Genomic DNA, 67,560 nt, shown 5'->3' on the forward strand with positions numbered 1-67,560 from the left:
AAAAACAGGAATGCTGACCAAGGAACAAGTAAGAACTAATCTCAGTGATAACAGACAAAAAACCCCACTACCCCAAGGAGTACAAAATCTCTATTACCAAGAGGAAATAAAAGATGGTGCTGGCTAGTGACATTCTACTCAAGGTGATGTGGAGACTTCTGCACCACCTAGCACTTACATTATGGCTGGTGTGTTTCTTCACAAGAGTCCAAATTTGCCAAGCTGCAAAGGATTCTACCGATCACCAGCATTTGATGAAGAATACTAATGATACTGCCAAGAATGATTCTAAGCAAATCAAAAGTGCTTATAAGGCTCTGTGGCAATGGATAAAGAGGTTGAAGATTCAGGAGATATTATTGTCTCTCCTCTCGTGTCCAAGTCAAGTATCAGTCAGATACACCCTGAATATAACTACATGGCTTCTATTCTGAGAGAAGAGAACTTTAAATTAAGAACCATGTGGCAAGGACAAAAATCTTCATCCTAAATAATGCAAATTGGACATAGGTCTAACCCCTGAGAAAAATAGGATTATTTAAAACAGGATTAAAGAAGTGACTAGACAAAGAGTCATGGGTCAGTTTGGCAGGTGTCTTAGCTGTTTGTATACAAACAGTAAAAGAAAGAGGAACAGGGAAGAATTAACAGAAGATTTAATGAGGAATAGACAAGAATTAATTGAAGATTATGACAAAATTGGCATTGTAGAGAATTTATCATATATATTACACCAGTAGTCCAGTCATGTAGAGGATATAACTTCTTCAGTAAGAAGGGAAGAAGAGAGGAAATGTTGGCTTGTATTTGAAAAATATGATGGTTGCTTTGAGATCTCGAAAATAGGATTAGTTAGAGCTGTTAAATATCTGTTGGTATCCAGGAAAGCAGGAAAGAACATGGTTGTTCTTGGTACGTATCCAAAGCCATTGGACTTGATAGTAATGGGAGATTTTAGTTAAGACAGCACTTGTTGTGAAAGAAATTACATTGACAGACTGTCCAGGAAGAAAATGTCTCAAGAAAGTAGATGTCAATACATTTAGAGAATTTATTTTAAAAAATCTCTAGGGTGCAAGTTAAAGAGAAATGTATGGGTTCTTCAACAGAACACTACTTAAGACCATAGTACAAGTGTCACCAATGTGAAGAAAAGAAAGTGTAAAAGACCAGCTTGGCTAAATTGTCATCTTTTCTTTCACCTTAGACATAATGAGAGAATTTTTTCTATTTACTAAGCGTGATAGAATAACACTCGCATGTAGAGACAAGTCAGAACTGCCAAAGCACTCAGTGAGATGCAACTAGCAAGAGAAATGAAGATTTAATATAACATAATTATATTAGTACATTAATAGGAAGAACAAGAACAAAGAAATCTTTGGCACCTAGGAGAGGTACTGCAGGAAAGGAAAAGCTGCTCATAGTAGGTACAGAGAAGGCAAAAACGTACAATGACTTTTTATCACACGTTTACTGAAAAGCTCATCGGTGAGCATATGACATGCACGGCTAATCCTAGGGCTAGCACCTCAATTGTAGATAAAGAAAGAACAGGTTGTATAGGCTAGGTATCTTAAAATTTATTTAATAAACTTCATTTTGTGTTACATAACTGTCTGAAAAATTTAGACCTGTTAGTGGGTTTCTGTGAGAATTCTTGGAGGATGGATGAGGCACCAACAGACTAAAAGAGAATGATGTAGAACTCATCTTTAAAAGGGGAAAGGAAGGAGAATGTGGGGAATTATTTTCAATTCATAGAAAAGTCACTGAACAGATAAACTACTTAAAGTAGCTAGAAAATAGCACAGAAATAAGTAAGAGACAATATGGATTTGCCGAGAGCTAACCTCTTAAAGCAATCTAATTCCCTGCTAGGAGTGGATATCAGATTTTATAGGTAAGGAAAGAGCAGTAGCTGCCCAGTATTTGGACTTCAGTTAAGGTTTTGACATTGTCTCATGTGTTTTTCTTGTAAGAAAATTAAGGAAATGTGCACTTGATTAAAATAATGGTAGGTCAGACACATGAATCTTATTCTTAATAACTAAATTCAGACTTCTGTAGTGTAGACTGCATTGAGTACGTCCAAGCCACTAATACTGAGTTAGATAAGCAGGCACTTCTTCAGTATCGTTCATCATATCTAAATGTCTGAAGCGAATGGCGAATGGCACTACAAGTATCTATAAAGGGAGCTAGAGGACCTCCTCAGATGCAACTGTCTAAAACTAGCTGAAATGAATCTGCCCCTCTTTTCCCCAGGACAAAATTATAAAGGTGATAAAGTGAAGCATCCAAACAGATTATCAGGGAGATTATAACCTCTGTTACATGCAGCAGCATCTTAAAGACTTCTTGCCAGAATTAAAAAGATAATGGTTGGGGTATAACTGACCTTGGCTTGAGCCAGTTGAATGGATTAGGCCACTGTTTTAAGTCACTTTGAGTCTATTTTATAATGATTCTGGACTACTGTGATAACGTGATTTAGATGGAACCTGTCTACAAGGTAGGGTTTAATAAATAGAACAGCTGGGTTTTTTTGGCATAGTAGATACTTACACTGATTAGTAACATACATTTCGCAAAGGATTTAGAGAAGATAATATGTTTAAATATCAGCCATCTGCACTTCTCTGGTAAAAAGAAGAAACACTTCAATTTCATATTTTCTTTGCCTAATTATAAACAATTTTTTCTACAATAAAAAAAGTCTTTCAAGGCACGCATAGCAGTATTCCTGTGTTAGTTGGAGCCCAGTAGCTGTTCAGAGGTGTGTGATTCAGAGTTTACTTACACTTGCGTGTCACTTGAAAGGGAATAATCAAGAAATAATCTACTTCAGAGATAATTTTTTTTAACATGGATAATGGGTATCATATCATCATCATGATTAAAATAAGAATTGTTTCAAGTCAGAGCAATTAAAATAATGTCGAGGAAAATAATTGTTGAAGGTCATTCCGCATCGAAATAATCTACAATCAGTTTAGGACTGAGCTGGGCTTTTGAGAGAACCACTTCTGTCAAATATGTTCTAGCACATGGAGAGTGATTTACCATTTTATAATTCTGCTAATCATGAATTCTTTTTTGGATGCTATCCATAAATGTACTATCCAGTTGCTGTGTGCATACAAGTACACTGCAGTCAGAATTTCTTGGGTCAGCTGAGCATGTACCTATCTTCGAGTGCCCTCATTTTTCCACCTAGAAGCATACAGGGTACAGTTTCCTGAATTATCCTTCAGTTTCTTGATCTACAATTTTGGCTTGGAACATAATATACTGACAAGCCTTTTTCATACAGCTGAAATAAGCAAATTTCTTACTACATTCAGCAAGTTTGGATTTTACAAAGTTTGTTGCCTTTTTGTGAGAACAGTGCCTTTCCCTATGCTTGGAGATAATCCTAGCATCACATTCAGCATCTATGTCTAAATATCAATACCAAGGCTCCAAACTTTGCTCACTGAGGCTACCTGAGTGAGTGCCTTTCAAAGACTAATGCTGCTTGTTACTGGAAGAGGCGTATGCAACAGAATTACACCATATAAAAAAATCACTTTCAAGGGAGCTAGCAAATCTTCTGAAATATTTACTTTAGCAGTATGGGTTATTACGTCTAGAGCTTCAGAGAGACCCATGAGTTGGCTCCTCTAGAGCTACTTGGAAAATCCAGAAGGACTCTGGAATGCTGACAGCTATGCCTGGGTGGACTCCACATGAGCCATATCTCATTTGAAAGTAGCAGAGCTGCAGTGGGTTTTGCTGTATTCAGAGTAGACCCTACAACTCCAGTTTACATCATTTTTTTCCACAAGCAAGACTTTATTGCTTCTGGATGTGCCCGCTACATATGCATGTTTCTATGTCATGTAGTACGTACGTAATGCCAAGGATTGACAGTAAATCATGGAGCACTGTATTAGCATACATTTTGTAGTGTACTTTCTCTGATCTTTCATATCGGGATGAAAGTTGTAGGCAGTCGTCATACAAAAGTTATTTGTTTATTTTGCCTTCTCTACTGACATGACCAAGGCTATTGTTATCAGTGACTCCTTTGCAGTGTGGGGAAAATTGCAAGGAATTTTGCTCTTCAGATTTGTGAGGGACATGAGTTTGAGCACAAAGTTTGGGAAAGTAAAGCAGACATGACTTTAGTAGACTAGGAAAAGATGGAATCAGGTGGGGCCACAGCCAGAAAAGCTGAATGGGGGGAGTAAGAGTTCACATTACGCCCTGTAGAGCTGTAACATGTCAGGGAAATTGTGCAGACCTTTGACTGCCAGAAGCTACATGTTCAGTTTCCTCTCTTTCTTCCATCTGTTCCACTGCCACTACTCAGACGTGAAGCCTTCATCTTCCCTAGTATGGGTCTGCCTATAGAAGCTAAAATTTCACTCAGAAGAAGTCAAACTTTCTTTTAACAAATGAAGCCTTTTTAGGCTGGCCCTTTTCTGTTTGCTGCCATATGGTTGCAGTTTTGGCAAAGTGGTCTTCCTCCAAAGCTGTTAATATCCTCCCTTCTCCAAGGGCAGAAAACAGATAAAATATAAGCACTTAATTAAGGAAGAATTTTAATTAGATATGTGTAGGCATGTTGGCATACGGCAGTTTTCACAGTGGTAAGTTATATACTTGAAAGTATATACTTGAATTATAATTTAGTGTCTGTTTTGCAGCAGTTACTTCCTCTTTTTAAATCTCCGTGTGGTTAAACTAAGCACTTTGATAAAGTGGATTTAATTCATAGATTTTAATAAAATGAGCCATGCACCCTCTCACAAAGTGGGAGACCTCTTAAGCTTACAGTTTTGAACCCATAACTCTAATTTTGCAATAGCCGACCGCAACAACCAGACTGTAAAATGAAGATAACATCACTTCCCTCCCAACTGCCACCTTCCCATTGAAGCTGATATGCTGTGCAAAAAGACCGAAATATCTGTAGCATCATAAAGAGGAAAAAAAAGGCAGAGGGAACCTGACTCTGCAGCTGATAGAAGAGGGACTCAATGAGAGGAGACAGCTCCAGCAGCTGGGTCTCTGCTCCCAGTGCTGTTTGATGCCTCCTCAATAGGAAATGCATACGCAGTTTGAAATTTTTAAACTGCAAGTTTGTGAACTTTTTACCATCAATTATAGGACTGCACTGTAGGGAACAGAGCCACACATTTGGGGTTGATTCTGCACTTCCCTGTATCTTGCTAATAACTGCAAAGTGAACGTGGAATTTTAAGTCGCAATGGCAGAACTGCTGGGGGGAATTCATGCAGCTAAAGTCAATATGAAATGTGATGGAAGGCGAAGGTGATTCTTATTTCAGGCAAAACTGTTTATAGTCACTCACGTTCTCTTACGAATGTCACTCACTCTGGCACTCAATACCCAAAAGCACCAAGGAGTGCATGCATGTGTGTCCAGATTGCCTGTCCATGGTCACTTGTGTGTGACATGGAAGGCTGACTATTGCATTCTTATTGCATCTGTTGGGTTCCTTTTGATTAGCAATAGCAAACTGGTTTTTGGATAGACCTTTAGGAGTCAACAGTTGCTATGGTATGGTCCTTTCGGTCCAAAATTTTGTTTACTTCAGTGGTGCTCATTGGTTTTGCTTCCTTATCTTGGATATTTTAGGGCTAGAGTCTGTCTTCCTTTTGGAATAACAGGAAGATGAATATCACATGCAATGTGCTGTAATGTGTCGGGTCTTCTGCTGATAAATCATCTCTGCTCTTGTTTTATCAGAGCACACTCCTCCTTTTCTTGACAGAAAAACATTCCTTAGTGTTTTACCACTGTCAGCTGTGTCCTTGGTTATCAATACAGACCATACCTTTAACCCTTCGTAGCACTGTTTCTTCTGGTGCTTTCACACACGCATTTCTATTCATGCATTATTATTACCAATCTTCATATTTCTTTTACAAATCTCTGCATTTCGAATTATTTGAATGGTAATTTAAGTGTATGTAATAGACTAGATTTAAAATAGTGGAGAACAGAAGCCATATAGCTGTAAAATATGTAGAAGAAATATTTTGGGCATTTATTTACTGAGAACATGATAGTCATAATGCATTGCATGCCACTGAACTTACCCAAAGATCATATAAATTCTACAGAAGAAATCACAAATAATTGGATTAATGTTTTGTTGACTTCTACACTGTAAAAGCCTAAACGAGATAAAGATGCATCTGTTTTAATGATCCATTGAATCCCAAAACAAACCTTACAGAAGACTGGGCAAACTGCAGGATAATTGTAGAGCTTTTAGCTATATTTTATAGTAAACGCAATGGGAGTTGGATGCAAAAAGCTGCAAGCATTTCTTTTATTTTCTGTTATTCATGTATTCCTATTATATTGGCAATTTTACCCTGTAGTGTCATAAATGTAATATTCAGCTATTTGCTCTTCATACACCAATTAATCAGAGCCTTTTTTGAAACAGCCTACTACAAATGAAGACACAGGCAAAACTGAAAATACAGTAAAAATGTAAGTCATCAGACCATATTTACCCATGTAGTCTCTAACTCTGATGCATTTTCTTTTTACATTTTCACTTTCTCTATAAGTGCCTATCAACATATACCTTTTATCTCTGTCCATGCTTTTCGTGTTCAGTGTTAGGCTTCTTTTTCCAAAACTGTTTGCAAAGCAATTCAATCATTATATTCACAGACTTGAATAAATGATTTCTGGCATATGTCTTCTAGAAGGAATAGAGAAGATCGACAGCAAACAGAGAAACTTAAGAAAATGGAACTATAATATCATAAATATTGACATTCATCAGTGAGTAAATGTATAGCCTAATTCTTGTCAATTTTGCTTGTAGTCTACTTGTGACCATCAGATCTTGTAATGCTAAATTTAGATACTCTGCAATAGGACTGCTTGAGCAAAGGAATCTTCTACAAACTCTCTTTTAATTGGAGGATTAACATGTAATTTTGACTGACTTAATATACTGAGACTTTTCAGAGGTATTTCCCCACATCAGATGTAATGTTTTAGTGAAATAGCACAGGAGATTCAGACCCCATTCCGGTACTGATATTTTCTCCTTTGGAAAAAGTTTAAACCTTGGCAGTCTGCTCAGTTCTACTGTTATTTCTGAGTAACCAAACTGTTTTTTTTTCTCACAGAATTAATACAAAAGATGTATTCTTCCTTGGAGATCATATAGTAAAATGTTTGTCAGACCTAAAGATACTTTTTTTTTTTAATTTTGTAAAAAGACTTAATCTCAGAAAGAGGAGTAATGCATACTGAATCCCTACCATCTCTTCCTTCATTTTGTTATTAGCCTAATATCTGATCCTTACATTCTACTGATAAATATGATTAGAATAGAAGTCTATATGACCACAGACATGAACAACTTATGTGCAGTTTAAATATACTACTCAAATCTATGAAAATTCAAATAGTGTACTTACCACTGTTCTTAGAGCCTTGTTTCAGTATTTTTAAAATATTCTCACATTAAATAATTTCCCTTTGGAAGGAGTGAGAGATATTGAGTTATAAAGATGACATGCATGTTAATAAGTACATATGGCATGAGGTAGATCTATACCATATTCATATACACCCATAATAATTGTTTTGAGACAAAGTGCAGAATGGTATGAATACACAGAATGCAAAACTCAGAAAATCAGATTTTCACTGACTTCCAAGGGCGTGAAGCTCAGAAGGATTGGCAACTAATAGTAAAATGGAGAGTGAAGTAGTATGATGTTTAAGCGTGTTTGGGGACAATGCTAAGAAGAACTGTATACATTACTGTACAGAAAAACAAATTAAATGAATAAAAGTTATTCTCACTTTAAAAGTTTGGATATACCTGCCTATAGCCTAGCCTTACAGAATTGCACTGATACAAACAAAACCAGTCAGAACTCAAATAAATTGGTTGTGAAAGTTGCTTAAAAATAATATTACTCACATTACCTCCTGGATTTTATTGGTAGTAAATGGGCCCCTAACTCTTAAGTGGATTTGAAAATATTTCTGAGGATGATAATGTTAATTCATCAATCTACTCTTCCTGATCAATTCTCTTCTCTATCAGACCTATCCCTGAAGTCACTGAGCTGTACATACTGTGTCTTTTTGCACCAGGGGGTTGAATATTGCTGAGCTATGCCCATCTAGATAGGAGATAAAAGGATCAACAAAGGTAGATTGCAGACTTCAGAATTTGAAAAAAAAAGGATTAAAACATTTTTCAAAGTTATTTCCCCTAGGGCTGAGGTCTTGCCTGTTTCTCCACTGAACCACGACAGTCCAGGCGGAGTACTAATAATCTATGTCATCTCCACAAGGACAGTTTGGCTGTATTTCACAAAGTTAATGCCAGAGTCTTTGTGGTGTGCCTAAAAAGTGACAAGCTAATGGCACCCTCATTCTATAATGCTCTCATAATCATCCTACTGTAATTCCAGAGGTTAAGACATTTTTCTTTCAAGCCATGATAAATGACATGAAAAGAATGATCAGATTACCTGAGAGTTTTAGAATTCACTTGCTTAGGTTCATCTTTTTCCTTGCAGTTTAATCTAAACCTTGCAACTATGTAATCATTTACACCCATGTATATTAATATTTAATTTAATTCATGTCACTAAATTGAACAGCATTTATTCCTTAAAGCAGAATCAAGTTCAATAACAGGTTAAAGATGTATGCAGAATAGGAATTAGCACCTCAGTGGAGTTAAAAGTATCTGATGAAAAATGAGGCTTCCACAATGTGTGGCCAGGAAATGCTTTAAAGAGAACAGAATATTCCTAACTTCTAAAATAGACTGTATGAAAACCGTGAAGTGATTACTAAGGGCAAATCTCTAAAACTTCGTTCAATATCTTTGGTGGTCTTTTGTATGAGATGGTATGGGTATTATTCTTACAAATATGTTAGAGTTATGAGATGTTGTGGCAAGTGAGACTGATGAAGTTTATCTTTCATAAATTATATAGAGGTTTAAGTCTACTAAAACTGAATTAATAACGGTTTCTTGAAAGTTCAGTTGATTCACTCATGTTTCCTTCTTAATCTAGTAGTGTTTAGATTTAAATAGATATGAAACCTTGGAAGCTCACTTTTCTAGTAATCACAAGAACATCACATGCTAGTTAAAAATCTTTGGCTTATTATAGAATTTACAGCATACATAATTGTTTCTAGTTTTAGTTCCACCTACAGAAAATGAAGTAATTTAGAATATTGAACTAACTAAAGTGTATTCATTTGCTTTCTAACCCAGACTGTTAACCTGAGTTCATGATCGTAACACTAGAATCAGTATTTTCTTGTTTCATTGCCCTATATTCAGGAAGATATTGTATTTGAATGCCTTCAAATCCTTCAAAAATTATTTGCTATTTACTACTTACCACCCCTGCTTCATAACCCATGATACCAGGAACTTCCCAAAACTGTTTTCTACTTTTATCCACTGCTGCCTTTAGCTCTTTATTTTGGGTTATTGTGTTACTACAAAACTGAGATGGCTGATGTTAAATTATTGATTGCTAATATGAATTTGCATTAAATGCTAATAATAGCATTTAGTGTAAAGTTGTGAATTGTTCTGGTATATATTTCTAAAGTATATTTATTATTCATGACTTCATGCATGAGTTCAGACAAATATTTTTTATGAACTCTGCAATTTGACTGTTGTTCTATTTATGGGATGTGATGGACCATCTCAGTTACTTAGTGCTACTTCTGTTTTCTGGTAGGCTATTTGAAATGTTTTATAGAGCATAATTCTAAAGAATAAATTATCTTGTCGGTACACAAATCCCCCTATTTGCATATGAATATGGCATTCATATAGAGACCAGTCATTCTTCTCAAATTTATGCAAGCAAAAATCCATGTTCATGACAGTTTTCAAACAGCAAATAGCAAGGAATGTAGCTAAACAGCTCTAGACCAGAATTTAAGAGAATAACTGTAGGTGTTGGTTTTGTTTATTAAACCAGTTCTAGTTTTGATCTTGTTTGTAGTATAGGAAATAATGATTAACATGTTACAAAACATCAGTGAAACCAGTCTGACGAGTATATTTTCAGCTAACCTGTACCTACAGGACCACTGGAGCTCTTGCTGAGATCCATTAGCCTTGACAAAGGAACGACGGAAGAAATGATGCCTGGAATACAGTTTATTAAACTTGTCTGGAAAGTTGCATTTCTGTCATTCCAATTTCTAAAACAAAAAGCCATGCAGGACTAAGTACAATGCCATGAGAGGTGTTTGCACTGTCTGTAGGCATCAACACAGATTCCTGAAACAAGATCCTAGGCTCCGTCTGTGGGTAGGGGAGGCCGGTCCAGAGTTCCTACTCCAGCGCTGGGAGAGTGAGAGTCGAGCAGTCGGCATGGGGGAGCTCACAGACAGGATGAACAGGGTTTACATAACCTCATCCATATGCAAACAGTCCAGTGAGTTGCCAGAGCTGTGCCAGCATGCCACCCACTCAAGTAACGTCTTTATTATTCATTGAAAGATGCCGCAGTTTTCTTCTGGAGTTGCAGAGCCTGTGTTAGCAGGGGATAACTATTACAGAAAGTGGTTATAGAGTTTTTATGTAATAAAGCAAGTTCCTATTGAGAACCTGACTTTTCGTCAGGGAGCGGAGAGGGCTGGTTGTTCCCTAATCGCGGTGAGCTGTGCCCTCACCTGTGGGGTGCAGTCCCGTGGGGTCTGCACCCCGTGGGCAGAGCCAGGAACTGGTGACATGCTCCATTGACCACCCCAGACAGGTCTCTGAGAGATGACTCAGGTCCAGGGCCCATTGCGGGAGCCCAGCCAGGAGGAAAAGGAGATTGGGTCGGAGATACGAATGGAGACAAGGCTGTAACATGGGTTCATGGTCTATGCAGGAGGCAGGGCTGAAGACAGGACTGGAAAAAAGCCACTATGTATGCCTGAGGGGTCCATCCAGGAGACAAACTACCTACAGTGTAAGTCCAGCATCCACCAGTAGTTAGGACCAGAGGCAGGGCCAGAGACTGGCACTGCTGCGGCATTGCTGGGGCCGGGACTGACGGCCCCAGGCTGAGCTGAAGTGGGGTCCTGGGCCATGGGCAGGGTGGGGGAGGCTGGCGGAGATGCTGAGCGTGGACAGCAAGGGCCATTGGTGCCCTCAGAGCCCTGACACCTCTGTTTTTTATTCATTATTATAATTTTGTCTTATCATATCAGTGAAATGTGGTAAGTTGTGTCTGATTTATATATTATTATTTTCTGAGATTTTGAATGTTCTAGGAAAGAAATAGGTGAGGGGTAGTTCAGTGTTATTTTTAGTAAAGAGCTTCAAGTTACCTTTGCTCCCATTTAAACATACTTTTTCCAGTACAGTCTTAGAGTATCATCTTTACAATTAGCTCCTGGTTAATGTTGAAGAGCTAATGCCTGTAGCAGATACTGTCCTGTATCTAATGTATAAAAATATTGAAGTTAAGTTAGGATTACCTCAAATACCTAAATCCAACCTAGTCTCAACTCTAGACAAACCTCAGGGGTAATTTAATCTCAGATAAGTAATTTAATTTTAAAATGAACACTTTTTACCTGTTTTAAAAGCCTTGAAAGGGGAAGTGGGATAAAAAAATAAGTAAAAGGAAAAAGGCAGATGTGAAACAAAACAACAGATTGTTGTAGCTGCAGATGAAGGATAACAAAAGAGCAAATGATCATAACTTACAAGGAGAATAAGTAGAAGTGTGATAAATAGGGAGTGTAGGAAAGGAATTATAAAATGAAGCTAGAAAGAACAGGAAGGAGAGAAGGGAATTCACCTGATCAGCTGTTCAGAGGAGATCACTCTAAAATCTGGTGCATCGGGGACAAGGGAGCCTCTGAGCCCAACTAGGCAAAAGAAAACAGAAGACAAAGTGCCACACTGTCTCAGGTTGCATCTGATTTGTAAAATAAACCCAGGAGAAATTCTTAACCTTCCCTCATGTATACTTTCAAGATTCATAATTTCAAAAATATGATTGTTTACTGCTGTGTCAGTACAGGTGTCTCATTTCCACAGCTCTCCACAGGACCTTGCAGCAGTTACCAAATCTATGAAATTACGGTTACCATTTATTTAACAGCTGTATTTAACTTCTTGAGATATCTCTGTGCAGTGAGTGTTCTGTCAAACTGTTTTTGAGCAGTTTCTTCAAACTGTTACCCAGTTCTGCTTGTTTTCTAGTCCAGTGTTGCTTAGCACAGAGCTGTACAAAGATTTGCTCAAATGTGAAATTACGTAAATTTGTTTTTATGGTGCCAGGAATTATAGCATAAAGGGTTGGGCTTGCATAGTATTTTTAGCAAGACTATGTAGTATACATTTTAATATATATACAATTAGTATACTAGTTTTTAACAGTAGTCTAAAATCTTTACTGAATTAAATAAAATATTTTGATTGGTCATGATGTCATGTAAATTTTCAAGTTTTTTTTTTCTTGCTAGACAAAAACAGTGAAAATGATTATTCATAGGTGGTGAGTGTAGTGCTACTATTATCCTGTAAAAGTTCCTGAGGCAAGCACTCCTTTTTTCAGAAAATGTTAGTAACTTCCATTGAAGCCAGAATAAGGATGTGCATTTATCCCTTGGATATGAATATGATTCCTGAAAAAATGACAGGCAACTGAAAGTTCTTTGTCCTACCAAAGGAATTTGTATTAGATGATTGATAGAATAATTTCATAGAATAGTGGGGCTCCACTAAGTTTGGATTCATATCACCTGCTCACCACTGCCTCCAGCAGTAGGAGCTCCTTCAGCGCTCATGAAGAGGGGAAACAAAGCAGCTGAATTCTAATTGCATCTTAACTGTATCTTTCCTAAGTGCAATACAAGGTTACAGGAACCTATTACTCTTGTGGTGGCATCCAGAGCGCCACATTCCCTCCATTTCCTCCATTTCCCATGGAACAGAGTTACCGAGGAAGGGTGGAAAATTAATCCATCTCTCCCTGCAAGCCTCTTTCTCCCAGCATATTTCATCAACCACCAAACCGTCTAGTTTTTCTCTAAAATTAGACAAAATTATGGCAGAAAAATCCATGAAGAACTATTAAGCATAAAGAGACTATTTCTCTTTCAGGAGGGCATTGAGCTGCAAATTGCTGGAAACTGGGAAAATGCTAGGAAAGGATCACTGCATGTCCGTCTTATTCGTATGCTCTATCCAATGCAGTTGATCCTGTGGTCTCACAGTGAAACATCCACCTGTTCTTAACTAATTCTTGCAATTCAATAGGTTGCATCTTGTATTTCTGTTCTGTAGGCCAAGGATATAAATCTGACTGAAGTCGTGGCTATTACAATGCTATATAATATAGTTTGATTTTCCTGTTGTCTTTAGAAAGACATTATCCCCCCAAATTTATTCATTTAAAATACAAAATCAGAATCTAGAAAGACTAACTGTATCTCAAGCAATCTTGCTCTATGGTGATATATGTTACCGTATACCATATATATATATTGCTCAGCATCATAGCAATGACAGTCTTGAAGAGAACAAGGTGCCCTGAGTCCTAATCCAGTGGCTGTGCTCTAGAAAACAGATCTTTTAATTTTCCAGTAAGATCTGTCCCTCATTCACTGAGCAGGATGGGTTCTGAAGGAGACTAAATCGAAGCTGCCAAAGCAATCAACAGAACATGAAAAATATCCTAACTTTGAAGTGCTTGTAATAAATATATGTTTCATGATGGAGTGGAGTACTTCAACTGAGCTGTTCCTGGGTAAAGAATACATCAGCAGTCAGGAACACAAACTCGTAGAAAGGCCAATGGAGTTCACAAAGTACAGTTCACTGTTGACAAATCATCTGTCAAGTAAAATGAATTGTCTTTGCTGACTTTGTAGTTATAGTTATTATAGATACAGTTATTGTACGTACATAGTGGTAATGTAGAGTTATAATAAATATTGGTATAAAAATAAGAAAAGAACTGTGAGGATGATTTTCCTAGTCAATGAGGGTTGTTCCATTAACTTGCATTAGCTGTGGTCTGAGAATTATTTTTGTGCATTCTGAGCCACACATAAGTAATGGAATGTAACCTTTAGATTATAGATACTAGATAGTGTTATTTAAATTCAAGCTGTTTCTATTGATTTTGTTTTGTTTCTGTATATGCCATGAAAAATGTCTCTAAAAGTACTTTCAGGAAAATATTCAGCATCACCAAACATGATCATCCAAAGTGGCACCTTCATCCAAAGAGCTAGGCTGCTGACAGAAGTTACAGATTTTATGTAAGGCATCTAGGTTTTTCAGTTTTATGAAAAAGATCATTTAAAATCTAAGCATTTTGAGTAGGCTAGTAATATAACTGAAATGCAGAAGATAAAGCAGAACCTTGCATACACTTCTTGGAACCTACTATACTTCTCCCATGATAAACTTTCTTTAATTATATTGGTCTGCTGAATGTTAGGCATAGTTTTTCTCATACAACATCCTGTTCCTAACTATTCTTAGCTCCTCTCCAGGAATACATGTCGTTAGATTAGTTTATTCACTAGAACACCCCAGTCACGCTAACCCTGCTGTAGCACAAGTTCTGTCACAATGTCGAGAGATAACTTTTTTATCCAGCTGAAATCATAAATACAAAGAGGAGAATGATACCCTATTTAGTGTTGGACAAGGCTGAAAGCTTTAATTAAAAGAAAAAGTTTACAGTACTTACTCTAGCATCTATTTCTTCTCCAGCTTTGCTAAACTAGCTGCCAACTTACTTAAAAGATTCATCCTTTCATATTGTGGTATAGTCTCCACTCAGAAATTTCTTGGTCGGTAGCTACTAAAATTCTCCAGATTTTGATTCCTTAACACCAGAACTATTTAGCAATGTTCGACAGGTATTGACCTAGCTAAGAAAATGGTTTATAATAATCTATTCATGATGACTGGGGGAGCATCTCCTCAACAAATAATCACTGCATTTCTTTCTTTTCCTCACTCAAAAAATAAAGAAAGAAAAATCCAGAAAGAAAAATCCACATTGTTAGCAGAAGAGACAATAAAATAGAGGAGACCTTAAATTCTTTCGCATTTAGAGCAAATCTGCCTTACAACATGTTTGAAATCATGTGCTCTCTGATATCACAGATTCAGTCAATTCCAAACCCCACAATAAAGATATTCTGAGTCTCATTGGGAACGAGACGTCTTGTAGAAATTATCGTATAGCATACCAGATGGCATCTTTCTTGCAGACATCACTTCAATGTGCTGCTTCTATTGCCTTGCAGAAGAAAGAACCAAGTACTGCTATCCCTGTAAGAGACTTATCTGTCAGTTTTCCCATGCAGGAATAGGTACATATTTTTTGATTGTGGTATCACAGACAGATCGTCATGGGATTTATGTTCTTTGAAATCATGGGAAAGCACAGTAGTATGTAAATGTGTTGCAGGTGAGACCATCTCATACAGTCTGTATGACATTTTTCAATATCAGGACCAGCTTTAGGCAAAGGCAAAGTAGGCACTGCCTGCAGCAGCACACTGGTGGGGCTGGCACTGAATCATAGACTAGCAAAATGAAGAGGTAGCTTTCTAGTCCCAAAGCAATAGCACCTGCTCCAGGTTCCACTTGCACTGGCTCGGAAAAACTGTCCAAGCAGCCCCTCTAAGATAAGTCTCCTGGACTGACAAAGACCAAGGAGATCTAAAGAGCTGCAAGTTCCCGTAACAAAAGACTTGACCCTAATCCCCGCATTCCTGGCTCTGCCCTGTGCCTTCCTTTGCCTTTGCCTTACTGCTACCTTTGGCAGAAGAAGGAGGGAAGAAAAGTCTTGCAAGTAACAGGATACTCTAGCAATGAGACCATAGTCAGGGATGAGGACAAGGCGGCAAGCTGACTGTGTTTCTCCTTACTTTCTTTCCCCTTGCTGAGCAACCTTATGTTGTGTTGATGGGTTCAGACATGTAGTTACAGTGGTGGGGGACAGAGCTGGAGGAGAGCACACAGTGGGACCAGCAGTGCTATATTCATCCAGTGCTGGGGCCATGGAGATAGTTAGACACAGTACCAACAGCTACATGAGGAAATGTGTCTGGGGAGTGACTCAGAAGCTGAATTTTGCCTACACTGTTGCTAGGCATTGAGCCAAGCACTTCTCATCACTGGCAGCATAACTTCCATGCTGTTTATAGTACGGTAAGGAAGAAGCAGTTTGACCATGAAACTGGTATATTGATTTTTGGCTGTGCCTTATTGTGGGCAGAACCTTTTTGTTGGTGGGGGACACAAGATGCAGAGACATTTCTGTCTATGCATGTATGGGAAATACAGGAGTCAATCATGCATGATCCTTTCAATGAGTGGGATTATGCTTCTCTAGGTCTCTTTCCAATATCAATTTTTCTGGTTATGGGGGAAAGGGAAAGACAAAGTCAGGAATCCTTTTCAAAGGAATTCATGATTTCTCAGTCAACTAAGACAAATTCAGCAAGGATTTAATTCTCATCTTAAGATAATTTTGTTCTCAATTTGTTCTGTATTGCTTACCCAAGGGAAGTCCACTATATTTTAACTCAATATAGCCTACCTTCCTCCCTACAGCCTTGCTACTGACTGGGCACAACCCTGAAGGGATTATGCTCCGTCTGCGTACAAAGATATTGAATCACAGTAGAAAAAACTCTGCAAAATAAGGAAGATTTACAGACAGGTGTGAACAAATGCATTTGTATCTCTGTGAGACCTAGGTTCCTATCAATTTGGTATATCTACTTTCTCTGAGAAAAAATGAATTATCCATTAATCTGTTTGAAGTACATTTAGCTATTTGTGTACACTGTACTCTTACCAAAAATACATGCTTTATATTGCATCTATTCACTTGCTATTGTTATTAAATATTTGAGAAAACTCCTGAAAGTTTCTTCAGCAATTACAGATTTACCAGCACCTGATAAGCCTTCAGTACTTTTCTGAGAGACGTAATGAACCTTTCATACTTCATGTAGAAATGTATCAAATTGGTAAGGAGACCTGGAGTAATGTAAGATCTCATAACAGACCTGTCTTAGGCAACTTTCCAACCTCATGAAAGATCTTCTGTGGCTCAACTAAAATTATTCTACAAAATCATTATGGAATTCAGTTTGCATGAGATGTTCCGCAAATCCAAGCAGCAATATCAGAGTGAAAGGTCATCCAGTTTTAGTCCAAGAATGAGTCAGGTTGGAGTTGAAACTCTTATAATATTGTTAATTTTAAGTATCCAGCTAAGTTTAGAGTCTGTTGTGCGACTGCTCGGGGATCCTCTGCATGTCACTTGCAGAGACTTTGTATTATAACGTGTCGGTCAGACTGTAGGTTTGGATTTCTATGAAACAGTTTTCTTTCATAGTATCATCAATCCCAATTGATGCCTTTGACAGATATCTGTAATTTCCTTATGCCTGGAATTAAATTCCTCCTTAGAGATGGTCATTGCTTGAGATTCACAATGGACAAGAAAAACAATGAAAAGTAATTAATATGTTAAATAAAGGAAGTTCTACCGGACAGGATTCTTCTCAGAATTGTACCCTGAATATACCCGTTTTCTGCCTTTTTTGCTAAGTCCTTTGATCCTGTTATGAAAAGCAAAAGTTTAGTAAACATTCCTCTCAGAACAAAGGTGTAAAATATCTCTATCTTGAGAGAAACTGTCTCAAAAATGGAACATTGATGGAAAATACATCGTGAGGTATTTGGTTTCTTGTGCAGAAAATGAACTTTGCTTTCATTTTAAATTCATCTTTTATTAATTTTTTTCCAGTTATAGTTGATAAAATATACATCCTCTCTAGAAATCATGCAAATCTTACATGTCTGCCTGCTATCATTCATGTTTTTGTAAGAAAAGGATATAAACTTAAAATTTTATTTAGTAAAAATTTTCTTCTAATTATTCATTTGAAATGGTGACCTTTTCAAGTTGAATTATTATATGTTGGCATGAAGGTTTTCTTGTGTCTTATAATGTTTTACGGTTGAAGAAATCATGCAGATAATCTAATTACTTTGACTAAAATTGTTGTGCCATTTATGTCTTTTGCTGTACTACAGGAGAGAAACTGTGAAATGTATTCATTATCGATTCATTAAAGGGTTTTGCTATTATGTAAGCAGAGACGCAGACTCTTGTATTAAAATCTTGTATTAAAAGGGGAAAGGGGAAGGCATAGTAAACCATGCCATAGGCTATGGTTTATGTATTGCATTTCTTAATGTCTTCTGAAACGTAAAAATCTACAACAAACAGGTATGTAAAGCGTAACTGGTATGAAGATTCTATTCAGATTTAAGTGCTCTAGGTTGCTTTTGAATCTTGCTATTTTCTGCATTTGTTTTGACTGCTCTCATCATTCAAGATTGACGCTTGGATGGGTGTGTAGGAGGAAGCAGCAGCAGCAGGCTTACAGCTTGCAGACAAAAAAAAATCTGCCTTATCTGATGGCTATTATTGAAAATGCGAGGTGTAGCCTAGGCTGGGTAATGAAGGGGAGAGAGCGAGGGGGAGCAAGAAGCATGGAGCTGCATACTGATGAGTGTAGGAGTACTTGATAAAAAGAATTCTTGCTGCTGGCAGTGCATTGCTCATTGTGGAGTATTCCAACAATCACGTATAACGGAGAACAGCTTAGCTGACAGCTTGATATGCTTTTTTTTTTTTCTTCCTACTGTATGACGTACTGGTCTGTAGTAAAGATTAATAACTAAGAAATGTAGAGCTTGGATCAGATCTTACGCTATATACTGCCCTGTAAACTATGTTTTACTTCTGACTTTTCTGCTTGCTGAAAACATTAATTTGTCAAGCTGGCGGGCTCCTTTGATACCAACTTTCCCAGGAACACGATGTGGCAATGCCACCTCTCAGCCCAGGACTACCGCTATTATCCAGTGGATGGTTATTCGTTGCTTAAACGCCTCCCTCTTCACCCTCCTACAGGACCCCGATGCCCTGTCCAGACAGTGGGACAATGGTTGGAAAATATTGGGCTACCTCAGTATGAAAACCACTTGCTGGCTAATGGATTTGACAATGTGCAATTTATGGTAAGAAATCTTCTGTGCATAGCTGTGTATATACACTGTAGCTGCCTTTTTTGTCTGTCTCTTATGTGCTCATAAAAACCTTAGAGCTATTCTGCATTGCACTAAGAAGATCTGTTTAGTGTTTCACTTTTCTATGTCTAGTTAAATCAATATATAAACTGTCCTTGTATAAACTTCCAAATTGTACACGTTACAAAATATTCTAGCCAGAAAAATGGTAAAAGAAAAACTGACTATTAAGGTTCTCTCTCCCCCTTATCAATCTTCAGATTAAAAAAGAAAAATGCACAGTTCTTTCAATCCATTGCAGGATTTTCACAGTATCTAAAAGCTGTAAACACCCCTATCTGCAATATATCACGTTATCACTTTTATTTAAACATTAACATCATTGCAATAATAATTAAATAACATACAATGCTGTTCTTGTATTGAGAAGTATTTTAATACCAGAAAATTATTTTATGAAGTGTGCTCTCTCTGCAAGTGATTCTGGATGCCTCAGTTAAATGTTTTTGCATCTTAGATAATCAGGCTATGGGATTCACTTGTTGAAACTTATGCCCTGTGTGGAAAAGTAATGCATTCCTTTTAGTAGTTCCATTTTCATGTTTTAACTCTAGGCATTTATCAGGAACATATGAATGAAATAAGATTTTCTGTACTTCAGAATTTACAGTATTACCATGTGATGTAAAGTAAAATAGACCTGTCATGCACAAACTTTCAGTTGAACTAAATATTGACAGTAAAGAGAGAAGCTTACTTGTAAGGTTGTTATATAATCACTTTTGTACCTGCTTCAGTATTCCCGTTACTTGAACCTCTTGCAAAAATCCTGACCACATTTCTTATAAAGTGTCAGAGCTTAAAATGTTATTAATCAACCCTTTTTAAAGATATTTTTAGTAACCATGTATATCTTGGAACAGTTCTAACTTTTCGTAACTTACACCTGGCATATAAGAAACAGAAGTGAAACAGCATGAATATCATGACTCTAAAATCATGACATGAGTTGTGTTTTTCCTATTTAATTTCTTTTGCCAATATCATTACATGCCTATGGCTTACTGATCAGAAAATTAAGGCACAGATCTCTGCCATTTCCACATTATAATAGTGTAGAGGTTTCTTACTGTTTTTATATGGCTGCCGTGTGATCTTTTGCTTATATCAATAAAAATCATTAGAAACTTTATCTTTAAATATTCTTGAAAACGAAGCTGCAAGGGTGTGCTGTCAGCCCAGAAACGTAAAAAAAAATTCCAAAATGCGTTTCAAGCTACAGTTTCCCAAAATGTAACCACATATTCTTATATATGTTGTTATTCTTATATATTCATATATATGTTGTAGCGTCAGTTACATAAGTCTGCAAGAGATTACAGAGGCAAATTGTTCACAAGAGGCTGTAGGTGGCATAACAAACGCAGAGGGGTACACCTACCACAGGTAAATGATGAGCACCGGAGAAGCCAAAGAAACTGCTCTGGAGGGCTTTCCAGGCATCCCCTGGCTCTGGAGGGGCCTGAACCACATTCTAGGGGAATTTATAAAACTTCTATTTCCTACGTCTGTTATTAGGATATTTAGGGAGACATACAAATTATATATACAAAATTCTATTATTCAATACGCAAATCAAACTTTTCAGGTATCAGGCAGATTAAGTTATGCCTGCAGACTTGTGTGTTAGCTAATGTTTTCCAGTCATTTTAATTTAAGCCTTTTCTGAGGTGGTTTGTTTTTAAATATATATCACAGGTAAAATACATAATTACTCTTAATATTAGTTGGGGTAGCATGCATATGTGAATGGAAGATTAGACTCTTAAATCCAATGATAAGCAAAAAGCTGGAAAATTGCCTAGTAATAAAAAATGTATAATTTCAGTAATTTAATAATTCCTAATTTATTGATTTCACACTGTTCATCATGCTGTTACATATTTCAGTTTTTGTTTGTACCAGAAATTGAATAGTTTCCATATTTTATTGAAAATAAAAATGATCAGAAAAGACCAATTTCTTTATATATTACTCTTTTGAATATATCAGCATTATGTAAGAAAAGCCTCTCCTGAAAATTTAAATGAGTGTTTTTCAAAATATTTTCCACTCTAGTCAAAATGTTAAAGAGAAAATTAAACTTGGAAAGTATATAGGAAAATGAGAGAAGAAAGACGTGCTATGCTATAAGAAAAATTCAGATTACTCCAAAATTAAAGGTGTTGTAGTCTTCCTTAATATGAGAGAACTGCTTTGCCTTTCTTAAAGTGGTTTACATATTAAACTGTATTTTACAAGCTTATTAATTTAAGTGTTTCAGAGAGGTTAGTTACTTTACATTGAACAACTCTAATACTTCAATGCAGTAAAAATCAGTTAGACATATTTGTTCTTTATTCGGTACCATATTCCTGCTTTTGTTTTTCTGGAAGCACATTCTGACCTGCATTTATTCATTCTGTTGCCTAAGCAACAACCATCACACTCCTATTAAGTATGATTTAGTAGTACAGGTCTTACTAGATGTTCAGAACAGGAGAGGGAATATCACAATGATATAATTAATGTCCATGGAATAACATACATCTGAGAACAAATATATCCTATTTATACTACTCTCAACAGCAAAATTATATTAATTAAATTAGCATTCTAATAAAAAGGTGTTTTTCAGATAAAAAAATTTCACAGTTAATCATTCATTAGATCATAGAAATTGACTCCTTGTGTTTAGTCCACCTTGGGCATTAGGAAAGTTATTCACTACACTATGCTTAGAATTAAGAAGATTTGTTTGTGTTACCTGAAGTCTGTGGACCTTATAGTAAGAAACAACCTGTTTCCTATTAACTTTACAGTATGAATTTTTTTTCCATAGTTCATCAATATATATATTTTTAAAATAGGTTTAAACATAGTATTAAAAAATTAGTTGTATTTTCATGAATTACTTTATTTCTACTTACAGCGTATTTGCACACATAGTAAGTGCAATTTGTACCTACTATTAGCGTCATGCAGGATGACAGTAGCATATTATTTAGTAGGCCCAAGGCAGATTCAGTCCTAAGACTTGGTTCATGTGTGCTTGTAGGTGTAGAATCATACTTAAATATGTGTGTGTGTATATATATATATATATGCAGTCATTATTAACTTTGATAATTTGTTGTGTAATAGGCTGCAGTGTCCTTCAGATGTAAAAATTTGTAGTGACTTTCTGCAGAGATACCCTATACATTAAGATGCAGATGATACTGCAGTTTCATAGTGTAAAAGCTATTTTGCAGTTAAACTAATTCTAAAGTGCAAGAAAACAATTAGATCAAACGTAAATTGCAATATATAAACTAGATATAAACAATAAAGAAACCTAATGAATCCATTAACACCTTTTGATGCATAGGTCCCATGGATATCCCTGGGACAAGCTATAATCTTTATGCACACTTGCAGGCCTACATAACTCAGTATGCTGAGAAAAAAAGTTAAATTGCAGAGAAACAGATGAAAATATACAAATGCGTGAGGTTACTAGATCCTTCCATGCAGCTTTCTACAATTCTGGAGCTTCATCAAAGACTCCATTCTAGATTCACAGAGATAAAAGCAGTTCAATCAAATCACTGCCCAGTAGGGACTAGTTCTGATTAAGGACTGCATATGACTATCTATTTATAGGTTGTTCTAATCATTTAAGATATTTTGAAATTTTATCACTTGCTTAATATTGCTATTTGATGAAGATAATATCTCTTAAAAAGATTTATAAAACACTGTATGAGAGAAACAAGGACCAGGCAAACAAAATGAGTAAACAAAAAACTATGAAGAATTTTATTATATTTTTGGACATTCCAAAATATTGTTCACTAGTAACAATTAATAACCTGAATTGACATTAGACACTAGACTTTCATTGCTACTGTGAACTTACAGACATGCACCTCCACCCCTTCAAGTACTTAAATGGCTCGCATTGCCTGAGGATCTAAGTATTGCCAAAGTATTTTTTAAAATTCTCTCTTTTTCACTGTTGGGAAACTGAGGCATAGAGTGACTGCAGGGTGGAATTTAAAACTGCTTATACATTTGAGATAAGAGGCACTAGTTCTTAAAATAGCTACTAATACAATGTTTAACAGATCAATTCAGTTGCTTAAACATAGGTATCTAGTACCAATTGAGATACTGTAGGGAATCCAGGAGATCCAGACAGGTCTGACAGATATTACTAAGAACCAGAGACAGACAGACCCTTCATGATTAGCAGCTGGCATCCAGGTGGGATACCACTGAGCATCTCAGATGGCTCTAGAGTCCTGATGCTTACACAGCTGAAATGAGTCTTAAATGTTGTAGGTCACACAGAGCTTGTGACGTGTCTAGGAACTGAATATAGATGTCTTGAGTTTCCATCTAGTATCTTAGTTGCATATGCATTTATTTTCCTTCTAATAATTTTCTGTATTTGTATTCATCCTGTGAACTTAGCTGCACAAGTATTTACATGATTTCACAGTGCTAGGCATAGACTACCTTCTCAATTCCCCTTAGCTGCCTGTTTTGGATTTAGTTTGGAGTTAAGTTTTGACTTTTCTTTCCACCTTCCTCTCTCTCTTTCTTTCTTTGTTTCTTTTCTTTCATTTTTTTACTAGGTCTGGAGGTTTATTAGTCAGATGAAGTTTATCTGGAGACTATTCTCTCTCAGGTGTCATTCCTGGGATTTGCTGTCCTGGAATACCCAGTAATTCTTCTTACCTTTAGTATCTCTGGAGGATCTTAAACTCTGTATCAAGTGTAAAGGACAGAAGCAATTTTATTTCTTTAGAATGAAATGCACCTGGAAGAAATTCTCTATGTGCTTTGGCTCCAAGTCCTGCACTTGTAGAGACCACCACAGCTTTTATCCAAAAATACATGGTGCACAGATTGATGATTTGGGCATTAGATGAAAGCTCAAAACAGTGAGTCAGTCTGCCAACACCTTTCTTAAATTAGCCATGCTGCAGATGATGAAAAAGAGGCCAATGTTTGACAAGGGTTCTAGTCTGTAGTGACTTTAGTGACTTTCGGAAGCCAACTCCTAACGTGCTTAGGAGAGCAGATCAACCTCTGCAACATCCAGGCTCTGAGCTCCCCAGGCCCATAATGGCTACTGCAGAGACTCATCAGGGCACTTACGCATCATCTGAAACGTAGGAAGATTTAGAGAGCATTGTCTGTTTGTAGTTTACCCAGAAATGAAGAACTGTTAAAGGCAACCTTAAAACTGGCAGTCAGTGGTATGCAGCAAGCCACATTTTTAGCAGAGTAGAAGGAATATGGGTCCCACTGATGCTGGAATAAGCTGTGGTTTAAGATTTTCTGTACATCTAGTAAAATCTTAGAATATATGCCTGTAACCAGGAGTTTCAATCCCTTTGTCTGGACCTCACTTGTAAATCCCAGGACTTGCTTTTAGTTTCATGGCAGATCTACAGAACTTGACACTAAAACTGTAGAGCTCCTCTCCGTGCCAGTGTGGCCCTGGCCTCTTCCCTGAGCAAAGTGGCTCTTTGTCACTCTGCTCTCTTCTGAGTCTTCCTCTCCTTCACCTCAGTAACCCTTTGCAACTGTGGCTCCTGAGACAGACCAACTCTTCCCTTAGTCCAACCTGTTAGCCAAACATAGAGTGGGGCAGAGTTAAAGTTCAAATATAGACATCTACATGTGTACCGATCAGTAGATGTTTAGGACTCAGTTCAGTTGCCCACGTATTAGAATCACTTGAGACGTCTGAGACATCTGTGTAGGCCTGGAGTATATGATACAGGATCTATGGAAAACCCATACTCGTCTGGAGCTTCGGTTGGATTCCAGGCAATGTGCATTTGCAGCACCTCAAATGACTCTAAATTCGTATCTGTGGGCAACTAGGTGAAGCACCTAATCAGCCATTAAAGCCAATGGAGCATAGAATGCAATTTAGCTGACTGGCTGACTAACTATTAGAGTACTTATTTCAGGATAAATTAAAGTAGATTCATCTGGTCAGCTGAATCACTGTCTAGGCTGTATTGATTTTTTTTACTAGGTCTCCTTAAGCTACCATGTAGACACAAAAATGTCGATGGCTCAATTTGGGCTAGAATCCGTCCAGGGTTCACTGAGAAGGAAACACAAAGTATTTTTATTAAAGCTTTTTCTCCTCCCTCAGAACATCCAGCCCTGAGGCTTCAAGATCTTCTTTTTCATCCTAGTAGGGATTCTTACTATAAAACCTGCAAAGCGGAGCTCAGGTGGGTGCCAGAGATGAAGATTGTGCCTGTCATCCTGCAAAAGTAGCAGGTCTAACAAATAATCCCATTCCACATGCTCCAGTTAATGCTTCTGTCATGGTATTCCTCAAGCTGGTCGAGAGACGGCAGGGCTTATTAATGTACTCCTCAATATCGCATGTGTAAATAATAGCTTGCACTGGCTTTCTGTCTTGAGGTCTCAGACTATTCTTCATCATCTTGTGCGAGTGCATGCAGATCTGGAGAGGCAGTGCTCATTCGCCAGTGGAAACGGATTTTAGAGGAATCTGCTTCATGTTTATATATCTATATGTCGTGTGTGTGTGTGTGTGTGAAAAACAAGCAGGCTCTTGACTGATCCTGTACTTGACAAAGACTTCATGAAAATTTTGGCAGTAATGATTGCTCAACAGAGGAAGGAAAAACAAGACAGAATTTTTGTGTATTTCACTTGGAACAATTGATTCATAAGGAATCCATTTCGAGACAGACTGTTGACTTCATTAAGGTATCCTGGGTATGGTGGATTTGCTGAGAGTCAGAGGAAGTATGTTTTCATCTAAACATGTCTCGACAGTTGCATCTTGAAGGTATAATCAGCGATGGGTCCATCTGCCTGTCTGCTAGGTTCTGCTAAGTTAACCTTTAGGTAAGGGTTTCTCTGGTTGTTCTGGAATATTTGGCCATCTCTATGTACATTTTGCTCCACAAGGCACACAGGCAGGATTTCAGGCTGTACACTTGGTAGACATTCCAGGTGCCAGTATATGCGGTGGAATGCCCTTCCACTCACCTCTGCCATTCAGGTTAGTGACATCCAGTATATATGTGCCTCTTTGGAAAGCTCACTCTACAGCAGTCTGAGAGAAAAGAGCTTGCCCAATGTATGTATCAATGTATTGGGCTGTCTTACCCTCACTAAGAACAGAGGGCCAAATCCAGATGTTGAAAGCCATTGCATGTATAGTCACCACTAAAAGTGAAACTGTTTCATAGTACATATCTGTGAGTACGGTACTTGAGGACTGGAATTAGTCCCATCTGTTCTAACAATATGTTAAATGTTAATGTGAAATGTTGTGCTTGAGCTAAAAGCCCACCTAGTGCAGAGACTGGCCTTCATCTCGGTGTACAAATACTGATGAACTGTATTCTGAGACTACGTATGTGAGGAGTTGTCTATTGGCCCTAAATACAAGTTTATGAGAAAGTAGTAGCAAATATTTCAGTCTAGAAGTTAGGCTGATAAAGCCAGTGAAAATTCTAATAATGATATAATAAAGCATGACATTTTAGTAACTGATAAAATAAGAGATGTAATGCTGATACAGTGTTTGTGCTAGGTATTTATTTAAGGCCAAAACCTTCCATCTGATTTTGTTACCAAAAAGGACAATGCTAATCTTGAAGAATTAGAAATGTTTGTGTATAGAATGATGTGTATAATGCTATTCTTCATAACTTATGAAAGATACGGAAAACATGACAATATGTAAAGGTCATTAAAAGTAACAAAGTTTAAAGGTTAAGACAAGCAAAAAGTCTAAGAGTTTTTACTCTTCAGAGTGAAAAACTGAAGATTCAAAGGACAATCAGTTTATAATTGTATTAACATTGTAGGTAAATAACGGAAAGCTTTGCAATGGAAGGCAATGGTAGACTTAAAACCAGTGGCCTGTATGTAATAGAATGTTACAGCTTATTCTTAGTTATTCCATATGGGAATACTTCTCAATAAAATAAAAAAAAAACCCCAACCAAAAAACAATAAAAGGAATTTTAAAAGGAACACAATATACAGTTGTGTATATTACTGTTTTAGAACAATATTGTCCAACAAGAAACAATTAAATGGAATCTGGACCAATAGGTAAATTAATCTCAAGCAATGACAGACTTCCCTGACTAAGTTAAAGAGGTTTGAAGGACACAGCAGTACAGAGGAGCTTGATTACAGAAAATTACATTGTGGGATCCTGAAGGAGTTATCGGGTAAAGATTAATGGGTACTAACAGATAACTGGTAATAAGCATAAGATTCTGGGACATGTTATCCTTTATGAAGGAAGACTGAGTGATGTAACAAAAGCTCAGATAGTTATATGAACCAGTGTTAATGCAGATGAATAAAATTGAAACAATCTAAAATAAAGGAAAGAGAGAATACTTCATGAAAGAATAGGCAAATAACCAAAATACAATAAGGAAAACATTAGGAGAGAAAATGACATTTCATTTACTATGTCAGTAGAATGCATTCAAAAAAGGTTTTATCAATATGCTATAGCTAAAAGGAATATTAAGAAAGTTATGACCGCTGCTAGAAGTCAGAGAAGAGTCATTTTAGTTTTAGCATAAAGAACAAAGTACGAGAATTAATGAAATATAGTGTTAATGAAGACCACTGAGGTATTAGAGAAAGAGGGAGAGAAAGAGAGAGAAAGCAATCATACTGCAAGCAGATAAAAGAGTACTTCGTTAATTAAAATATCCAAATCATCTAGGTTAGGTGATGTTTGATGAAGAGTCTTAAGAAACTGAAGAGGAAATACTAGATCCTTTAGCAATCATCTTTGAGAACTCCTGGAGAATAAATGAATTATTAGAGGACAAATAAAATACAAATATAGTACCAATATGTATTTCAGATCACAGGATTTATCCTCAGTATAGCTTTCCAGACTCCTGACCTCCTAGTTGTCAACCTTTCACCATACAACTAATGCCTTATTCAAGAAGGAAATGGATGGTGATGTTATTAGCAACAGTTAGTTACTGTCATCAGTACCGAGTCTCGGGGGGAGAAAATGGGGCAGTGAACAGAATGTCGCTATGGGATGTAATGGAAAGAGAATAAAGCCAAATGAAGTAACTGTGCAGTTGGGAGATGAACAAAATATTTAAGGGAAACCAGTAAAGAAACAGATGCATTGTACAACACATTGTGCCTCTCATCACGTAGACAAGAAGCTTTCCTTCCATCAAAAATAATTAAAATTTCAACAAGGGAGACAAGCTTAATTTTGCTAGTAAAGCTACAGCTATCTTTTAAAAGCTGTTCTAGAATATGATGTACCAGAATTGCCATGCAAGCAAGCCACTCCTGGTATAGAGTTTGCCTGACTGCTTCTAAATTTCCTGGGCACCTAAACGTTCTCTCCTTCAGTTTAGAGATCTTCCATTTTCCCACACATTGGTGAAAATGTTTCCTTCTCTCATACCCCATGCCCGTATATTTTTTATGGTACCAACACCCCAGCGTCAGTTTTAACCTTTTTAATGACAAAAGCAATGAAACCTGTGAAGCCTTTATCAACATGCTGTCCATTCTGCCTGCCCTTCACAATGTGCTGTCTGTTCTGCCTATTCACACACGCACTGTGCACACACATACACACATTACACAAAAAGGTAATTCACTAAGGTGAAAAATTCCATGTGCTCAGAAATAAAGAACGGGAGAGTTACAGTACCTCTGCAACCTCAGTTCATCCTTCACATTCATATGCCTCAGTCTTCAATCACAGATTTCTCTACTAATTTTTTCCCTCAAAATTCCTTCCTCATTAAGTGTATTGAGATTTGAGTATGCACAAGCACACATTTCAAAGAACTAGCAGTTTAAAAACAAAACTTGTTTTTATTTTTCTAACGTTGCATTGCTTAATGATTTTACAACCTTAGCCCAATGGTTGTTTAAAACAATACGAGACCCCCAAACTGCCTTCTCTTCTCATCCAGCAGTGATTTACACTTGTCTAGTATTGTTCATCTGGAACATTAGAATTGTGTTACCACTTTAAAGTATTTATACATCCAAACGTGCTTCTTGTTTGCATTTGCATTTTAGAAACTGGGTTGTAAAGAGTTAGAAAAGATAAAAGCGTAATACTTCAGATGATAACTTTAGACAATTAAAAATGAATGTATTCAGTTAGAAACACTTTTGTCATAATTTTTCAGAAGCTGAGTACTATGCATCAGAGGCCATCTCCAAAAACTTTGTCCGAGTGTTTTACATGGGTCTAAGCACAGGTTCAATTCTAAGAAAGTTTGATGTTCTTGACTTTCAATGGGAAAAAAGATATATTCTTCAACTGCTGAAAGTAAGTTAAAGGCCCAGTGCAGACAAAGCAAACTGCCTTGTCTTAACTATGATTTTATTCCACATAAGCATAATTGATTGAATTAACAACAAACTTTTATTCATTATAAACACAAGGTCACACAATGAAATTCACACCTGGTCTCTGGTCATCTTAGTCCACTACTGATTGAAATATATTTTCAGGAAAACAAGTAATACAAATGCTACTTTACTCCCCAAATAATTTACTTCTGTAGACTTTAAAACACTACACTAAACATTTCAAACATTTTATTCACTATGGAACGTATTATATTCTGTATCTTTTACTGCCCCTCATTAAGCTCCAATTACTGTGCATATGGGATAAAATCTCCATGTAACTATACACTGTATTTGTTTTAGACTGGCTGGTACTGATGCAACTGATGGTATATACACTCATACATATAACCCATGACTTAACTGAAATCTCTTGTTTCAGATATTTATTAGTATTATCTTATGCGGTATTTTATTGAATTATTGGAAACTGAATGATTTAATAGCGTTATTGATGGGAACAACAGGTTAAATTTGCAAGATGTACCATACCTGCTCTAGATTTGTGTTGAAAGTCCTTGACTGGATAATAATTCTTTGAAAATTTTTTGATCCAAAGACCAGATCTAGAGGGAAGTTTTGAAATATAAAAGCCAAAGTATTTGCCCAGGTGGCAGATGTGGAGGGATAAGGTTACTGTGGATACAAGTGCTAACAGTCAGTTTAAATATTAAAAACTGGAATACCACGAATAAAAGTATGCTGGATAAACACCTATCAAATGACCTTTCTGATATAAATCCCAAACAGTATTTTCTCTGACTGCCTAGTTAGCAGCCATGAATTGGTAAAGAGTGGCCCTCTGTGCACAATCCCCCTTTGCAATTAGGAAGAGGGGGGAAAAAATCTGCATCTTATTCACTGGAACCTTACAGCTCATGCTAAAAACAAATATATGTGCAGCTGGTTACAGCTCTTAAAATCTCTGAAATGATTGATAGCTTCTATTCTTCAGTAGCCACACTATTTAACAGCTTTTTCACTGCTTCAGGTATGCTCTCTCCAAACAGCTCCCCTTTTAATCACATAGAAAGCCCACTTCTTGAAGTTAAGATGGCGTTTATAAAGAAATAATAATTCTTAGCTGCTATGCTGCATTAGGATAAAAGATTGCACAATACTGAGTTGGTTTTTAGCCTTGATCCGTTTTTAAATATAGTATGAATATTATAGTTCTGTTAGCTTCTCTGAACTCCCTAGGCATCCCTCTTGTTGCCAGAAAGGAATTATAAATTGACAATGCAAGTTATTTTATTTCATTTTCCATCTCTCTTGGAATTTGGAAATGTGTCTATTCTGTCCATGAACTTTTTATTTCCCGACGTTCTGATTTTTTAAGTACTTGTTTTATTGCCTCTAGAAATAGTAGATCTTCACTTTCTGCCCAGAAAAATACGCAGCAAGAGTGGAATATTGTGCCAAAGAACCCAAATACAGACAAATCTTTGGTTCCCTGTAATATCAGGCTTTTTGTCAGCAAATTCTGCTGTTCCTGCTTGTATGGTTTGATTTCCCTCTGTCTCTTAACTCTGCTATGTATATAATAGCATCTTGCTTCATATATGTATTTGTTTAAAGTGCATGCTGATTTCCTTTCTTCTTGAACAATAAGAAATGGAGACTCAGAGGAAAAGAGAATAGAGAAAACACTTGCTAGCACATGCAGAAGAAGCCTGGTCTGTGGAGAATGCATAGGTCAGTATATCTAAGGGTCTTTTCTGAGGTCAGCCTTTGACTGGGATTATGAGTTTGGGGAAGATGCTTCTCTATTCCCTTAATTATCTGGCTAGGAAATTACGTAAAATTGCTGGCCCACATATATGAAATCAAGAGAGAATCCTGGGATAGAAATATCTGTATATTAAGAGCTATCCTGTGGCCAGTTATCTGCTTGTGTCTGTCCTTTGATAGTACAGGTTTTTAAGTACCTGCAGTTGGAAAGCACAGTTTCTCAGGAGTGAGCCAGAGGTAACCAGATTGCCTGAGGAATCTCACTGAGTACCTTCAGTTAAGTTCTGAATAACTTAATCAGTGGCAATGATTGGACTCAAGCTAAAAATAGTGCAGGAAAACAAAACAAGTATTTAATACTTATTAATATTTTTATGCCCCAAACAAAATGAATCAGGAACATTTTCTGTGTATGAGCTAGCTATATGCAATTTATCCTTACTTTAATCTTGAAGTCATGCATTTTATTGCTTCTATAAGCCAAACTCATGGCAGAAACTGTTTCTTAGCATTCCTCGTGTCTCTTCTGGAGCTACCCAGGTGCCACTCTTCATTTCTCTTTATTTCTGAGATTCTCTGTGTCTAACCCTCTCCCCCAAAATGCATTTATGTTTCTGAGCCCTCTCCCTGCCACATTATCCCTGCAGGCTGGACTCTTCTTGTGCTCTCCATCTCCTCCTTTTCTCCATTTCCTCTTTCCTCAGTAGAAATTACTGTGTGTCTTTTTTGTCTCCAAATCAAAGGAAGGAAGGAAGGAAGGAAGGAAGGTGGGAGGGAGGGAAGAACAGGAAGAAAGGAGGGGAATAAAAGAAAACAAAGAGGGGGGTGGAGGATATCTGTTTCACATCTAAGCTCTTTTACTGACTTAAAACATTTTAGAGAGTCCTGAACAAAAGCAGAGGGATATTTAACTGGACGGTTTTCACAGAGATGTTCTTGTCACTCTTTGGGAGACAGCTCTGGCCCAACAGAGCTGGTGCCGAGTGAGAGCTAGTTTGCTTGGCTGGGCTTAAGCTGACTCCTTGCAGAAAGCTGGCCATGCTCTCCAGCATGCTTTGTAGTACCATACTATTCAGAGTATTTCCAAGGTGTCTCAGGCTTCTGATTTACCTGGACAGCTAGCTACAAATTGTGACAAGTTTTTCGGACAAAACTCTTGCACTGAAAACCCTTTGATACACATGTGCAAGGGAAGGAGCAGAATTTAGATGTGCTGAGGTGTGAGTGCTCACAGCTAAAACTGAATTTGACTACAGTTGCCCTTTGAATACATGTGTAGATAGATACTTAAGTACTCATTGAAACGGGAGAAAACAATCCCTGCATTTAGGCACTAAGAACTAATTTTTTTTTTTTTTTTTTAATTCTGGCCCTAATTAGTCCTGCTTTAATTCTTTATCTGTATAATGGGTATAAAAATGCCACCTTGCCTTGAAGGAGTCTTATAAAATATATTAATTCCTGTTTTGGAGCTGCCTAATATTATTTCAATGAATGTCTAAAAAAAGTCTGAAGAAAGTGAGTCATTCTTACTGGTGAGGTCTTCAATGGAAGACTATATATAAGACATGGACCCACACAGAGAATGATAAAGGCTAAAAAAAGAAATATCAGCTATCTTATTTCGTAAGTATCATCCCTCCCCCTGCACCGAATTAATGGATTATTCATAAATATAATTATACTGTGTGTACAATGCCATGTAGAATATGTATCCTGGGGTGAAGGGTGGTAAGCCAGTGTTGAACAGTTTTCATTCTGGTGTTTTGTAGCTTTGTGACTTTGCAACATTGCTTTAATGTGTAGTGGGGATCAGCAGCTCTTATTTTGTCCATTTTATTCATTCCAGTAACTTTTCCTCTTAAGAAGGTGTACTGAGATAATAGAAATTTTATCAAGTGAAGTTAGAGTCTCCCACAATCTTGTGTCACTAGATCAGAAGCACAGTTTTATTATCCAATTTGTTGGTAGCGCTGGTCTGTTTCGGACCCGATATTAGAGGCTGGTGAGACTCACAAGTGTTCATGAGGACCATTAGGAGCATTTCTTTATGGCAAAGAAAAGTTAAATTAGAAAAAGCTTGCTCACAAAGAAATCTGCAAAGCATCAGCAAAAGAACTGCTTGATTTTGGATAGGGGAGGCCCCAAAGACTCCCTAAACATTAGTTGTCAAATGCAGTATCCTTGTATAGAAAATGGATTGGTGGAAACGCTCATCACAGTAGCATCAGGAAGGTGGGTGCCATATGAGGTGGACTGACTTGCATGAAGGTTTCCTATGACTGAGGAAAATGAAGTACTAGTGTCAGATTGCTGGACTCTGACAGTAGATATCCCAACACGCGTACTTGGAAAATAAGCTGTGTAGCAACATTGCAGAATCCTTCCACACTGTTTTGGGACTGGACCAATCTGCATACAGGTAGTACTACCCAGAGAATATATCAAGCTGTCCTCTCATTAATTTTGAACATGTTAACTCAGATTTTTAAGAAAATGCAGCGCGTCTATGGGAAGAATAATTGGCCCCTCAGATAAGTAACAGAACAAGTTTACTTTTACATAGAAGATTCTTGAAACCAAATACTATTTGCTAGGCAGGAAGAATAGTTCAAAGGACTATATCAAGATACTAAGACTGTCTGTATGAGACCAATATGTGACTTTAAGCTTCACAGCTAGTACTTGTTTTGGCTGGAGACAAGTTACATAGTTCAATTTCTGAGAACAGACTTCTTCAAATGCATGAATTTTTTTCTTATATTCACTGGTAATAAAAGATTATGCCTGTCATTATATATGCAAGAAATTTATGGATTGGTATAAAAATGTCATGTTGTGTGAGTGTTTGTAACTTCTAACTACTCAGTTATGGATAGGAAACACAGAACTATGGTAGTCACACTAATTACTGCTTTTGTGTTGTATCTGAGATAAACAATACAGGAATATTTGCAAAAGAATGAAAAATGTGTAAATAAAGAAGAGAATGTGAACGGAAAGAAAGGTCACAGTATTTGAACTGTATCTGAATACAATATGTGGATTGGGAATAAGTTGCACAGGGAGAAAAAACAGATATAAAGGGAGGAAGGGAACAGAAAGTAGACAGTTTACTACCTAGCTCACACAGCCAGAAATCTGATTCTGCATTTGTTTGTTTATTTATTGAATGTGTTTGTTTATTTTTACATTTCAGAATTATAAATGTCATTGTTCAATGGCAAGATACTTAAAAATTGTGGGCAAATTATTTTGATGCCTGTGGTAATTAATATTTTATATGGGATCCAGTCAATAGCTACACAGTTTTTTTATAGGTTCTGGGTGACAGTTGCTGTATTATTGGTGACATAGGTAGACCATGCTACATGAAATGCTACTGTTTAATATTAAAAATATGTTGTCATGGGTTGACAAAGAAATATTAAGAAATGCAGTGATCAGTGAATCACTCCAGAGTGCACTTCTTACATTTCAGTGGCTACCCAGTTGTTTTCCAAAATGGAACCTTTAATTTTTAGATAAAGTTAGCATAAATGGAATGCCCTTCCCTCATTCTTTGGATTCATTGTCCAGTTATACCTTGTTCAAGTGTTTTAGGGATCAGTAAAAGACAGAGAGTGAAATATGCCCTTTATGCATAGAAAGGGGCCTTGACAGGCTTGAGGAGTGGGCCCATGTGAACCTCATGCAGTTCAATAAGGCCAAGCGCAAGTTCCTGCACCTGGGTCGGGGCCATCCCCAATATCAGTACAGACTGGGGGATGAATGGATTAAGAGCAGCCCTGCAGAGAAGGATTTGGGAATACTGATGGATGAAAAATTGGGTATGAGCTGGCAACATGAGCTTGCAGCCCAGAACGCCAACCGCATCCTGGGCTACATAAAAAGCAGCCTGGTCAGCAGGTCGAGGGAGGTGATTCTCCCCCTCTATTCTGCTCTGTTCTGAGACCGCACCTGGAGTACTGCATCCAGCTCCGGGGTCCCCAGCACAAGGAAGACATGGACCTGTTAGAGCAGGTCCAGAGGAGGGTCACGAAAATGATCAGAGGGCTGGAACACCTCTCCCATGAGGAAAGGCTGAGAGAGTTGGGGTTGTTCAGCCTGGAGAAGAGAAAGCTGCAGGGAGACCTTGTTGCTGCCTTCCAATATATAAAGGGGCTTATAGGAAAGACGGAGAGAGACTTTTTACCAAGGCCTGTAGTGACAGGACAAGGGGCAAGGGTTTTAAACTGAAAGAGGGTAGATTCAGATTGGACATAAGGAAGAATTTTTTTTACAATGAGGGTGGTGGTACACTGGAACAGGTGGCCCACCCCTGGAAGTGTTCAAGGTCAGGTTGGACAGGGTTTTGAGCAACATGAAAAATGTCCCTACCTATAGCAGGGGGGTTGGACTAGACGATCTCTGAAGATCCCTTTCAACCCAAACCATTTTGTGATTCTGATTCTGTGATTCTAAGTATCCTTTCTTCCATGCACTCTACAAGTTTGGGCCTGTCATCATAGCACAGTTTTGAAGGGACTGCTCTTACTTTGATTCTTGTGGAATATATCATCCCAAAGTTAATTTGTAAGACAGCAGGTCCAGGGCTTCTGCCATCTCTGCAACCCATAAAAAGAAATAAGCTTTGCAGTGCAGGGATAATTTGCTGCAATCTAGAAAAGGGATGGTAAATCAGCTTCTTCCAAATGCTAAAGAGCAGCTGAGCCTTATGTATCTGTTGAAATCTATGGTGGATTTGTATTTAGCAAAATCAGGTCTTCTAACTGCTATATATCCAGCACTCAGTCTCTAGTGTAGCTAAATGCCCATATGCTTAACTTTAAATTAGCCCGAAGATGAGAGTGAAAAAAATTCCGTAAGACCAATTATTTATATATGTTGCTTTTCTGGACAGTTTTGGCCACTAGCAGAGACACTGAACCAATGAGTTAGAGAGACCTTTGATCTCACCTAGTATGGTCATACTGATGATTCCTGAGAACTACAGCCTCCGTTCAGATTCTCTAGAATGTTTCTGAGGAGCAGTGTCTGCTTGGTGCTGAACGTAGGCTTCATGGTCATTCTTGAAGTCGCTACGTGTGAAGTGAAACGCATCCTAATATGATGCTGTAGTCCACACATAACACGTGGGATGACCATCCAGTGGAACGATAATTAGTCCTCCTTTAAGAGAATAGGGAAATGCATCTCCCAAATCATTACCGGAGAACAATAGCACCGTGTAGTGACATAAAGCGCATGGGATCACATCACAGCGATCTGCTGGTTGCCGTGGTGACGGGAGTGGGCCCGTAAAGCCAGCCGCCCGGCTGCTGAATTGGAAGGGATAAGAAAAACACAGCCCACTTCCCATGCAAAATGAATTACAAGAACAAGCAAAGGAAGAAAAGAAAATTGTCAACCCTTAATCAAATGTTCTCGTATTTTTAGAAAGGGTTTGAAGAAAATGGAGGCCATCTCTGCCTACCTCTTGGGCTTCAGGGACCTGGCTAGTAATATCTCTGTACATACCATGGAAATAAATCACAACAGTTTGTATAAGAAAAATCACATGTAACAGAAATCTCATCTGTCTGCAGTGGGAGATGACAATACCTTATTCAATCCTGCTATTTGTTGTGCCTGCCTTAGCAAACAAAATCTGTAGGAATACAGTAAAATGGGTCTCAACATAATGACTGTATTTAGCAGGCAAGCCTGACTGTGTATTTTCCCTGCACCCTTTTAATTTTCACCTAGAGAAATTTAGTATATTCCAGTTCCTTATTAGCTTACAAGCACTCTTACTTTTTACCCTTGCTTCACCACTACAGATCAAAAGCAGTGTGGTGGAAACGCATTTAAATATAGCAAGTCAGTGACGCATAGAAAACACCATTCATTTTCCAGTATTTCTCTTTTTTGGGAGCTGCTTCATATTTTATTACATTTAGTAAGATAATATTAAACAAAACAGCAAGTTCAGTTGACCTAACAGCCTCCAATTACTAGCAGCTAGGTCCTGAAAATGGTTTGGGCACCTGAAAGTTAGGCAGTGCCTTCATTTTGCAGTGCACGGTGTGGACTCCAAACAGCCAGGTGAGGCCTCCAAGACCATATTAAAAATGCAGTTAGCTGCAGCAATGGTGAGCATCACCACGCTTGACTTTACAGTTCCTGTCTCTGGGAGCGGGATCCCTACAATTGAATTGGGCACACAAGACCCTGCGTAACTTAATAGAAAGAGAAAGGCGCTTAAGAAAGGGGTTTGCAATGCTAAGCAGAGGAAGCCAGTAGGGTACTTCAAAGCAGGAGTTATATCTGAAAGTTTTGCCTCCCTTTGCATTAGACACCATCTGGAGGCCGGATTTCCCATGCTGCTCCCTGGATCTTGACATCCAAGTTGTCCCTTCGGATGAGGACAGCTGGCTCACTGTTTTCTTTCAAATTAGTATGCACCAGAAGCATGAGTCTGTAGCTCAGAAGTTAGGATACTTGGTTGAAAGAAATGGAAAGTCCTGAATTTTTAGCTTTTTCTCTGCTTTTTATATTTGGCAGTCACTGGATGTAAACCAGAAACATTTCTAGCAACAGCACAAGAAGATTGATTTACCACAGCCAGCTGTCACTGATCTAAAGGATAATATTCCTTTCTGGCTTACTGACTAAACTTCACAGCAATTTAGTTTTAGCAGGACCGGTGAATGATTCCTCCTCAATCCCAGAATGCCCTTTCCTATCAGTTGTTCCATAGCTTCCTCTCTTTTTAGGAAACTCGAGTTTGAGAAAGACATGTGAATCTGATCTTCTGCCTTCTGCATGAATCCTCTAATGGCTGGGCTGTGCCAAGAAAGAAAGATAAAGCAATTCTTCCTCCTTCCGTCACATTTGTAAGAAAGAGCAGCTGCCAATTCACACCGTGCTCCTGTGTTTCTGCCTTGGGCATGCTCTGAGACTTCCTACCAGATCAAGCTCTGATGGCGTCTAAGAGGAGGACCTACTTTCTAGACTCACTTGAAGGTCTGATGTGGTTTCCAAGCTGCTCCATCTGCTCAGAATGGAGAGCTTGAACACCAGGCAGCCCAAAGGTAAAGCTGCCGATGTGAGCGGGATTCAGCTGCAGGCAGGAGATGAACAAGTGCTTCCAAGACCTCAGTCGTAACTTTAGGGCATAAGTGTGTGAAGGCTTAAGTATTTTCCTGAGCGTGTGTTTTCCTTGCTTCTGTTTCACAGACCCTTTCTGTGAATAACCTATTTTTAAGACATGGATCCTGCCCAGAATTTTACAGTCGAAGTCTTTGACTCTGTGTTTTGTACTCTCCAGGCTGATTTGGGTGGCTCACATTTTAAACAACATGACGAGGGTTGATAAAAATGTGAGGAAGGAAATGCTTCTGTGAGACATTCTGGGAGGTGAACAGAGTTTTTACATTTATTACGAAAACACCAGTGTTAGCTCCAAGGTTAAACAGAACTCCATGTTATGTGCAGAGCAGGTATTCAGCATTTTTGTTATGTCTGAAAATATCGTGTTTACCCCTTCCTGCACTCCCCAAATTTACACACTTATTGGAGAAAGGAATATTTTTCTGAGAATTTAGAATTCTGTTAATTAGCTCACACTAATATTGATTTTAAAGTGGGTCCTTTGAGAAATTTAGCATCTAAGTTAACTAGCATTTATCTCAAGTAGTCTGAATAACAGTACAATATAGACTCTCTGGAATTTTCATTACTCGAATGAAATGAAATTATCTTCACAATATACATTCAAGACATTAAGATGTAATTTAGGTAAGTATTAATAATTATTTTATTGAATTGTTATGACTAAATAGGCAGACAGAGTTGGGTCAACAGCATTAGTAATTAAGTGGGCCAAGTGTGACATCAGAGGTAATTTTTTCAATTGCCACCTTATCTGTGCAGCTAATTTGCATGTGACAATTGTGTTGGTTGTAATGAATCAGTGCTACAAGGAAGAGGGGATAAAAATAGTAGAAGTTCTTCCTATCCCAGCTATCAGTATTGTTTAATTATCACTATACTTTAATTAACTGTTATTGTTGTGTGCAAGGTCTGTGACTATATGTTCATTTGAATATCAATATCGGAAAAGCTTTTGATGATGGCACTGGTTACTTCAGGTTCACTTCCTGAAGAGCTGAATGTGAACCAGAGAGAGATCTTTAAAACATAGGTAGAGTGAGACTAGGGGTCTGTTGGGACTCCTTTTTAAACTGACCCTACTTACATCACCTTCTACCTTTATGCATAGTTTGTAAATTAGGGCTCTGAGTTGCTCTTATCTATGAGAGAAATGGCGTTTTGTAGTTAACATTTCAATACTAATTTATTATTACTTTCTGACAAAATGACAGTAATATGGAAAACTTTCTTCCAGTTTTCTCTTTGGTTTTGTGGGGTTTTTAATTGCTGAGAAAGTCATAAATGTAAAGACTGCCGATAGAGCAAGGTGAGGATTGAGAATGAGTATCAGTATCAATAATTTAAAAGCAAAATAATTTTGGAAGAACATTATCAAATGATTATTTTGCAACATGCTCAGTCCTTTCTTCCTAACATATTTTATAATCAATCTCTTTTCCCCAAGGCAAAATTCCATGCTTCTGCAGGGGATTTTTCTAACGTAGTCTTGTCAGGTTTGTAGGTGAAATAACAATTTCTGCAGTATCTCCAGGAATCTGATAAATCTTTCTGACCTCAAAGTACAAGTTAAGCATTTCACTCAATAATCATTCTTACAGATCTTGTTTTCATGTTAACAGTGGCAATACTAGTGAGAGGCAACCTTTTCACTGATACTGAAGTTTGCTAAATTCTGGTCGTTTGCCAGTTCTTGTTTGGATATGAAATGTGTGACACATTGCCTGAAATTTTTGCACTAATAAGTAGCAGTTTTCATTATTGAAAACTACATTTTTCTAGTCATTTCTTGCAAGTCTCTAAGAAATAAACTCTTTTACCTTGTGGAAAAGCTATGTTGTGATGAAAATTTATAAACCTTCTGGCATATGATTTAGACAATGAAAAAGAAAAGTCACAGTTATTCAATGTGTCCTTAACCATTTTGTGAGATGTCTTTAATTTGTTCCCAGCCAGAGGACACTTCAAATGTCAACTATTTCAAGGGGATGCAGTTTAGAAGGATATTAGGATTAGATGGGCGAGAAGCAAAGCAATTCAGAATGAAGAGGGGGCAGTTTTAAGTGAGCCGTTGAGGATGTGCTTCATAACAGTCCTTGTTCCCATTGGTACCAGATGCCTGCTCCCTTCCTTCCCAGCTATGCATTTGAGGTGGAAGGGGTAAGGAACAATAGAGCTCTCGGATGCTGTTGGTCTCAGTTTTCTCTCTCTGACTTCAGTCTCCAAGCATGTATAATGGAAGAACATTCCGATCTGCCCGCGCCCTGCTCCCACCTCTCTTACCTGAGCAGCAGAAATGATGGTGCTCCCAGATACCCCAGCTAACTGTACCACCACCCCAATTCTCTTTTTTTCTTTCTGTGCCAAGTCGTATTTCCAGCAACCCTGAAAACCCGAGTATGAGGCCTGTTGCCCCAACTCCATTCGGATCCCCCCAGCTGTGCTCCTGCAGCGTCAGGTCTCAGTCAGCCGGGGTGAGATTCAGTACAAATACAAAATGTTGATGGTGCAGCAGATTACTGCATAGGCGGCTGGGAGAGGGCACAGGAGAGCATATAGTGCTTCCCCAGGCAACAAGAGTGATGCAGCCACCAGTGCCACCCCATCGATACTGTATTTACTTCACAAGCCATTCTTCCCTTACCCGCACCAACCCTGCTCTTGGGCAAACCCATTTCCAATACACCAAAAGCATAAAAAGATTACCAGAAGTTGTTGCCACTTCCAGTAGCACTTAGCATCTCCAGTTGAACTTGATCTCAATAATGGCTGCCTAGCAAATGAATTCAACTCAGCCTGGTGGGTAGCAGCTCTTACGCAGCTTTAGGCACCAAATTGACTACTTTTCCTTCTCTAGCTGACATAGTTGAGCATAGAAAAAGCTGGGTAGCTGGTATTGCCAGCCTATCGTCAAAACTCTCCCAAATCTTCTGTTTCTTACATAACAATCATTTCTTTTGTAAGAGAGAAAAAAAGCTTCAAACTGCAAAATTAATTCTTTTCTTTCTCTATTTTTCAGACAGTTTTTACTCAGTTTACATAAAGTGTTGCATATGCATTTATGTCCCCATTGAGGTTTTTTTTCCAGAACTTTGATTGCAGTGAAAAGTCTATGAAACCTCTCTCCAACCTCTATCAGGCTTTCAATCTATTAGCCAAGGTGAAGAGCAAGAATAAGACCAAAAAGCATATGCAGGTGGTTTGTTCCCCACCCCCCCCCTCTTCCAACTTCAGTGGTTGAGTTTTCATATAAGTCTAGCGATGTATCTTCCAGCTGTTTTAAAGCTTCTGTACCATTTTTATTTTACTTAGATGACAGAACCAGACATTGGAATTTTTCACCATAGGTCTCATGCACAGAAAATATATGAAGAAAGATTAAAAACGTAGGTACAAAAGGGAGGCAATGAGAAACATACAGTCATGCCTGCCATTTTCATATGTTCTTCTAATCACCATATTTTATTATCTTCAGGGACAAATCTTCAAAGTGCTTTTGTTCCTGCAGGATGTAGAATGCGTATTGGTCTTTTTTTTTTTTTTTAAGAATCTTGGAAGTTGTTCTTTTTTCATAGTATATGAAGTTGTCTACAAGTTTATGAATCTTTTGCTTTGATTGGATTTTAGAGGTTCTTTGAGCTGTTTAACATACTAAAATTAAGCTATTTTTAATAGAGTAATTTTTTTGCTATAAATTTGACATGTTCCAGATTAAATTGTTTTCTAAAGATTCTGTATACATATATCTGTACTTACATACATTTGGAATCTGGTATAAAAGTCTAACCCAGCATTTTTGGGAAAGGCTATATTAACTTCAGGTGGAGAGTGCCAGAGGTGATTTTGTGTGGAACAACCCAAATAAATGCCAGTAAAATCTTTATCTCATAGTGTACCATTATGTATTTTGTTCTGAACTTATTCATAGGAACTATCTCAGATTTTGGCAAAATTTCTGGGTTTTTAAAATTGTGTTGTTTTTCATATGCCTCCAGTCTCCCACATGCAGAGTCATTTTTCCTTTCTTCTTGAGCCCAACTGTTCTGTGAAACTACTGCCTTCTTACTCAGGAGATTGGCTTTCTGTATGTGCAGGAAGAAAGATGATATTCCTGAGGGTTGTGCAGAACCACAAATCCCAGGATGGGGCCAGCTACACTCGAACTTCAGAACCAGAATCTTTCTAATTCATAGGGCTGTCTCTTATGCATTAACAAGATAGGAACTTCAACAGTGTGAGCTGAAGTGAACGAGATCTGAATCTGTCCTAGTATAAGCAATTTTGATATATTCTTACTGCTTTTATTCCGTGAAGTAAGTTTTCCTTCCAACTAAGTTTTCCTATAAACTTAAGAAACTACAGCATCACAAAGCCTCTTAGGTTTTTATTACATAATAAAAGTGTAATAACCCCAGTAGAGATTGCTGTCCCATATTTCCTGTTTTAAGAACCTGTTCTGTATATAAGCATATCAAAGTTGTATCTTTGGACTCAAATTCTTTAGGTGTCTACTAGACTAATTTCTTTTTGGTGAATGTTTCAGCTAACATAGCTCAGCTATTTTTAAGGCTGAAATAATGTGAAAAGACATTCTTGCATTAATATTCATTTTAATTACATTTACCATGTCATCTCTGTAAAGTTAATTGAGGTTAAATTTGGCCCAGCTTATAATAAATGTGTGCATGGCAGCTAAGAGCAGGGAGAGAATTTCTCCTCTTGTCTGGGATCTGCTGCAGAAGGAAGTGAGGTTTTCCTCACTCTCAATGTAAGAGCCTATGGAAGGAGACTGGAGGAGCGCAAGAAAAGGAATCAGGTAAAAAAAGCATCAGGGAATGGGATTACGGGGAGAATGGGAGCAGACACCAGGGAGATAGGAATAAGGGGGACTGTTTCTTCCTCTTCACAGATACTATCTGAAATACTATCTATTTCTACTACTGTCAGTTTACTCCTCTATGTTAAGCAATAGTGGGTATATACTGAGTATCTAAAGTTTCCTGGTTTGCTCTTGTGGAAAGATGAAGAGCTGGTTTAGCTCCATGGCAGGAGACGATGAAGTCTGTTTTACAGGAGGGATGAGTGTCTGCTTCTGTTGACACTGATGGTGACACACAGGAAAAGCTGCAAAACCTGAGCACACTGAAAGAGCAGGTTGTTGCCTTCTCAGACAGGGGACAAGGAGGCAACATGAATTCCAGGCTTTCCTGAGTTTTAAATATTTGATTTTGTAACCTTGACATACTTTAAAAAATATATAATACCAACTGCAAAGAAACGAAATATATGAACTAATATATAAGGAAAAAACCATAGTAAAGAATAAATAAAATAATGCTGCCTCTGCTATGCAGCAACTTTCTGCAAATAGGCAGGATTCTTCCTGTGCCTAAGTGTTAGTTGAATAGAAATATTTGCAATATTTGAAGCTGGATGCCAAGGTTACTGACACCAGTAAACAGTGTGTAGTAGCTCAGTGATGAGTATACTGTGATTGTGTGTAAACATCATGCAGTGATGAAAGGTGAAATCTGAAAAACAGTGAAATGAAGTGAAAGCAATAGCTGTAAACAACATATCTGCATTTATTAAAATGAACGAAAATGTATAGTCTTTGTTTTGGACTGGATCCTCAGTTGGCTCAGTTTGCTTAAATTCATTTATGCTAGCCATTTCCAGCAGCTGGAGAATCCAGCCCAAAATGCAGGGTTTTTTCCCCAGTTCTTCCTCTAAATTTACGGTACCTCCTTTAGGTTATTTACAGGAGAAAGGAAGAAAGCGGAAATTATGGTTTGTATGTGTTTACCAGGGAGATGAAGGGGGTATTAACCCCACCTCATCACTATCACTGTTTGCACAGCCTGTGCTGCATGCACTCTTACACCATGTGATCTGCTTAAACCGGCATGATTGCAGCTTCTCCTTTTAGAGCAGCTCTTTGCCTGCCCCTGTTCTGAATGCTGCACACAAATTCTTTCAGGCTATGATTTGCAGACTTGTAATCTTAAATCATACCGCTTACTATGAAATATAATTTTAAATGTAATAGCTTTGCAAAGTTTCCATGATTCCCTTAAAAAGACCTCCCCTAGATTTTGCAGGATACTCTGCAGAGTAGCACTTGAGAGTCCTCAAGAGTACATCTGTAAACTAATCAGTCCATCTGAAAAGAGTGAAGATTTAGCAGCTGAACAGGGTGAAGTATTGCTTATTCCAGTGTGCTTGCTTTTTGAGAGAAAGCTATGTTGCTGTGGGACAGGAGATTTGATATTCAGAAAGAATTCATATCCATTATTAAACCCTGATTCAGCAAAGTATTTAAGCATGTTCTATTATGCGCCTATTAGCTTTTCATTTTGCTGCTGCTTAAAAGCTCTAATGAGTCTGAAGGAGCAAGCCAAATGGAAAGGTGGAGATGAAGTTTTTCATGGATTTGCTCACATAAAGCCTATTTCATGATGATGTTAAATGAGTACGACTAATAAGAATTCTTGCCTCTAGCAAACTAGTGTCATGAGACTGCAACAAGGGTAAGAGTTCAAGGCAGGTCATCTGTTTTTTGCAGGTTTTGTGCTAGTTAGAAGCTTTTTTAAAAATAATAATAAAAAAGAGCTGAGTTTTTTTCTGAAATGAGGCAGTCTAAAAAAGCAATACAAGATTGCCAGCCTACCTTGAACCATCTTGATTTGGTCCCTGGCTGCAATTCCCTTTTTAAGCTACTGTTGTGCCTCCTGTGATTCCCAATAGTTACTGCCAGCTAATCAAGTACCTTGTCCTTCAAATGCTGAACTTACTATCTAGGTGGTGTCAGACTCTTTCAACTTAGGAGTCGTATTATCCTGTTTGTGTTGCTATAGGTCCTCTCCTACGGGTAGCAACTCCTAAGAATAGCGGCTTGAATTGTGGAGGATTATTTTACGGACTTTTGTGGGCACTTATTTTGTGTATTGTGTGAACAGATGGTCTTTTTCAGCTGTTTGCATGTTAGGAGTTACTCAACCTGCCCGCAAGCAGGGCGGTAAGAGCAGTGATGGGTAAAGTTAGGACTGCACTGGTACAGTTAAATTTGGGGCCAGGGTGGGGAACATGACTGTATGAGGCTTGTTGATACCACTCCCCCTCTTTGGTTTCTTCACCATTTTATTAGCAAGGAACTAAATAATCTTATCCTCATCCACTCTGTTCATCTTATTCTGTGCTAAGTCTGGAGAAAAATGAACATCATAGATAGCTCGGTGAGGTAGGAGGGGAATGAAAGAATGAAGTTTCTGAACATTTCTCTAGTCATGTCCTTGTTTTCAATCAAGTGAAAGAAGGTTCACAGCTGGTGTTTGTCTTGAGTGAGAGCTACAATTTCTCCACTGGCAGTGCTGCCAGCGGTATAGTAACTGTCCATGAGTTCACGCGCCTTCCACCATATTTTGTCATCATGAAAACGAATGCAATCATCAGTAATTTATGATTCTTGTCAGATACTATAAGTTAAGCAAAATGTTCTCTTTTAAACGCAACAGAAGGGCTTGTTTCAGGCTATTGAAGGCATCTGCTATTTTTTCATTTTTATTCTACCTTTTTTTCCCATTTTTAGGGAAGCAATGTAATGGAGGACCAGGATCTCTTGGAAATAGGAATCCTTAACTCTGGACACAGACAAAGAATACTCCAAGCAATCCAGCTTCTCCCAAAGGTATAGTTTCTGTTATTATCCAAGCAAGGGAGCTAACACCTACAGCTTTCACGTTATTTAAGACCCTTTTTGAATGGAGATAAATATAACTCTACTGTTTTTGTAGACATGTTTTTTGCATATGCAAATGTGGCATAACGTAATGTCATTGCATTGGACTCACTTTGTATAGATGTAATTGACAAACAAAGCAAAGGAGAGTAAAATCTGTAATTTGAAGTGATGGCTGTTTAAAATTTTCTCAATCTGTTTATAGACTGTCATCACATATTTGTAAATAAGGCTGTCAATGAATCCCAGACGTTTGTCTTTACATAGCAGTTGACCTGGAAGTACTTTGCTCCTTATATAAGTATTCTTAAAAGCCTTGGATGAAACATTGTTTTCCTAATACCTGCCTTTCAAGTAAGATGTGGAGACATCCTGCAGGCTTCATGTTTGATTTGCTGCTGCATACATGAATTTTGCTTCTCAGCTGTAGACAGAATAACCTGCAGTCATTTTTCCAATCATTTTTGGTGCTAGCTGATTTAAACTATAGATTTTAAAATCAGTGATAGAAAGGGATTGTTCTTATATTTTGCATATCAGAATATGTCAGTGGAGGCTTCTACTAGCATTCCAAACAAGAGGGATAGTGGGCCTAGCATGAAAACTTACTACTTCATTTTGGAAAGCTGTTTGAGGAGAATGAATGAGGAGAAGTAGGCACCAGTAAGGCTCAGAAGGCTGCCACGTGATGCAGATACTTAGTGCAAGTTGCTAGGGTAGGAGTAAAACCTAGTGTAATGTGTGTGGAGTGTTCTGGGAGCAGCATGTATAGAATAATTAAGGTAAATAAAGATTAGTCTGCTTGCAGTTTGATAATACTGGAGAATGAGAAGAGTTATTAAAGGACTTTTCAGTCTAGAGCATGAGGCTGACATTGCTGGAAGAGCCTTTTTGATGCATCATGGCTTAGTGGATGGATCACTTGTAAAAGACAACAAGGGTTTCTTTTGTATGGGAAAAAATAGAAGTTGTGAACAATTTTTGGATCTGGATGTGTTAGTCAATCCATATATACTACAATATGAGTCTGTGCACTGAAACACCAAAGATTATTAAAGACAATAATATTCCACATACCATATTAGACAAGTGAGATAAATTGTACAAGTAATAGGGTATATAAAAGTAGCATTTGATGAATTACAATAGATATTTAAGGTTTAACTATGACTTTATGAATTTTTAAGCAATGCTATCATTCAAACAAAACTTTGTAATCTTAATCCCTGCTCTTAGCTGATGAAATATTTTTTCTGTTTTTCGTACTTCTTGGAGAGATCAGCTTTCTTGTATTCTTGTTTAAATCTTTCAAAATGAATGAATGGATTGTTAATATATCATAATTTTAGTGCTATCTGCACTCAGTAATGGGTGTTTATGTCGTTAATAATGTCTGCTTTTGGAGAGTATACTAATGCTGAGACCCAGATTCTGTCATAAAACTCCAACTGAGGTCTTTTAAAATGTTCTTAATATGAGAAAGGAGGACAGAATCAAGATCTAGAGATACTCTTGAAACCGGTTGAGAACAAGATAGTTATGCAGTTACTTGGAAGAATCAACATCTTCTGAACCAAAGATAATTAAGTAACAGAACGGCTTGAAGCATGAGCTGAAGAACGGTGAGGTAGTCTTTAGCAGCTTCCCTGTTGAGCTAGAAAAAACAGTCCTTAAGGACCACGTTTTTAACATGTCTTTGATGCAAGAATGTTACACCAAAACAAAGGCAGTCAAAAGCTGAAGCTGTGCACCACATTTCTTCACTTAAATGACTCAGCAGTGAAAGAGAGCTTAGATAGTAAAAATACATAATTTCCTATTCAAAACCAAGTTCTCTCGAAGGCACAGCTGTCGGAATAGTTATGGGGCCCAAAAATTGGGATCATGGTAAGTTTTATCTAATGTAACCCACCCTTGCTATATTCACAACAGCTTGCTGAAGATCTAAAAAACTTCAACATCCTGCAAGGAACCGTGAAACATTTCTGTATATCTATTTGTTTGTTGATAAGTTCAGCTCTGTCATCATGCATTCAAAATAGTGCGTACTGTCTAAATATTTTAAGATCTCAAACCATAATTGGAGTCTCACTAATTTGAATCTCATTAGATAAAAATTCTTTTAGTTTGTTTGTTTTGAACATGTACCTCTTTTCTGTTCCTCATTTAATTTAAAACTTGATGACTCCTTGTGTTTTAGTACTTAATAACATTGCTGATGATGTTATTTTTAGTTTTACTATTAATGTTTCCTGTCTTGTGATACTTTTTAACTCAGATTTTGAGGTGGAAGTTAAGTGCTTTAAAAAACATCTATGGAACAACACTTCCTTAGAGCCGTATACTCAGGCAGTATTGAATAAGCTTAGAGGGTAAAAATCAAGCAACAAATCTATTGTCAAGGTTTTAAAATACTCTTTTTTTAAAGCTCTGTTTTTTTATTCTCATCAATATTCATCTCTGCAGCCTGGAAATGCAACAGGCATTTAGTGGCTGAAAAGAAAGACGGTCTTTTTTTACTCATAATTGCTAGCTTCCTAAAGAGTGATGGATTTCTCTATTTCAAACACCAGTAGCCTGTTTAGGAACCACTTTCTAGAGCTTAAAGTAGTTTTAAATATGAAAAAATCCCACATATCTGTCCAAATATAGATTAATTAATCATTGTAGTTTCTTATGCAGTGTTTAAGCAGTATAAAAAGGTATGTTTACCCAGATTTCTCAAAATATATTTCCCTGATGATTCTGTATTTGAGAAGAACATTTCATAAGAGGGTAAACTGGTATGTTTGTAGGAGAGAGGCAGAGTTGAAATCTTTCAGTTAGATTTCTGCTTTTTAAAATACCCTTTATTTTTGTTGGATTAGACCTAGTAGCCCAAATTCTCATCTCGCACTAATGTAATTTAAGTTATTCAAGTTTCACATTAATATTAACTAGAGCACTTTATGGCTTATTATTATTAGATAAGGTTAAGACACTCTAGTAGAAATATCATTTGTAAAGTTAATTCTTGAAATGGAAATATTTTATACATGACATCAGTCTTGGAGCAAATTTCGTAGCAGAGTTTGATATTGCATTTAAGATTTTTTTGTGTGAAAAGAATGAAATCAATAAATGTTTGGAGAAGGATTTTATATGTTTTATTAAAAGGAAGTTCAGACATGTCGAGAGGTAGAGACAATGTCTAAAAAGATACTGAAGTTTCAAGTGCAAGGACTTGAGAAAAAAAATTAATACTGAGAAAAGAATTGTGTGCAGGATATGCTTAATTGACTAAGAAAATAACAGCAGTCATGATGTAACATTTTGGTCACACTTAAGTGACATAGGAAACCTAAGGAGCATTGTCAAGTTATTTTGGCATCCAAAACCTATGTGCAAGTGACTTCTCAATGGGTTCCTCAAAAGCTAAAATGTTTTTGAAAGTAAGAATTATCCTAGCTTTTCTGAGAACTTAGATAAGAAAAAGAATTGGTTTTATGTGGGATGCTCAGTGTATGGCTTCTTCTCCCAGCACATAATGGGAACACGTTCTCTCATTTGACAGATGGAAGAAAGATGTTCGCTGAAAGCAGCTTTCTTCTGGCTTCAGAGCTATTCTTAAAGTATACAGCTTGTTCCTTCCTGCATGGAGAGGTCTCAGCACAAAGCAAGTTTGGGAATCTTGTAGCCGTGGTGTGCAGGCAGCCAGCCTCTTTCCTGGGTGCTTTGCAGAACCAGACAAGAAGTAGGATGTGAGCAGGCTATGAGCACATGCTCTGTGTGAGTAGTGTTATATGAGCAGTAAAGCTGTACTTCCAAGAAGTGCTGCATCTATTACTCATATGTAACACTCTTGTGCAAGCACAGTAAGTCTGGCATTTAGGAAGACAGAACTACTGTGGATGTCCACATTAACTATGCTGTGTATCTAACAGAGAAAGACCACGTCATATGTTTGCTATTGCTATATTGCTATTGGCTTAGACATTCCAGAGCTTAGCAAACTGATTTGAATCCTGGTGTTTAATTCTTTCTCATTCAGCACAGCTAATAGGTAGATCATTCCAACTTCCATTCCTAGTGGACAGTGTCCAAACTAGGAGATGCTGCAAAGTGGATATCATAATGTTTATGACCCTTTCTGGCTATGACTCCTTGGTTCTGGTCTGCTGGAAGTGAAGATGAAAAACAGAATTCAAAGGAAGTGCTTTCTACCCTGCTGTTTTTCCTCCTTCTAATGCTTCTGGGAATTACTTTCCTGACTTGGAAGGAGGCCACTCACCTGCTCATTGCACTGCTTCTAAGACCTTTAACCATAAAGACAGAAAAAAGTCTTCGAATCCAGCATAACACATGAACTTTTCAACTCTGAAACACAAAGGCATAGTCTACATTATTTAAATAATGCAGCACAATAGGAACAGATCAATAAAACAAGGCAGTTAGTTAGATACATCCATGCTCAGGGTGTTTACTTCAGACTAGCTTCAGACTGGTCCCATAGACCAAATGTCCCCTTCATGCATGTGCTTCAAGACCGTCTCATGAAAGCAGTCTCACAGTTTCCTTCTTAACTGAGCCTTACACTTTCCGCACATCCTTTTGTCCAAGAAAGAAGACAATTGCTTTCTGGGAATATTTGCTGGTGTGGCTGTTCTGCCCCATGCCTTCACCCTTCATGTGTTCATGAGCTCCATAAGGGCCACTGATGGGATCCACATTCCCATCTGCAACCTGTCCACAGGCAGCTATAAACCATAAAGACTACCTCTCAGTTGTCCCACACCTTTACTCATTGAGGCATATTTATGAACATATTTTCAGGTCATCAAAAAGACTTCCAATACCCATATGGTCCATAATTCCAGCACTGGATTCAGGGGGAACACTAACATCTTCTCTATGGGCAGCAATAGCATTAGCATCATCTGGATACTGCCTGCCTCATGGGAAATGCTATGCACCCTCTACATCACCAGGTCATGAGACTGTACATATCCAGAAATGGAGCAAGTACCCAGTTTAACTGTAACTCAGTCACATGCTGTGTGAAAGGACACTATGGCTTTCGCCATCTGCCTGCAAGATAGCAGGCTGCATGACAGGCTGGACGCAAACATTTCCAATGTTTCCCAAACTATAGGTCTGGGCTGTGTTCTGTACAGCCCCTGCAAGGACACAGTTAAGTCTTTTTAACTTTTTAACAGACTGAAATAGCAAAGACCAGTTTCTTCAACACCCGTAAGCATGGCCCTCTGTTCTCTTTGACTCTTCTCAGAATATCAAGGATGGCGCTTGTCTCGAGGCTGCTGCACCTTCCCAGATGAAGGGAAGACCAACCAGGAGTGACTGGAGTAAGACAAGGAAAATGTGATTAACTGAATGTCTTTTGCAGCATCTCCAATGTAATGGGAAGATTACAAAGAAATGGATCTCTGTCTCCTTGTGTCATTGAATTTCTATCCCCACTCCCACCTCCACACAAAAGCAGTGGAGATGTCTTCATGGCCTCTGAGGCTTACTTGCTTTACCCATTCACTCCTCAATGGCATTGGGTTGATAGATATGTTTATTCTGACTACTGGTGTGTGGCTGTTAACTTCTGTCTCCAGTGCCAGCTGGAAACTATACAGGCCATTTCACTATAAAAAAAATTCGGTTGAAGCTGCTAGAAGATGGTTGGTGAGGTGGGAGGAATGAAAGGCTAACAAGGCCTATGTAAGTGACTGCCATGACGTGGGGAGAGAGGAGGACTAAGACTTGAAGACAGCTAGAGATTCAGGGCTGACTAGGTAAGAGGGTACTTTTCTGTCTTCCCTCTCTCACCAAGAAACCCTTCTCTATGTCCTCCTCCCCCTCCTCCAGTGACATAAAAGCTTTTGTTCCATCCCCTCCCACTTTTCATCTATCAAGAGAAATGATTCATCTCCCCTGTGCCTATGCCTTTGGTTGAAACACTCCATTCAGAGAATGACTCTCCCCTTTCAGTCCTATGATAGGCTGTTAGTACATTGTATTCAAGGCATTGTGCCCCAGAGGGTCCCCAGCTGTACCTCTTCAGTCTCAGAAACGATCTCTGCCTGCACAGCATGCTGTGGCCAAGTTCTCTGTAGCTGTCTCACACCCAGAGGTTCAAAGTCTCCAGAGAGGCACCAAGGTGGCCTCTGGAGGTGCCATGAACAGCCCATGGCTCATAATCGCTGCTACCCAGCCCCAGAGAACACACTTGCTAGGAAGACATCCAGCATTAAAAAAAAGCTGAAAATCATGGTGACTAATGACACAAACGTTCTTCTGAGGGCTGGCATAGCCCACCGTGGACTAGCAATGACAGAAATTGGTCAGTGTGGCCTAACGAAACAGGTGGGAGTAGCACTTGCAGTTGTAGGAAGAACAGAAGAGGTTCCAGCAGTCACCATAGCCTGTTGCAACTTGAACACCTAGAAGGGGTCTGCGAGGATGAGATACATAAGAGTGCCTATCCATGGAAGCAGCGTTTCTTCCTCAGGATTGGCCGTGCCTCCTTCTTCATCTGTCTCTGGTTGCTTCTGCAGCTGGCCCACTGGTCACTACACAGAAGCATAGTTAGACACTTCTGGACTCCTCACAGCAGTCATGAGGTATCAGCCTCCTGATACTGACACCAGGTTATCCTGCTATCAGGAAGCTTTCAACTTTCTTACAGCACAGGTTGATGAACAGCATCATTTCCTTGGGGCTCTAGTTGGCACCCGGTGGGATCTTCTGTGAAGCTGAGGAGGTTGATGGATTTTCTGACCATCACAAAAAATAGCATTAGTAGAAGGTGGATGATAATAAAATCGTTATAGAAGCAAAAGAAATACAGCAAACAGTTCTGAGGCAAAGAAAGTGAGGCAATTAAATCAGAAAAAGCATCAAGGAAGGAAATTATATGAGTCATGAAGAGTTAAAGGCAGTTGACAGCAAATGCAAAGGTATACCTCCACCATTCGGTCCATGCGTGCATGTGTGTTTTCTCCCATTGAAGGTGGTAAGGTTGTCAACCACTTGATTCAGACCTTTGTGTCCCTATTAGGGGTTGAAATGCGTTTGGTGAATGACTGGTGCTGATCTTCTTTACTTTCCTCCAAAAAGAAAGCTGGATAGTGCATACCCAGACTATTCTGCAGAGCAAACGAATGCAAAGTAGATTACTTTAAATCATGCTGTAGTACCAAACCATAGTACTGTTGGGCCAAAAAGATCACCACTAGTTCAACACCTGAGTGGGATAAAAAAATAAAGGTGCAGTTGATAGCATGTAATCTAAAGTAAAACAGGCAGAGCTACTCAGGATCCAGCAAAGGATGGAAGTTTGACTTTGGAGATGTCAGTCTGTGCTAATAACCAGTTTTTGAAAGCATGCCTGTAAAGCTCTAGCTCTATGCACTGAAGCACCAACAAATATCTACAGGACTGCTTTTAGAAATTATACTCATAGAAACTCTTGAGATCAAAGGCCATAGCTTCCACTTAGTCCACAAATTCCAGATTTAGGTCTTCTTAAGATTACAGATAAATGTCCTGAACTGTGACATACATCATACTCACTAATACTGAATGAGACCTGTTCTTCCCTTGTCCCAGACATTGTGTCTGATGAAGAACTAGGAGGTCTTTTCAATCTTCTGGATGTGGATCTGTTTAAATTTTTCCAGAAAAAAAAAATGTGTGTGTGCATCTATTTTCCTTTAAATTCAGAAGATAGATTCCAACTGCAAAAATCATAGAAAGGGTGCCTATTGCAATGCTGGCAATCTGAGGTAGGAAACTCTGAACTCAATTCATGGTATTCTGGATTTACCATTGGGGCAGAATCCTGAATCAGGCGGCACTGTAAAGTGAACATGCCTATGCTGTCTTTTTATAGTAAGCTCCACAAGAAGACGGAAGGCTTTTGATTAGCGGAAAGAAAAGTCAAACATTATTAGAACACAAGCTCGAATAGTTAACTTTTTAAATATGTAGACAGAATAGAAAACCAAAAGGTTTATATACAGCTTTTCCTCACCTACTGTGCCTTTGCAGGCAGGTCCCTGTTTTCACTCAGTGGCTTTCTCAACAGCGGCAAATGCAAAGTCTTTTCAGGTGGTTAGGGAGTTGTGCCCGTCCCCTGTGAGAGCTGCCTCTCTGCCCCTGACTGCAGGCTCAATTTCTGCACAGGCTCTGCAGGCACCAGCTCCACGTGGTGCCCCTGTGGCAGCCAGGCCCTGTGATCTTCAGAAGTGTCACCCTCCCGAGCCTTTTCTTTCACCGCTCCGGAGGAGGTATGATCTCCTCTTCCAACAACATGAGTCCAACTGATCACATTTGCAAAGTACATAATATGTAACAGACAACTCACAAAGACAGGGAAAAAAGAACTGATACCTGCCATTACAATCACCCAGAATTACTCAGATTGGTAGTTGATAATTTCATACAAGTTGCCAAAAGTGCTGCTTAAATCTCTCCATAGGCCAGCAGTTTAAAAGAAAGCATTATGTGCTTGCTAAAAAGATCTTGCTTGCAAACCAACACAGGCGTAAATTCACTGTAATCATAGCCATCGTTTAAAAAGCTGTGAAAGTCAAGTCATCTCTTTCTCCTTATACAGCAGATAAAAAGCTTGATTTTAATACACAGCGTTGAGATCCACCAGATAGTGATATTACCTGTGGAGAAAATAGCATTAGTTCCCCATCTGTCTGAGAAGATCAGAGAAAACTGGTAATAGTCCACGTTAGTGAATTCACCTTGATGCTTCTGGTGCATATGTGATTACTTTGAAGCTCCGTTCGTGTTTATTTGGCTACCTTTCAGAGACAAAAACTCAAGCACCTTCTATCCTAATGTAAAATACTATATAGGTATAGCAGTGATGCACCTGTAAAAGGACTGATGTACAGACAGTCTCTTGTAAAGGATTTCTCAACCCATTAGGATGCTACTTGACACTACTATTTTATTATGAGAAACAGCTCTTTCTGGCTTCTGCTTTCTATTCATTTCAAAGGAAGCAATACTAGTGATGGATCAATAGGACCTAGGAGAGAAATCTCCTATGGTTTGTGTCTTGTTCCATGCTTCGTTTATATAATATTTTCTTAAATTTCTTTTTCTCTAAATCCTATGGGCTTCATTCCTAGCTTTTTCCATAGTCGGCATGCTAAAATCATCTGCAATGAAACAGCTAACATTGATATTGTTCTTTAAAGATAACAACCGAATTAACAAGTAGCAGTGTCTGCGGAAGAACAATAGTGCCCCTATTTATGAGCAGTTAATATGTGAAAGGTTGTCGTGACTTGAAGCTTAGAGATTTTATACTGCTCTGAGTCAAACAGTATGCACATAGCTGCTTAGATGTTTGACACCACTGGTGCCTGTGTTGTAGCTGGTGCAAAATGATCGAAATATTATACATGGAAATAAAGTCAGTAGATAGGAGGGTTTTTTTCTTTCAGAAAAAAAAAAAATCAATCACAAATAGCATCAGCAAGGAAGCCTACAGGGTGTAAATGATCTGTGAGAGGAGTCTAAGATTGTGGTGCAGTATAGAAAAAAAACCACAAACGGTCCAAGAGCCATGTCCTATTAATGAGGACTGGGATAAGATGCAACTAAACTGGAGCTCTGATAAAGTAAAGGGGCAGTACTTCCAGACAGGGATTTCAATTTTTTTTTTTTCTTTAAAAACTCCGTAACATTTTATATGAAAAGCAGATACTATTAATGATAATGTCACGTCTAGATAACCAATCTGTCAATAAATATTTGAAAGGAAAACATTCAGCCAGCTATGAATGACAGTTAATAAGCTAGTTGATGTTATTAACAGACCAAACAAAACTTCCCCTACAAGAGGACGGATATTGAAAGTTTATTAATTTTCATATATTAGACACATTTTAGAAAATCTGTTTTAAATAAGAGATTGGTTCTTGGTTCATGACAAAACAAAATACTGCTTTTGTGCTGAAACTGCTGGCAAATATTCTAGTTCTGAGATTAATTTTCTGCGATAGGAGCAGGAGGAGGGGGCTGCCCCGCCAGGGCAGGTGGGCTGGCAGCTGAGGGGGACCAGTGGGGCAGGCAGCGAGCACCCGCACAAGGCGAGCGGGGCAGGGACGGTGGCAGTGACCGCGGACAGCCACGTCCCAGAGCAAAGCCACAGGGACGAAGATGGGACAAGGTCGATTCGGGAGGGCGAGTCGGTGGGTGAGGATCAGCAAGGTGCATGGCTGGGCACAGACATACCTATGGCATAGCTCGAGCGAGTGTCAGGGATGTGGACCTGAGCTCACATGCAGCTCCTGCAGAACGTGGCCTGGCCCCGACCAGGCTTCTCACTGCTCTTTCTCACACGGGTCTGATCCAAGGCTACGCAGCTGCACCAACCCCGACACGGCCTTCAACACAGGCAGCCAAATCTCTAGGGCAGGGAGAGAAAATGCTTGCAGAGCCTGCTGCTGTCTGACAATAGGCCAGTGTATTTTCATGTAGGCTATTGAGTGACCTGATGATAATTTTGTCTATTGGCACCAAATCCAAAGAGTGAAATTGTCACATACATTTCAGTTGTTCTCGATCTTCTGCTTATTGGGTTGTTCACCTGCGTTTGCTTGCCTGCAGCCCTTTGCAACACACCGTAGTAGAGTGATACCTGTTTTAACAACCCTTCTGATGGAGATCTCCAGTGGGAATTGAGAATTCAGAAACTTCCCATGCTGTGTTTGCTTTTTATAGAGGCTGATGTGTTACCAGAATTGTGGACCAGACTGCATGAGATTTCTCAATCAGCAGGTCAAAAAAAAATCATGTTAAAATCAGGATTTATTAAACATACAGATCAAATAGTAATAAACAAAAGAAATAATTTGCATAACATGCCCCATCTGGATACATTAAAAATTGTTTCGAAGGTGCTTCTCTTTTCTTTGTTAGAGAAAGAAAACAAATATGCCTTATATCTTTCAAAAGTCATGTGTTCCCTGTGGGCCCTGAACATCTTCTTCATGTCTTCTCTGTATTGGATTTTTCTTATTCAGTTTATCGGGTCCTTTTTTTTCAAGTGTCAGTTGTTTAAGCATACCTCATTTCAAATCAGCTCTTGAAATAAGCTTCCCAGGAGTCAGAGCTACCAGGGTCCTTCAATGTTTTTGCAGTCTGCTGGACTGACTACTGTCACTCTAAGATTTGAAGTAAGTCTGAATGACAATGAAAGAAGAATTTGCCATGCTTTTGACGTCTAAGAATTTCATTCTAAATTAGGATGAAACTAAATTCCAAAATTCAAGTTCAACAACAAAACTGAACCCTCATTTTCTAATACGACTCCTTTGTTACAGAAGTGACCTGAAAGACTGCGATTTCCATTGTTAATTATGTGATTTCTCTTGTCTCTCTTTAATGATTTCACTACATCATTTAAATATTTCCATTAATATTTTATACCCAACATCTGCAGCAAAAGACCAAAGAGTAAACTGTCATATCCACAATGCAGTGTGCCTGCATCACTCCCCTCTGATACTGCAGGAAACCAAGATCGAGATTATGACATGCTGGCTTTCTGCATTTGAACAGACAGGTTGACGAACACTACTGCGGCTTTCAAACACAGACTTCAATTTTTTTCTCTGCTTTGAATTCATATTGTATTTCAAATAAACTGTGAGAAATAAATTGGTTCAGGCAAGATATTAAGATCAGAATTCTGTCCTTTTTAAATTACTTTGTCACTCACTTCAAACTTAAGCTCAAAGCATTATGTTTCTGTCACACTTCCCTTGTTTCTCAGAAGGTAGGAATGTACATAAGCAGGCAGAAATAGGATACTGGCTTTCACCGTGTGCAGTGTCACTCTTGCACGGTCGGGAGATCCTATGCAAAACACGAGGTTTCTAAACCTCTAAATCTTCTTAACAGTTTACCAGTTCAGTGTATTATCAAGTTAGCAATAGTTACACTTCTATAGAAAGATTATATGCGTATAATACTGTTGAAAATTGAAGCTATTGCATAATTTTTTCTACTTTCTTCTACTTCTACTTCTGCCACTATTGCAAATTACTCTAAAATTCATAAAAACAGTATGGTGTAACAAGCTGCACAGGTAGAGGCTTTATACATTTTTATCTTTAATGGCTAGCTTGAAAATCTTCACTTGTGTCACTGAGAAGCAATTGTGAAAGAGAAATTGCAGCTTTTTACTTCTTAGTAGCTTAACAAAATTCAGAAAAATAAGATGCCAGTGGTGTTTCTTAGTTTGTTATGAAAACAAGATTTATGTGATTATGCTTTCTGTGCCTGTGTTGCTATATGAACGTAGGTGGTGCGCTTCTGTTTACGTCATTCTGTCAATTCCATTCCAATAATATTTGGTTCGATTGTCCAATCTCAAGCAACTGTACAGTCAGAGAGGAATGTAAAATATATTAAATTCCCAGGAGTTCCATGAAAAATGTGACCTGGAAGAGGAAAGAGACTTTTTTAAGCCTCTTCTGGAGGCAGAAAATTATAGTGCAGCTTCAACCATTATAAAATACCATATAACCTACTAGGAGAGATAAATTATGTATATAGGAATAATATAACCAAGGCAATATGTTTCATTTGCAGTAGATCCATTCCTCAGTCTAATTTCTTCCCCTTCTATGAAATCTTAGGTGCAAATCTGACATTTTTGTGCAGTCAGGATATTAATAATCACTCTTTTGCCTTCCCTCAGTTAAGGATTCTCTGATGTCTAGTAAGAATTAAACTCATGATACAATCTTAGTATATTCTGGTTTAAAAGGCAAGCAGACATAAGAAAAAGATCCATTGAAGACTAAGTTTTATTAGTGCTTTTGCTTACCAGATTGTTTCATAGAATCATAGAATCATAGAATAGTTTGGGTTGGAAGGGACCTTTAAAGGTCATCTAGTCCACCCCCCCTGCCATGGGCAGGGACATCTTCAAATAGATCAGGTTTCTCAGAGCCCCGTCCAACCTGACCTTGAATGTTTCCAGGGATGGGGCATCTACCACCTCTCTGGGCAACTTGTTCCAGTGTTTCACCACCCTCATCGTAAAAAGTTTCTTCCTTATAGCTAGTCTAAATCTACCCTCTTTTAAAAGTTTAAAACCATTCCCCCTTGTCCTGTCGCAACAGGCCCTGCTAAAAAGTTTGTCCCCATCTTTCTTACAAGCCCCCTTTAAGTACTGAAAGGCTGCAATAAAGTCTCCCCGGAGCCTCCTCTTCTCCAGGCGGAATAACCCCAACTCTCTCAGTCTTTCTTCATAGGAGGGGCATTCCATCCCCCTGATCATTTTCGCGGCCCTCCTCTGGACCAGCACCAACAGGTCCACGTCCTTCTTGTGCTGAGGGTTCCAGAGCTGGGCGCAGTACTCCAGGTGGGGTCTCACCAGAGCAGAGTAGAGGGGCATGTTGTACTAATCATTAAAAGAACGTTGATTAGAGCATAACTCTGACCCAAAGAAAATAATATAAATAACTGCTGTTCTGAAAGATGTTTAATGAATATTATCAGTAATACTTACTCCTTCTTGTTTTTCAGATGAAGCAGATCGGTCACGATGGCTACAACCCCAACTCTGTAGCTGAATGGCTGGATTCCATTGAATTGGGTGACTATACCAAATCCTTTCTAATTAATGGCTATACATCGATGGACCTTGTGAAAAAAATCTGGGAGATTGAATTAATTAATGTAAGTTGATCAATTTATCGCAGTAGTTCCTCCTAAATACATTATAGTACTTGCCCTTACATATCAAAGAGAAAGCACAAAAGCAAATTGCACTACAAATACTGTCATCAAGTACTGTTAATGATTACAGCTTTCATGCCTATACCTGGATTGACTGTACCCTTTGCTTCCATCTGCTTTGCCATGGTCTTTAGCATGCTATTCAATCAGCATGATTGTGTCACTGCTTTAGGATGCTGAATGACAGTTAAAAATATATTTTGGTAGTTTATAGCTACAAAGCATAAGTCTTTGCTTTTAAAGTGCCTAACAACAGTTCTCTTATAAAGATACTTACAGTTTACTTTTTCCACATGCTCTGGCTAAATTAAACATAAAGTAAGGAAACCTTAAATATAGTTAATAAGTTATGCTAAAGGAACAAAGTATTTTATTTAATTATCACTTTGCTTTAAACTTTATTTACATGAGTCAGTAAATTAGATGCCCATATATGGGCAACCATAAACTTTAACGTGGACTGCACTGCAGAGTAATTTGGAATGAGATGAATTTTGTACTGTTACGGTGAAGACATTGACAGTACAGCTTTGCCAATGGAATTTTCATGTAAGTATGTGTCTGAAACTGAGTTGTTTCCTTTTATAAAAGATAGATGATTATTAGCTTTGGATCTGCTGTGGCTTTTGAAATCAACTGTATTGTCAGTTTATGTGAACTTTAGGGCAATCCCTACATGGTGAAAAGCCCAATGTCATGTTTTATTGGCTTTTCACAGATAAAAGGCTGTGCTCTTCCTTCCAATATAGGAGATACTGCATCTCTGCCTCTAATTAGTGCCTAACTCCCAGAACAGTCAAAGAGCTACCAGTAACGATAGGCAATCAAGCATAAGATAGACCAGCTGATAAAGCTTTATACTGGGAAACAGTTCCCAGTGTGTCCCAGGCTGGAGAAATGGAGAACATAATGATGATGCAAAGCCATGTTTCAACACAGTAACTGGTGCAGGAGGCACAAGCAGGTATAGCTCAAGACCAGCATTTAAAGAAAATAAAAAAAAAAAAAAAAGGAGGTATTTCATATTAACAGAAAGACAAAACCATTGCATGTTAGAATTTCTTTTCCTACTGTCACATTACAGTTAATGTTAACTAGCACAAAAACGTAGAGTAAGAGTAAGGACCAAACTCTGCCTTACATGTTATGTCTGTTGCCTTCAATGTATGTTGTAGGCGTATAATTGAAGTCAGGATATGATTGATGCTATTATGGGTGTCTGCTGCTAAGCTATTTATAACTGAGTCTTTTTTCTATAAGTGGCTGGAATTTTAATAAGAACTGGGGACCCTTTGCTCCAGAAGCTAATATAGATTAACAACCAGCACTGAGTTGAAAAAAGTGGAAGTCTCTACTCACATTGTCTTCTGTAACTTAATTTTGCATCCCAAACATTTTGCCATAATCAATTTGGAAACAAATTACCCTTTAGCTCCCCCAAGTGGATCATTAATACCTCATTAAAGGCTTGTGGTTTGATTCCAAACTTGCTTAAACTGATGAAAAGGGAAGTACCTGAACTGAAGTTAACAGGAATACACTTCTGTAAAATTAGTATAAACCAGATCATTATATATCGCTCTAACTTCACAGCTTAACATCATGTTCTCGTTTAAGGCCTCTATTTCTTGAGGAAACACTCCCTTTTGCCATGAGTTGCAAGAAGCAGATGTTAAACAGTTGTTCAAATATTTGTATAGAAATAGATACCTATAGAGATAAATATATCTCCCATCTGGTATATTATTAGATTATGTTGTTCAAGAGCATAGTAAATAAAACAGTTCTACATTCTCAGAATTTCTATTTTAGTCCAGTCAGTATATATTTAATTCCTACCAATCAGTAGTAGCTAACTGTTATGAAATAACATTCACTGAGAAAATCTGTAGCTTAGAAAAGTATTTACTGTTATTTCTCTGTTTCAATTGAGGGGAATCTTTCAGAAATGGACAAGAAATTGGTTTGAGGCATTGTGCAGTCTGGCAGAACAAGATACTTATCTCTGACCAGCAGGCCCGCTGTCTGAAATCCATTTCAAAGGTCTCACTTCCCATTCAGGCAATGGCAAACAAGAGCTTATTACAGAAAGTTTTTCATAAAGGAATGTAGAAGAGTCAAAGCCACTAACTCTGGAATAGGACTCCTGACTTGAGTAGGTCAGAATCCAGGCACTTGAAAAATAAGAGAAAAAACAGACTTAACATCCTGAAAAGAATTCAGAGTACCCTTGGTTTGGTGGTTCTTGGTGCTTAAGTTGTAGATGGAGCGAGAAATTTCATTTGCACTTACACCAAATATGCAATAAAAATGTATCAAGGGCTACAGATATGATAACTTTTTCATTTTAGCCATCAGTTTAAACAATTGCAGCCAGTGAATTTGACATAAAAAGCATTCCAAAAAAAATTCCTTAGTTCATACTTGGTGCTTCTTTCCATTAAGCCATTGGGAAATCATCCATGGCTTCTGGAGGGGTAGAAACAGATTTGAAGGTAGAGAGAATATCTTCTATTAGGCAAACTAGCATAGCTGAAAGGACAGGGGAGAGAAGGGGACATTTAATTTTTCACAAGCTCTTCTTTACATCTTAAAAAATGAAAATTCTTTATTATCTTCTTTCTACATTTGTAGATCTTTCTACTTTTTGTGATCATCAACTCACTGTGGATGAAGTTCATGAAGTTTTAGATTTTTTTTCCTAGATCTACACTAGTAATAAGTTCATCCTTTATCATAATGCATCTCAATATACTGCTGTGAGTTTTACTTATCACATGCCTCTGAACTTCCATGTGCGATGCTGACCAAGATACTTTTCTTCTACTTTGGGGCATAAATCTATTCAATTAAGTTATTAAAGCAAATAGTTCATTTTTTGAAAGACAGAAAGAAGAAAGTTTCCCTGCAGCTGAATGAAGCTAGCCTCCCTAAATTCCCTTTATAAACTATAAAGGATGGTGAAAGAAAGGATCATCCAGAGGATGATTCAGGGTGGTTAAATTATGGTTAATTATCTGGATTGCTTCCTAGGGGAGTTTGTCTCTCCCTACTGACATACAGAAATGCGAAGAAGATTAGCTTTAGTACAAGTGTTGATCTGCTTGAGGACAGAAAGGGTCTTCAGAGGGATCTGGACAGGCTGGATTGATGGGCTGAGGCAATTGTATGAGATTCAACAAGGCCAAGTGCCAGGTCCTGCACTAGGGTCACAACAACCCCATGCAATGCTACAGGCTTGGGGAAGAGTGGCTGGAAAGCTGCCTGGCAGAAAAGGACCTGGGGGTGTTGGTCGACAGGCAGCTGAATATGAGCCAGCATATCGTATACCAACGGTATCCTGGCTTGTATAAGAAATAGTGTGGCCAGCAGGACTAGGGATGCAATTGTTCCCCTGTACGCGGCACTGGTGAGGCCACACCTCGACTACTGTGTTCAGTTTTGGGCCATTTGCTACAAGAAAGAGAAGAGCAACGAAGCTGGTGAAGGGTCCAGAGAACTAGTCTTATGAGGAGCGGCTGAGGGAACTGGGGTTGTTTAGCCTGGAGAAAAGGAGGCTGAGGGGAGACCTTATCGCTCTCTACAACTACCTGAAAGGAGGTTGTAGCGAGGTGGGTGTTGGTTTCTTCTCCCAAGTAGCAAGTGATAGGACAAGAGGAAACGGCCTCAAGTTGCACCAGGGCAGGTTTAGACTGGATATTAGGAAAAATTTCCTCACTGAAAGGGTTATCAAGCCCTGGAACAGGCTGGCCAGGGAAGTGGTTGAGTCACCATCCCTGGAGGTGTTTAGAAGACATGTAGACGTGGTGCTTAGGGACATTTCTTCCTAAAAAGAACAATTCTTTCTCTGTTTCCATCAGTTTTACCATCCTTGGAAGTTACCATCTAGGCAAGCACATTTTAAAAAAAACTATGAGGAGAATGCCAAGCGTATGAGAGAGCGAGAAGGTCTGAGACACCAGTGGTAAAGGCCATCTTCCCTCACCTTCTCTGGTCCTCCAGCTACCTCATTGGCATTAAGAAATAAATTTAATATGCAGCTTCCTGCAATTTATTGCAAATTATTCCAGCAAGGTAATGTCTGCTCTAACTTATGTGCTAGTTTCTTTCAGACTTTTATGTGTACATATATAGTGTGTGTGGTTCTTCAAGCACAATCAAGCAGCAATTACTGAAAGCATTTGAATCAGAAGATTAATTTTTAAAGTTATTTGTGTTTCTTGTGACTTCCCACCAGCATTCTCAGTCCTTTTTCAACAAGGCAGACTTTGAAATTTCGATTCTGTTTCACTAATTCATTTGTCATTTAGATCAAGAATTTTCCCAGATCCATTGGCTTCATTATTTTCTCAGGTATGTGCTTCCTGGGAAGCATTGTTCTAATTTCCTTATCCTGGGGTTGTAAGTGTTCAGTAAGCCCAGCATTGGCTTTCCCAATTTCTGGTTTTGTCTCCCAGGTTTCTTGGCTCATTAGAGAGGTCAGATTCTGTACCCAGATTCAGATATCATTTATTCGATGCTGTAGCTATGTGGAACTTTTCTGAAATATGTATCTGCTGAAAAGAAGTCCACTATGTTCTGAAATGCCCTAACCCATCTAAAGTGTGCACCTGTGCTTTAAAGTATAAATGCTCTTCTACATGACTAATCATATTATTCTTGTCTGTTATTCTGGATTACTTACGTAACCCTCCCCCTCAGGGAGTCACTCTTTTCAGGGAACTTTTACCAAAGAGATTCTTCAGGCAAGATATAAACAGCTTAAAAGCACAAAGCAAGTTATTTATCGTCTAACACACACAATACGTTGTAGGACTAATGAACTAGGCATTAAATCAACCCCCACCAAATGAGTCACTAAGTCTACTGGGCAAGTAGTCATCACTCAGGTAGGGGAGGGCTGGCCTCTGTTGCTCCCTGGAACAGGCTGATCCATGATGTTGCCGAGTTGCTGTCTTCTGATTTCCCTTTTTTTCCTTGGGATTTTATACCTTTTCATGTGAGTGTTGTTATGCTTGATTATTTGAGGTGCCAGTTTCCCTGTCTCAACAATCTTACTTATGTCTGCAACTTTACCTTTCTTACCTCGCGTGCTTCTAGCCTGTGCACCCTCTCACAGCTCCTTCTCACGCCCCAGCAATTTTCTCAGAAGAAAACTGAGAATGGTTGCACAGCTGCGCTGTACTGAAAGTAGGCCTTGAATCACAGACAGCCAAACTCCTGGGAGGAGGGTTACATGTAAGTGGCCTGGTTTACGTTTCTTCTCAATTGGTTCATGCTGCACTGTGAGCTGCTTCTATTTTTGTACATCCATCTTCACATGGATGATTCTGTAAAATTAACGTTTACCAACTGGTTTCTTAAAGTCAATTACTGTCCAGATTTTGAGCTTTTGGGGAAATGTTCTCGATACAGATTGCATTCCTGGTTTACATTAGGGTATAATGATTGCTGTTCAGGATCAGATCAAAGATACTAGAGAGAGAAAATAGCTGCCAATGGACTGGCTTCCATTAGTTTATAACTAAATATTTTGGACCCTCCACAATATCATCGACAAGTTCCACAATTTAATTTAATTATATACTGTGTGAAAAAGTGATTCTTTAGTTATATTAAAGGCTGCTACATGATCATTTCACTGCAGCCCACTAGGTTTTGTACTGTGGGAATGAAAGAGCATGAAAATGGCCATGCTGAAACAGAGCAGAGGCTCTACCTAACCCATTGTGCTGTCTATAAAAATGGCCTTAAACTGATGACCAGGGAAGGCTACGCAGATAGGACAAGCATATTATGAACTATCTGCATAGCATTCTTCTAGTCATTAATAATTTTCAACTCAGGGACTTTGGGAATTGGGCAAGTTCTTCTCAACTGGTCTTTGTCTTTCTTACCTTGAATGAGTTATTATCATAATCGAGTTTTGTGATCTTACTCTAGTGTTCTTTCCTATGGAATTTAGATATATATTGAACAGCAGAGGTCCATTCACAGATCTCTTCAGAAATTCACTAAGAACCTTCTTCCACTGTGAAAACTGCATTTTCTCCTGCAGTTTCCTGGTTTAACCAGCTATTTATCCATGGAAGAACCTCTTCTTATGGCTTAATGCCGTGACTGGGTTTTTTTTTCTTAAAAGCCTTTTAAGAGTGGCTTCATCAAAAGACTTTAGAAATCCAGGCAAACAAGCAGATCAAGCAGATCATCAACATCATCAACATACTTTTTGACTGTTTCAAAGAACTCCAGCAGGCTTTTGAGATATGAGGTGCTTTTACATGCAGCCACTTCAACTCTTCCTGGTTGTATTTGTCTGTGTGTGTGTTACTCACATTGCATTATTGAATTCCCACTAAGTTGCTTGGGACAGGCTTAGAGGCCAGTATTTCTATGGATCTTCCATGAACTCTTTTCAAAAATTGTCATCAATTTTGTCACCCTCTAGTCCTCAGAAACCAAGGTTTTAAGGGAAAAGTTACACATCATTGCTAACAATTCAGCAAGTTCATCCTTGAATTCCTTCTCTATTTATCTTTTCTGTGCTATGGTTCATTTTGCACACTTCCATCATTTCTCCTTTCAGTCATCTCATTTGCAAACTGAAGAGTCTTAGTCCATTTACCCATTCCATACTTCCAGAAATCCTTTCTCTGTATCTTTCTAGTCCTTCTCTGCACAGCTCCAATACACAGAATGCCAGCTATACATGTCTAATTTCAAAGTCAGAATTGCTTTATACATATTTAGCTTGAGATTATAGCTCTAAGTAGTAGCAACCACTGTATTGAACTTAGTTCTCAAAGCTCTCATGAGGCCCTAGCCAACTAATGCACCTACAATCTCAGTACAACTTATAGTCTCTGCTTAAAGAACTTAAAAATGGACCACATGCTGCATTCAGATTCCTCGACCAGGTTAGTGTCTCACTTAGCAGACTCCCCATCTACTCCAGCAAAGCAGATAGCAACTCCACAGCTTGATTGGGTAATACACACCAAATGGATGGGTTTTGTACTCTGCTCACTTGACAGCTTAATTTCCCATGCTCTATAGCATGAAAAGATACCTTTTTCTTAGGAGGGCTGTCCTTTAGATTCTGTTTGACAAATTACTCTGCGACTCTTCTCTTGTTATTACTTAATTTCCCAAGCGTGCCACTCTGCAGAGGCAGTTTTTGAAGAGGAATGAAACATTACATCTCAATAACATATTCTCAGACATTGCAACTACAAATCTACAATTCCTGTTCCTTTTCCTCTCTATCTTAGAGCCCTGTGCTAGATTTCAGATCACTGAAAAGAGTTAAGAGTGCTTGGAGCCACAGTCCTTTCTGATCTCCCAGAGGCACTGCTGACTGATAGATGGCCATAGCTCTTCCTGTAGTTGCTTTCTAAATGGCTCCAACAATTTTGATAATCAGAAGAGCTTTCAAGACTGTGAGTCTGCATTAGCAATAGGGTGTGGAATCTCAACTTATTTGGTATTTTGTTATTAAAAATTACTTCTATAGTTGTTGAGTTTAGAAAATTCTCTGTATGACTCTTTCTTTGCTCACTCTTTC

General features: G+C 38.2%; 1 pseudogene across 1 annotated transcript; it reads left to right on the forward strand.

Annotated features, from left to right (window-relative positions):
- The first annotated feature begins 18,659 nt into the window (after positions 1 to 18,659).
- On the forward strand, positions 18,660 to 59,936 carry LOC104077545 (annotated as a pseudogene). Its single transcript, XR_683525.1, has 3 exons — positions 18,660 to 19,123; positions 46,080 to 46,178; positions 59,784 to 59,936. The product of XR_683525.1 is annotated as an ankyrin repeat and sterile alpha motif domain-containing protein 1B pseudogene (transcript).
- The last annotated feature ends 7,624 nt before the right edge of the window (positions 59,937 to 67,560 follow it).

Source organism: Fulmarus glacialis, unplaced genomic scaffold (genome assembly GCF_000690835.1).
Source record: "Fulmarus glacialis isolate BGI_N327 unplaced genomic scaffold, ASM69083v1 scaffold14165, whole genome shotgun sequence".
Taxonomy (NCBI): domain Eukaryota; kingdom Metazoa; phylum Chordata; class Aves; order Procellariiformes; family Procellariidae; genus Fulmarus; species Fulmarus glacialis.